The sequence below is a fragment of the Apium graveolens genome, chromosome 9 (assembly GCF_009905375.1).
Source record: "Apium graveolens cultivar Ventura chromosome 9, ASM990537v1, whole genome shotgun sequence".
Classification (NCBI taxonomy): Eukaryota; Viridiplantae; Streptophyta; class Magnoliopsida; order Apiales; family Apiaceae; genus Apium; species Apium graveolens.
Window position 1 is genome coordinate 177663509 of NC_133655.1, and position 72089 is coordinate 177735597.

Consider the following 72089-nt stretch of genomic DNA (forward strand, 5'->3'; position numbering starts at 1 on the left):
ACAGCTAAATATACAAGTCAGCAAAGTGATTGTGCCAACAATTGCTTTCACAAAGCCACCAGTGTTAGATAGCATTGATCTAATCCAAAGAGCAGTTGAAAAGCTTGAGTTGAAATCAAATCCCAAGATGCTTGATATTACAGCTACAGAGAAGGAAATAAAATAAAAATGGAGAAAGATAGATGAAGATATCCAACAAAAGTTTGGGCCAATTCAGAAGCCAGACAAAGTCTTCAATCATCACTCTAAAGTCATGAAAATTTCTGTGAATGACATAAATATGAACTATCTGGAAAGAGGTCAAACTTCCTGCATCAAATCTCCAAAGAAAGATCTCATCATGAAGGCCAAAAGGAACTATAAGTTTTCAGACAAGAATCCAATGGATACAGTGTTTGAAACACCTAGGCCAGATGAGAAGAAGCTGTTGTCTAGGTCTATTACATTCTACAAGGATCCAACTGATTTAGTGCTTAAAAGGAGAATTGCTAAAATTTACAGAAATGGTAAGGAGATTTGTGTGGTGGTTGGACACCCACTGTTTATGGAAGCTAAGAAGGAAGAGAAAGAAATAATCAAGCTAGAAAAGAAGCAAGTTGCTTTGGATGCTAAGAAGCAAAAGCAAAAGAAAGAACAAGCTGCTATCTTGGCCAAGTTTCAAGCTGTAAAAACCACAACTGAACTTCATGTACAACCAACTGTAATTACAGAACCTAAAGATCTGAAAATGCAAGAAGAATCACAGCAGAAAAGAAGATTTAGATACAAACTCCATTCCAAGAGGAAAGTGAACTTTAATAATGAGGAATTGGAAGACCAATTTCCCAAAAAGCCTACAACTACAACTCATACATCAAAACCCTCAGTGGTATTTGAAGAATTCAAAGTGGTTGATCCAACAAGAAATATTCATGGTGAACCAATTGTTCCTAAAAATGTGCCAGTAGACTGGGATAGTTTACCAATTCCTGAGCTAAATTTACCCATTTTCAAGACAAAGAAGACAAAGACTAGAGCTAGCAAGAAAGTGAAGCCTGTATCTCTCAGATCATAAGCTTTAACCAAATCCCAACCCACAGTCAACAAGAGAGATCTCATGTACAGTTATGATATCAAGGAATTTTCAGACTTGAATCTCTACTTGGATGAACTAGAAGAAGTAAGAGGAATTAATGCTTACAGACATCTTCCTGAAAGACTGGTATTTAGATACAAGGGAGGGAAAGAGATGACATGGCCTCTTCACAGGATTCTCCAAGAAAGCTAATCTGTTCTGATTAAAGTCTACTCATCTTTCAAAAAAAACTTTGGATACAATGTGACTGCAAGAAGAATAGTTCTAAAGAGGATTGAGGAACTAAGGAGTACTAGAGCCAAAGATGCACTTCCAAAAACTCTATCTATTCCCTTTACAGGAAAAATAGTGCATCTAAGGCCCTATTGGCTGATGGAATTCATGGATGACAAAGGTGTTAGAAGATTCTTCAGGTTGGAGGACCAATTAAGTATCTCTAGCAAATGAGACTCTTTTAGAAATGCAGGAAATGCTAAATCTCTCAGAAGCTGATGAACTTGAATTCCACAGACAACTTCTGAATCAAATTGAAGAAAACAACAGAAGGCTTGGGAAGAAATCCAGACAATCACGGAAATAGATCTATCTGCTCAGACTAGAGGAGCATCTTGATAATAATTGTGAGCAATTTCTTTGTGTTCTTTGCATTGTTCAACTTTCAGCAATTTATAGCACTTATCAGTTTTATCTACTATTTTTCAATCTGTATCTTTAGGATGTTTTGTTATCATCAAGTTTCTCTTAATTTATGACTATAATTCCATTAGACATAAATTGGGGGAGATTGTTAGGAATATGTTGTGTACTTGATGATAAGCTAAACAAAACATCTTAGTAGATTTAACTTAGTGAATTTTGTAGCACCCTACGGATGATCAATTATAGTCCCAACGGATGATTCAATATAGCCCCGACGGATGACTAATTGATATCCACCGGGTGAGTAGCTTATGTAACAATAAGTACTGTAGCACATTTCTGCAAACAACTTTGTATAGATTCTGTAGTAGCTTATGAATCATGTAGACTGCTTGTAGATGTGCAGAATAGGTTGATTAAATATAAATATAAGATGTCTTATAATTTTGCACAAATGAAATGGAGTCAAGTGATAAATGGCTACCCGACGGATGATCAACAAAGGTACCCAATGGATGATCAACAAGGCTACCCGACGGATAACAAGCATGTACCCGACGGATGATCAATTCAAATATCTGTTGATAGTGACAACACAGTCACATGCGTCGAGTGTTTGTAAAAGGAATGTGGCGGCCTGTTTAGCAGGGTTTTGAGAACAAAGAAACATTACCATTTCCATTCTATTATGAAGATATTCAAAGATGTTGGAATAGAGTATTGAAGTAGCATGGAGTTAGACTTGATAGGTTTTATTTTATTATCTTATCTTATTATCATGTAAACTTGGTGATATATAAACTAAGTGTAGCTAGTAGAACAAACTAACTAAGCAAACACATTTTTAGCAGAGAAACATTTGTAAGCTGTATTATGTAGATTTTCTCTGTAGTTTTGTTTGTTCAGTTGTAAAGCAGTTGTGAGCTATTCAAGCTTCAAATGGTTCTCTTGATATATATATATATACATCTGGTAGATACATTCAAATCCACCAGAAAGTTTTAAAGACCTGAGTTTTTACTACTTTATGTTTGATTTACTTAACTCTGTAATTCCGCACTTTGCAAATCAAACAGTTAGATATAAATTGAGTTAGAACCATTTGTCATAAATCCCAAAAGAAGCCAGAATTACATTCAACCCCCCTTATGTAATTCTTGTTGTATTGTTAGGGAATAACAAACATCTTCCAATATTGTCCACATTTGTGTGTTTAAACAACAACTTATACAATCTGAGAAGGGAGCAAGTATTTTCTAATTTAATTGCCTATTAATGAGTGACTGCATATGATCAGAGTCATTTTGATAAAATGTTAGGTATATTTGACAATGTCATGGCTAATATGATTTATGTTTAGTTTTCAGATCTTACTTAACCAAGATAAATCAGTACTTACTGGAAGTCAGGACTTAAGGATATCAGTACTTATAATATCAGGAGATAATCATAAGAAGATGGATATCAGAACTTAAGTGTTGAAGGACGTTCAGATAAGGACAGTAGCTGATTAAAGGAAAGAAGATCGAGATAAACATAAGAAGAGATATGCATGAAGAAGGAATTCTATAAAGAATAGATACTTGGAAGAAAAGATATTTGATTGATATATTTTAGGAAGCAGAATTATATTCCATATCAATTAGCGATTATCTTGTAACTGTGTAGTACATAAACACAAACATAGGGTTTACACTATAAGTGTTATCATATTCGAGAAGATTATTTGTAGTAACCCTAGCATCTCTCGTGATATTTGTTCATCACTGAGAGGTAACAGTTCCATACTGTAACAGAGTTTATTGTTTCAATAAAGTTTGTTTTCTGTTACTTGAGATATTAAAGTTCGATTTGATTGTACTTTACACTGTATTCACCCCCTCTACAGTGTGTGTGACCTAACAAGTAGTATCAGAGCATATCTGTTAACGCACATACAGTTAAAGATCCAAACACAATCATGTCTGACACAGAAACTCCAACTAAGCCTACCAAAACTGAAGAATCACCAAAGACACAAATTCAAAGTCGGTATGAGACCATCAGAGTTCCCATACTGAGACCATCTGAATATTCCATATGGAAGGTGAGGATGACCATGTTCCTGGAAGCAACAGATCCAGAATATCTTGATAGAATCAAGGAAGGGCCTCACAAACCAACCAAGCTCGCTGTTGCAGTTGCAGGTTAAGCAGCAAAGACCGTACCAAAGGAGAAGAGTGATTATACTGCTGAAGATATAGCATTAATTGCTAAGGATGCTAAGGTACGACACTTACTGTATAGTGCCATTGATAATGTAATGTCAAATAGGGTAATTAACTGCAAGACTGCTAAGGAGATATGGGATGCTCTGGAAACAAGGTGTCAGGGAACCGATACAATTAAGAAGAACATGAAGACAATACTCACTCAAGAGTATGAACACTTTGACTCAAAGGCTAATGAGTCATTGACTGATTTATATGATAGATTTGTCAAACTCTTGAATGATTTGTCATTGGTTGATAAGGAGTATGAACTTGAAGATTCAAACCTTAAATTCCTGTTAGCTCTTCCTGAATGCTGGGATTTGAAGGCAACAACAATAAGAGACAACTACAATCTTGATGAAACAATTCTTGATGAAATTTATGGAATGCTCAAGACTCATGAACTTGAGATGGAACAAAGAAGCAAGAGGAAAGGAGGAAAGTCAAGGACAGTTGCTCTTAAGGCTGAAGAAGAATTCCCCAAGGCAGCTACCTCAAGGAAAGATAAGGGAAAGCTCTTTTCACAAAGTCTGATACTGAGTCATCAAGTTCTGAAAGTGATGATGACTCGGATTCTGAAAGCTTGCCTGAGACTGATGCTGATGAGGAGATGATGAAGCTGTGTGCTCTTATGGTGAAAGGGATCACAAAGATTGCATACAGGAAGTTCATGAAGGGAAAGAAGTTTTCCAAGAAAGGCACAAGTTCTGAAAAGAAGAATTTCAGAAGATCTGAGGGCAGAGGAGGAAAGTCTGATAGAGGAGATTATACCAATGTCAAATGCTATAACTGTGGTGAGAAAGGCCACATATCTCCAGATTGCAAGAAAGTAAAGAGTAACAAAGGCAAGGCTCTTTTCACAAAGAAGAAAAGCTGGACAGACACCTCAGACTCTGAAAGTGAGGAGAACTATGCGTTGATGGCAAATGCTGATAAAGAAAGTGCTGAGAGCAGTTCTGAAGCTGCTGAAATAAAGGTACCTCAGACTACTTATGTTTTTCATACTGATGATATTAATGAGTTGAGAAGATATCTTAAAACCATGTTTGTTAGTTATAGAGATCAAACTTTAACATGTGAAAGATTAACATCTGAAAATCTTGTTTTTAAGAAAAGAAATGATTTCTTATAAAAAGAGTTAGTTATGTTCCATCAAACTCAGAAGGATAGAGATGATGCTTTTTATGTTAGGGATGAAGTGCTAAAAATGAATGAATCTCTAAAAACTGAGTTAGAAAAGGAAAAAGAGATTATCAGGACTTGGACTAACTCTGGCAGAACAACTCAAAATTTGCTAAGTAGTGAAAATTGGAAAGAGGGCTTAGGTTATGGAGATGATAAGAATGATAAAGGAACTGTAGAAATTAAGCCTGTTGCTAAGCAAAAGCCAAAATTAAAACCTGTTAAGTTTGTAACTGTAAAGTCTGATAATGAGAAATCAGAAGTTAAAGAGGAATTAACTTCTGACAAACTAAAACAGGAAAAGACAGTTGAAGTAAACATAGGCTTAATGACTAAGAAGCAGCTTAAGCATAAGCTGAAAGATGTTAAGAATGTAAACAAGATAAAATCACCTAGGAAAAATAGGAATGGAAAGAAAGGTGTGAATAAAAGCAATGATTATAGGCCTGTTCCTGATGCTCCTAGGAAAACGTGTCATAACTGTGAAAGTTCTAACCATCTGGCTTCTTTTTACAGGAAGAATAAGAACATAAACTCCTTACCTTCAAAATCAGGAGTTAAGAGTCAGTCTGTTAGATATAAACCACAAAATCCTTGTTTTCATTGTGGTAGTTTATGGCATTCTATTTATACTTGTAAGGAATATCATAGTTTGTACTATGATTATTATCAAATAAAACCTTCTTTGAAGAAAGTTTCCATTGTTTCTTCTAGTGTAAATTCTGATTCAAAGTCTGATAGTGTAAGTTCTGATAAGAAAAATGTTAACATAAACTCTGATGCTAAATCCGCTGCAAATGTTAACAAACTTGATAAGGCCAAAGGATCCAAGCAAGTCTGGGTCCTTAAAACTAATCATTAGTGGTCTTTGTTATTGCAGGGCAACAGGAAAAATATTCTAGTTCTGGACAGTGGATGTTCAGGACATATGACTGGAAATAAAGCCCTGCTATCAGACTTTGTGGAGAAAGCTGGCCCAAGTGTTTCTTATGGAGATGACAACATTGGAAAAATATTGGGATATAGCAATATTAATCTTGGAAATGTCATCATTAGAGAAGTAGCTCTGGTCTCAGGACTTAAACACAATCTGCTGAGTATAAGTCAAATCTGTGACAGAGGTTATCATGTTGATTTCTTTGAAGAACACTGTGAAGTTGTGAGTAAATCCAAAGGCAAAGTTGTTCTAAAAGGATACAGGTGTGGTAACATTTATGAAGCTAGGCTTTCAACAAGTACTGATGGTTCTGCAATCTGTCTGATGAGTAGAGCATCAATTGAAGAAAGCTGGAATTGGCACAAGAAACTCTCTCATTTAAATTTCAACAATATAAATGAACTAGTCAAGAAAGATCTTGTGAGAGGACTGCCAAAGTCAGTATTTGCTCCTGATGGCCTTTGTGATTCTTGTCAGAAGGCCAAACAAAGAAAATCTTATTCAAGAGCAAGACTGTATCATCAATTCTTGAGCCTTATCATCTACTACATGTTGATCTATTTGGTCCAGTGAATGTCATGTCTATTGCAAAGAAGAAATATGCGTTGGTCATAGTGGATGAGTTCACCAGATACACATGGGTGTATTTCTTGCACACAAAAAGTGAAACTGCATCTATCTTGATTGATCATGTCAAACATCTGGATAAATTGGTCAAAGATTCTGTGAAAACCATAAGGAGTGATAATAGCACTAAGTTCAAGAATTTGATAATGGAAGAGTTCTGCAAAAACCATGGAATTAATCAGGAATTTTCTGCTCCTGGAACTCCACAGCAGAATGGAGTTGTTGAAAGGAAGAATAGAACTCTCATTGAAGCTGCACGTACAATGCTTGAAGAAGCAAAGCTTCCAACCTATTTCTGGGCTGAAGCTGTGCAGACTGCTTGTTTTACTCAAAATACAACACTCATTAACAAGCAAGGAAAAACACCATATGAGATGCTGAAGAAAAAGAAGCCAAATCTGAAGTACTTTCATGATTTGGATGCAAGTGTTTTGTTCTCAAGACTCATCCTGAACAGCTATCTAAATTTGATCTAAAAGCTGATGAAGGAATCTTTGTTGGATATCCACTTTCCACAAAAGCCTTCAGAGTCTATAATTTGAGAACAAGAGTGGTCATGGAATCTATCAAGGTCTCTTTTGATGACAAGAATATTACCGGTCTTGAAGATTTTATTGATCATGATCAGCTGAGATTTGAAAATGAAGACTCAAATTCTGATACTGAAAATCCTGACAGTCTAAGTCCTGATACTGTAAACTCTGATGGATTAAACTCTGATGTTATTGAAACTGTGGTGCCTACGCCAAATGAAGATGCACCTATGCAGGGGGAGCATACTCAAGAACATACCACATCTCAAGAAGCATCAGAACATACATCTGGCTCTTCAAGTTCTGATTCGTCAAGTTCTGATAAGCCAAGTTCTGATAGTTCTGAAAATCTAAATTCTGAAGAATCCAACTCAGAGAGCATAGTTTCAGGGGGAGCATCGGAAAATGGAAATGAAGACAGCATGGATCATGGGGGAGCATCCAGTTCTAGAGAAAACCTTGCATCTGCAAGGAAGTGGACTAAATCACATACACCTGATTTGCTAATTGGAAATCCTGATGCAGGTGTCAGAACTAGAACAGGTACTTCAAACGAATGTCTATACAATTCTTTTCTCTCTCAGACTGAGCCAAAGAAAGTGGAAGAAGCTCTTCAAGATGCTGATTGGGTGCAAGCAATGCAGGAAGAGTTAAATGAATTTGAAAGAAACGAAGTCTGGACCCTAGTGCCAAGACCAAAGAATAGATTTGTTGTTGGTACAAAGTGGGTATTCAGAAACAAAAATGACAGTGATGGCATAATTACAAGGAATAAGGCAAGGCTGGTTGTAAAAGGATATTCTCAACAGGAGGGAATTGATTATGATGAAACATTTGCACCAGTTGCTAGGTTAGAAGCCATAAGGATATTTTTGGCTTATGCTGCTCACAAAAATTTTACTGTCTTTCAAATGGATGTGAAAAGTGCTTTTCTCAATGGAGAATTGGAGGAGGAAGTATATGTTGAACAACCTCCAGGCTTTGTAGATTTCAAACATCCAGATTATGTCTACAGGCTTGATAAAGCACTTTATGGACTTAAGCAAGCTCCCAGAGCATGGTATGAGATATTAGCTCAGTTTCTTCTGGAAAATGGATTTAACAGAGGAACAATAGACAAAACACTGTTCTACCTCAACCATGGAAAAGACTTACTTCTGGTCCAGATTTATGTTGATGATATCATTTTTGGGTCTACAAATGACAGACTTTGCAAGAAGTTTGCCAAACTGATGCAGTCAAGGTATCAGATGAGTATGATGGGGGAACTTAGCTATTTTCTGGGCCTTCAAGTCAAGCAGAATGAAGAAGACACTTTTATTTGTCAAACTAAGCACACCAGAAATTTGCTGAAGAAATTTGGAATGCAAGATTGTTCAAGTGCATCCACTCTCATGGCCACTGCAATAAAACTGGATAAGGATACTGGTATATCAGTAGATGTTACTGATTACAGAGGTATGATTGGCTCTCTACTCTATCTAACTGCTAGTAGACCTAATATCATGTATGCTACATGTCTTTGTGTAAGATTTCAAGCAGATCCAAGAGAACCTCACCTAACAGCTGTGAAAAGAATTTTCAAATATCTTAAAGGAACAGCTGATCTGGGATTGTGGTATCCTAGAGAATCAGATTTTAAACTAATAGGTTACTCAGATGCAGATTTTGCAGGTTGCAAAATTGACAGAAAAAGCACAAGTGGAAGCTGCCAATTTCTTGGAGGCAGATTGGTTTCTTGGTTTAGCAAGAAACAAAAGTCAATTTCCACATCAACTGCAGAAGCAGAATATATTGCTGCAGGAAGTTGTTGTGCACAGATTCTTTGGATGAAGAATCAGTTACTGGATTATGGGTTAACATATTTCAAAATCCCTATTTACTGTGATAATCAAAGTGCTATTGCTATGACAGGTAATCCAGTTCAACACTCTATGACAAAGCACATCAGCATCAGGTACCACTTCATCAGGGAACATGTAGATGAAGGTACAGTGGAATTGTACTTTGTTCCAACAGATCAACAACTAGCAGATATCTTCACAAAACCATTGTGTGAAGCTACTTTTACAAGATTGGTAAATGAACTTGGAATGGTTTCAGGTTCTTTCTCTAAATCTGCTTAGTTTTGTTCTGTTGCATCAGGCTTTATGATCAGTATTTACAGAATTCAATCTCTTTGTGTATTATGTGCTTAATTGAAAAATATGTTTAAGTACTGACTGTTGTCTGATCACTGTTTCTAAACTCTGATAGAGATATGTCTGTTTAGGTAACTATTCAATCCTATGAGGATAACTGTGCTAGATGCTGACCTAGTAGTCTTCAATAAACAAGGGATCCCATGTAAGAAGTAATTATTTATGTGGAAATCTATTGACACAAGCAAATTCTGATAATTGAGCTTAGTTGAGTTTACTTTGTCTATCTTATTACTAAGTCACAAACTAGAATAATGCTACTCATCTGTTAAGTTCTGATGCTAGTAAATCTGTTGAATGAACTAAGTGCTGATAAACCTCACTTATCAAAAGAAAAAGAAAGCGAAACAAGGATTAAAAATCAGGTACTCCTTTGAGATCTAGAGTAAAAATGTGGAAGGGAAGACACAAGTGCATTGCTGGTATTAAGTAATATGCATCAGAAAAGCAAATAAAATATTTTCTTGGTGACTTTTCACACTCTATGATTACTGGAGAAATACTCTGATAATAGCATAAATTCTGATAAGCAGTCGTGACTCACTTACACTGAGAAGCCACTGTAAAATAGAATTTAAAAAGATGCACAAAATTAGCACAAAATAGTTGAGGTGGACTCAAGCATGAATTCATTCAATAGTAGGTTTCAGAATATTGACAGGTTTTATTAAAGTTTTAGTTATGCCTTATTTCTAAGATGTACCGAAGTGAATCAGACTTTTCTCTTTGTCTGATATTTAGCTTAATGCACACACTAACCACTCCATATGAATGATGAAAATCACTGTGGGGATCTATGTTGTTTTAGATGAACAATCATTGTGTCACATTGCACAAATTCTGAGGACAAGTTCTGATTGCATGTTTTGATGATTAAGTTCTGAAGAATATAAATCAGAATTTGTGTGAGGACTTACTAAAATAGGCATTCCTTTTTCGAGTTAAGAAATTATGTTCTGATGACTGTTAAGTTCTGATATAAGTCTAAGTTCTGATATTACAGTCTGATTCTTTGCTTGACTTATTTGTGGATAAAATTTGACAACAGTCTCAGATTAAACCAGAATATGTTGAAGTGGAAGATTAATAGTCACTATAGTTAGGGATAATGGTACTCGTACATGAACAGTCAACTTTTACTTGCTTCTTGTGCGCATTAAACCATGTTTTCTCTTTCCAATGAATGTTTTTCTTTTTCCAAGTCTGGGGAGACAAGGTGGAATTAATTCCACCTGTCAGCATTAAATTTCTTTGCGTCTCCTGGCATTCTCTTGCCTATATAAACAACCACTTCACATCAGCCTTCCCATCACCTCTTTTATCACAAACTCACCTTCATACTTTTTCTATCAAAAACACCATGGTCAATTACAATATGTTTTTGAACTACGATACATTCAACATGGAGCTGAGCTGTGCCGATTGGCAGCAAGAATGGCACGTTACTGCCATTCCTGATGAGATATGGGACTCTGTTCCCCAGGAGGTACTTACCCACCTCCTGTTCTTCTACATGGACTACCATCGCCATCTGGAGCGATTGGAGGAGGAAAGGCTGAAAGCTCTCCGCCAGCAAGAGCGAATCATTCTACTCACTATTTTGTTTGTCAAGAGTAGGAAGAAGAAATAATTTATTTTCTTCTTCCTATTTTTCTTCATCATCAGCCTTGCCCTGCTTCTTGAGCTAGGATAAAGGCTGTTGACGTTAGATTTAGCAGCTTAGGGAAATCTTGTACAAGTTCTGATGTAATTTAAATTTCATGAATGTATTCTCTTGATATATTAATGAAATTTGTTTTTGTTTCAAGATCTTGTCTCTGAGATATTTTGTAATGTATTATTAAATCCTGATACATATTCATATTCTGATGACCATATAAATTCTGTTTTAACTTAAGTTCTGATTTTATTTTATCAGTACTTGCTCATCTTATTTATTATGGTCATTTTCACTCGATTTTTTTTTCCAGAATATTGATGTTGCAGTGACAAATAATTAAATAAGTGGGAACGGTTTCAATTTTGAATCAAAACTGTTTCACCTTGATTAATGGAATAACTGGGTAAGTGGAACGGTTTTTCCTTGAAAAACTGCAAGTGGGTAAGTAATGATTACTGTTTTCTCGTGCCCATTAACTATTCATTTTTACTGCATGTCTGACAGGTGTCCAACGGTTACATTTTTTTTCAAAAGTATAAGTAAGACAGAGAGAAGATTTTTTAATCTTTTATTTCCTTTCATACTTTTTCTCTCTACTTGCTTTTACTCTCTTTCTTCTTCTAACATTGGTTTTTCATATAGACATTCTATCAAACACCTAACAGGCACTTAAACCTCTCGATTACTTTCATGGAACCTAAGGATTTAATCATTGATGGAGCTAAATTTGTTCCAAACAATTATGCTGCTATTCTTGATAATGCTGAAGCTCCGTCTGAATTACATTTTGTGCAAGACCTTCTTGCACACAGTGAAATCGGGTATGCATTGACCCAACCTTCAGTATTCTCAAGCCAACAAGTTCTGACACTTTGGAGGACTGGAAACTTTGATAATGGTGGTCCAAATGGTACTCCTAGTATTGTTTTCGAAGTGGGTGATTCTGCATATGCAGTCACTCCTGGTACAATACGCAAGGCTCTACATCTCCCAGAAGGATGTACTTTTTCAATTCCAGAGGAATCGGCTCTTCAGGAGTTAATGGCCAGTTTGGGGTATGAACAGAGTTTGGCCAAGCTTGGGCAGTTGAAACGGGCTCATATTAGAATGGAATGGAGTTTCTTCTTCGACTACATCACTAAAGCTTTTGGGAACAAGTGTTCGAATTTTGATGCCATCCCTATAATGAGTCAGCACATCGGGTATGCCATTATAAACCAAACTCATTTTGATTTTGCAACGGCTATAATAGGTTTTATTGGGGATAGGATGACAGAGGATAGGAATGTTGTCTACTTTGCTAGATTCTATCAACTTATATATACTTTTTGTACTGATGCACCTCACTTAATCAGTTCCTTAACTCCACCTTTAAGGTTGCAAAACGATACTTTAATGACCTGGTAAATACTGACACTAAGAAACCAGTGGTCAGACCTTTACAGATTCCTCAGTCTGTGAAACATATCTTAGTAAATGCTGATCCTAATTCCTATAGATCTGTTTATCCTGATGTCCAACCAACAAACACCTCCTAAACACCACAACAACCATCAGAACATACCACCCATACTACTCAACCAACCCTTAGGCAATATATCAAATCCTATCTCTCCACTTCACAGAAAGTTCAACCCTCATCCTCAGCACCTACTGTGAAGCCTTCATCTTCCAAACCTAAAAGGACAAAGACTGTTCCTCAAACACCTCAAAAGAGAAGGAGGATTGCTTTGAGAGATGAGTCTGACAGTGAGGAACATGTTTCTACATCAGAACCTGTTGTCCAAGAAGCTGAGAAAGTGACTTCTCAGAAGGATTCCGAAATTGGGGGATCTTGGCTTCTCAAGAGGCTTAGAAGAATGACAGTTCCTGAAACTCCCAAGGAATCCATATCTATAAAGAGATACAAGAAACAGAGGGCAAAAAGGCCAGTTTCAGATGAAGAAGCAGCAGCTAAGGAAGTAGATCAGGAATCTCTGATCTCACAAGAAAAGAAATTTGCTAAAGTCACTTCTTCTTCATCAACTCCATCTCAGGAGGCTGTTCCTGAACAGGCCAACACACCATCTATGTCTCCTGTTCAAAAGTCTGTCTCTCCTGTTACTACAGGCACCAGTATTGAAATTGATGTTCAGAACTTGGTTGTGCATGACGTCATTCTCTTAGAAGCTCCAACAACAACTAATCCATCAACAACACCTGTTACTGATGCTGTTCAAACTCCAGAGTTATCTACTACACCTTCTCTGCATCTAGATGCTGATGATCAGAATATAGGTGAGCATCAGGATATGGCTGTTGATCAGAACTTAGCACCAGATCAGTACTTAGAGGATGCTGAAGCCTCCATTGCTACTCACAATGTTGTTTTATCAGAAGATACTGATTCTGTAAGTTCTGATACTGCAAATGCTGGAGATACTGGTGATGCTGCTCCAAATGTAGATGCTGATGAAGCAGGTCCTTCAGGACATGCTCCTCAACAAACTATTCTTAAATCTGAACTTGTTAAGAAGTTTGTTACCAGAGAAGCACCAATGCCTTGGAGTGAAACTCCTGTAGGACAAGAGTGGACTAAGGAATGGAACTCAGTTTCCTGTGTTCCAACTGCAAAGCATCTTGCTGAACACTTGACAAAAGCTGATGAAATGTTAATTTCTGATGATTTAAAAACCCAGCTTAGAGTCACTGCATTGAGTACTAAACATCTACAAGGTCTCCATTCAACTACTCATGCAGAGCTACACAAGATTCAGGAAGAATTCATCAGACAGGACCAAATTCAGAAAATTGACAAGAAAAAGTTCTTCCAACCTACCTTTGACAGGATTGCTTATATTGAGAAGACTCAAGAGAAACAACAAGCTCAGATTGATGATATTCTGAAAAATCAAGCTTCTCCGCAATTTTAACTTACTGAAATCCAAGCCTCAGTGGAATTGCTTGTCTCTCTTCTTCTACCTGCTGATGCCAAAAAGGGGGAGAAAGTAATTAAGTCCAAATGCAAGACTGGCAAGACACTGAAAGGGAAGGATGATGAAAAGGATGATCAAGGAAACTCTGGAATGGGTAGAGGTCATAGTCAAGGTAGAGGTTTCTCATCAAGAAAAGCTGAAATCACAAGTTACAGGACAAGTTCTGATACTGGGAAAAGAATTAGTTCTGCTACTGGTAAAAGGATAAGTTCTGATGAACTTTTAGATCTTGATGAAGAAAAGTCAAGACAGTTATTTCTTCGGGAAAATCCAGGAATGGACTTGGAGAGTTTAATGGAAGAAGAAGCCAGACTTAAATCAGAAAAAGTCACATCTAAATCTGAAGCTTCTGGTAAAAAGGCACATCCAAAACTCAAAGGCATTGTGATAAAAGAAAGGACAAATACTGAAGCAACATTGGCTAAATCACAACCGCAGATAGATCCAAGATCCAAGGGTAAAGAAAAGGTTGGTGAACCTATCAAGGTTTATGTGCCTCCTGAGAATGAAAAAATCACTGATGAAAAGGATGATCTTACTCTGATTTCAAGAAAAGTTCTTAAAACAACCTCTGACATGGCTCAAGTTGTTCAGAGTCAGGAGACAGTAAGTTCTGATATTTCAAAGAAGCAAGTAACCTCTGACATAGCTCAAGTTAACTTGATATCAGAAGATAGATCAAAGACACTCTTACCAGGATTCACTAAAGCAAAACAGACTCAACCTTTGAAGACTGCTGCAAGTGGTTTTGAAGCAAGAGTAGTTACTGGAAAGGAAGTAAGAGATAAAACTGGATTGGGAAGTGCTGATGAAAGAAGAATACAGAACACTACCAATGATCCAACTTCCTTGAGTGAACCAGGTATTTGAGCAACTCCTGAGAGATTGAATCAACTGGAATCTGTACAAATGGTTTACCATATCTACTTGAAAGAACACATCTTGTTGTACTTCATGACAGATGGTAGGGTTTATCATATAAGGCAAAATGCCATTCCATTGAAGTATTTTGAAGAATTAGAGCATGTATTATTCTTACTTCAAGTGGATGACAGATTGACAGGAAGTGCTGCAAACTATTTGAAGGATCAGATTCAGAGACAGAAAAGGCTTTATTATGTTAAGTCTGACAGCACATATGTTCCAAAGTACAGAGATCACAAGGGTGATATAGTTGAAATGAAGCCCAACACTACCTTTCTGGGTTACAGGGCTGTGGAATTCAATCTTGAGTCTGATAAAGCTTATTTGATCAGAATAGATCAGGATATAAGAAAAGCAAAGATTAATGATCTCAGGGCTGCAATCTTTCAAATTGGTGAAGATAATGCAGAGCTTAAAGATGCTAAAAGGAGGATGATTGATGAACTTAGATATGCTGAGAGATGTTTGTTGAAGAACTATCTCAGAACAACTCCTGATATAAGAGAGATCAGAAGATGAAGCCAAGTCAAGATCTACAACTGATTAAATTCTGATATTTGTACAGACTGAAGCTGTTATCAGAAGTTAAATGTTGGTAAAGCTTTAAGGACTGTAAGTTGTAGTTATCTAGTCTAATTCTCATGCATTTGTACTTAATGTTTTTGACATCATCAAATATCTGTTAAACTTGTATATTATGCTAATTTACAAGTTGGGGGAGATTGTTAGATATATTTGACAATGTCATGGCTAATATGATTTATGTTTAGTTTTCAGATCTTACTTAAACAGGATAAATCAGTACTTACTGGAAGTCAGGACTTAAGGATATCAGTATCAGAACTTAAGTGCTGAAGGACGTTCAGATAAGGACAGTAGCTGATTAAAGGAAAGAAGATCGAGATAAACATAAGAAGAGATATGCATGAAGAAGGAATTCTATAAAGAATAGAATACTTGGAAGAAAAGATATTTGATTGATATATTTTAGGAAGCAGAATTATATTCCATATCAATTAGCTATTATCTTGTAACTATGTAGCATATAAACACAGACATAGGGTTTACACTATAAGTGTTATCATATTCGAGAAGATTATTTGTAGTAACCCTAGCAGCTCTCGTGATATTTGTTCATCACTGAGAGGTAACAGTTCCATACTGTAACAGAGTTTATTATTTCAATAAAGTTTGTTTTCTGTTACTTGAGATATTAAAGTTCGATGTATTCACTCCCTCTACAGTGTGTGTGACCTAACATAAAAAAAATTGGTAAACTAACACAGTTACTTGGAATTATAATTCAGGAGAGAAAATAGGAAGAAGATCATTTTTTAAAATTCTGGATAGTGGAGTAATAAAGCACGGACATGTCGTAAGTTTAGTGTAATTTATTTAAGAAAATTTTGAAATATGATCATCAAAATTAATGATTACAGATTTGTTTGATTGCTCTAATAGGTTTTTCCAACGCTCTTAGGCCAAGAGACAGAACGAGGTCTTTGTGGAATTGAAAGCATCGTAATAAATGGGTTGAGATGGAAAATAAAATATAATAAAAAGTTGAGATTCATATATGGTTTAAAAAAATTGATAACATACTTTGGATTGATGGAATGTGATAGTCTGCATTTTAGTTTTGATGCCGAAGATGGGTTTCACAGATGCATTTTTCAGATGGATGGAATGGAGATGCAAGGTCGCAGCGTAAAAACTAAAAGCACAGAAAGATGCTTGCATGGTTGCTTTCTTTTTGAGGATTGGTGTCCAAATAAATATCATCACAGTGGTAAACAAAATTTAACTGACATCTTGTATCCTTTTTGTTGGCGGATGTAGTAGGTTTATACATCAGACTCACATTGTGTTTTAAATGTCACCAGTGAATAACACTGAAGTTAATGAAGTCGAAATGCTACCAGAGGAAGATGTTGCAATCAGTGAAGATGTTGCAAAAGTTCTTAGGACTGTTAATGTAGGAGAAGATGTTGATATGATCGGTAACCAGATCGAAGCGCAAATGCAGGAAGAAGAAATATATCAGTTCTCCAAGAAGATTTTTGGGAGCAACCTTAACAACAGATGCCGCGGAGTGGTAAGTAGCAGTTAATAATTCATTTCTATTTTTGTTTTAAACAAAAAATGTGCATAAATTTTTAAAAAAATTGCTTGATAATGACTGCGTACACGCAAAAAGTCCTTTGCTAATTATATACTCCTTATACAGCACCTACCTACAAACATAAAGTTCCGTAATCGAGATTGGAAGAGTGGCGAATATGTCAAATTCAGAACTGGACAATCAACCTGGGACATAAAAATTGTCTTGAATGATCGCAGAACAAGGTTTTCTGGTGGGTGGAGTAAATTTATTAGGGAGAGGGAGCTCAAGTGTGATGATGAATTACGATTCACATTGCGCCAAGACGAAGAAATTCCTACCTTTGATATTGAAGTTAATCCCCATAATTGAAGACTGTCAACAACGTTGAATGATTGATATTTGGATTTGGAATTTATTTACTGTTAAAATGGCGTTTTGTTGGATTCTGACATCTATAAATCTATTTTCCAGATTTGTATGAACAATTTTTAAATCTTGTGTTGGATTATTGTGGTAACTGAATGCATGACTTGTATAACTTTGTATTTAAATATTTACAGCATAATGTATAAAAATTGTTCATGTTTGAAGTGGATGCCAACAATCGCTTTGTTTTTATGTTTCCGATTTAATAGGCTGCACGTATATGTGAACACACTCCAGTTTAAGAAAATTACCGAATGTATGTAAAGAAAACCAAACCACTGTAGCTCTGTACAGATTATATTTTTTTCGCCTTATATTTTATAAATAACATTCGTATTAAAATAAGGATATGTGTAGTATTTTTTGTTATTTTTTACGAACTCCTAAGGAATTTTTATTTATAAATTTACATTTTACTTATGAAAGCAAATAAAGGACAAAATAATTTATCTCGTATTAATGAAAAAGTATAACGGGTTATGTTTGTCACACTTTTCTCGAAATCTTTTGTTATGTGTTTATTTCCTTTTTTTGATTAAAATTACCTCATTCTTTCTTTATAAATTTTATTTTACCCAAATTTTGTTTTGAATTTGAAAGTGAAGTTGGTTGTTTTCTTTTCTAATATATTTGGGGTATTTTTTTTAAAAAATAAAATATTACATTAAAATTAAGAAATAGTACGTACAATGTTGTTACTAAAATATCATCAAATTGTAATTTTATCAATTTTATTAAATTGTAATATATAAAGTGATGAGCTCAATTTATTAAAATTATCCAATTTATTAAAATTTAATCATCAAATTGTAATTTTATTAATTTTATTAAATTATAATTTTATCAGTTTTATTAAATTGTAATATATAAAGTGATTAGCTCAAATTTATTAAAATTTATCAATTTATTGAAATTTATTAAAGTACGTAATGGGCTATTAGCTCAAATTTATTAAAATTTTATCATCAAATTGTAATTTTATCAATTTTTTTAAATTGTAATATATAAAGTAATTACTACATATTATCATATATTATTTTGATGATAAATTGTAATAGATAAATCTACACTATTATATTAAAGACGAAATATTAAAAGTTTGGTTGGTAGTCGGTCTGGTCACCGTAATTATAGTAATATTTAAAATAAAACACTTTCATAAATAGATAAATATTCATAACAGAATTATAATATGTCTAATGATTTTCGTTTAAACAAAATAATATATATAATTCACCCGGCCGGGCTATACAAAATTATACTATTGATCCAATTTTAAATAAAATAAAAATAAAAAGACTACATATAATTAGTTGGATTCGAAAAATCGAGCTAAAACTGTATTGGAAGACTCGTTATAGTTTGTAGAGTCTTCATTACATCCATCATGCTTTTTTATTGTATTTAGACACATAACCAATAACAAAAAGTGTTACAACCAAGACATAGTTGATTGTCTTTGTACATAACCAATTTGAAAAGAGTCTCTTACTTCTTGTGTGGTTACATATTCTTTTCTCAAGTTTTGAGTAGAAAATGTGATTTAAGGTAGTGCAACAAAATCGACTAAGCGTATTATTTAATTGATAATTTTAAAAGACATAAAGTGAATACTATATATAATTCAATATTTTGCAAGATTTTTTTTCAAAATAAAAAAATACAAAATCATCCTTATATTGAAATATAATATATTAATGTAATTTATAGAAAAGGGTTTTATATATAATGAGAAAAAGAGAAAAAACCAAAAGCAAACAAGAAAGCCCAAACAACACAAATAACGTTGTCTTTGAGATTTTAATAACCCAAAAAAATACAACATACCTGTCTTAAAAAACCCAGATAAAGCAAATTGCCGTTACTTTGGGATTCTCAACTTTGATTAAGCAAGAAGTCTAACTTCTTTACACAAAGAAGGCAATAGCATTCTCGGTTCAATCAACTCGTTGTCTACGATGGATGTATGAATCAATTTTGATTTTATAGTTATATTGCTTACATACAATATATATATATCTTTATATATGGAATGGAGCTATGAATCAGTTGTTGACATACAGTTTATATTACCTGATTCATAGAGTTTTATGTATATATATCTTAACTTAACCTATTAATGCTCTATAGAATTTAAGAACATGTTTTGTTCATATTCATGTAATATAATATTTGTGTATCTTATGCATGTAGTGTTCTTGTGAAATTTCTACTCTGTATCTCATACATCTTGGTTTTAACTTAATTTAATGATTTATATTTATTGGAATAAATTTATTATGTAATTACAGATGAAGAGAGCATCAGATTCTAGAATGAAGAATGTAGGAAATTTAGGTAAGAATTTAACCTTTAGTCAATATACTGTCTTTATTTAGGTACATTAACATAATACTAACTGTACAGACAATGAAGATAATATACGTAGCTTTCGGGCAACAAATGTAGTAGTTTCTGATTTCGGCCACATTGTAAGTGTAGATTTTACAGCGTTCATTTTATATATTTTTAATCTCTTTATAATCTTTAAATGTATTTGATTTATTGGTAATTCATCAGAGACTGCCACCGAATTTTAAAGTTTTTTATGGTAGAAGAATTCTAGATCACTTGAAGATATACTGTAAAACACATATTGGGCGTGCTCGATATGATTCAAAAGTCGGTAAAATATGTGGTCTTGCTCATTTCATGGAGTACTATGGCATTAAGATATATAACTTTATTCTCTTTGATTATTATGGGGATGGAGTTTTTAATGTGAAGATATATAAGGAAGCCGCAATTGAAATAAACTACCCGACAATACATCCAAATGAGTGGAAGAAGAATAAACCTGAATGGAAACAGGATGAATTCATTGTCCTGTATGGAACCATTGAGTTTCAGAAATTTATTGCTCTGTTAGTTTATGATGCAGTTCTGAACAAAAGTGAATCTTACCTTATCTACATAAAAAGCACAGACTTGCAAAAAAATGCGATTGATCTGGTATGATAGATTTTGGATTTATTTTCAGATTAGCTGAAATTCATACTTTCATATCAGTTGGTATATGGTGTATAATTGTCCAATTATTTGTATATATGTCAGACACTGAAGCCAGGAACGGAGAATTTCTACAAAAACTTGAAAAATTGGAACTTTGTCAGTCTGAGGTTTACTACTAAGGAATGGAAATGCGAGGTGGAGAGGATTGGAGGACATTGCAAATTTGGGAAAGCATGGGCTGATTTTGTATTAGACACAGGACTTGGAGTTGGAGATTTTACTGTCTTGTATATAATGTATAATGATATTTATAATGTGAACAACGTGAATGTTTGCATTTATAAACATGAAGTTTATGCTAAAGATCTCGATAGAGGTAATGTCATAAGTTAAATATTTTGATTTTTACATATAAATTATTTATGAATTAAAGAAATTGTACTACAGGAGAAACTTATCAATTTTTTTGTGGGGCAGGAAACTTGTTGGAGGAAATATCATTCTTGAAAATTGTGTGTAAAGATACTCTGACATGTGGAGGATTTGTGAGTAGTTTTCGTTGTGATCAAGTTGAAGAGCATATATAATTATATATTTGTGCATTCGTACATGTTTGTTCTTTTATGTGTAATTTATTATAGTACAAATTATTTATTGTTTCTTTCCAAGGTTGTACCAAGTTTGGTGCGGTACAAATACAGTCAAAAGCTCTAGACGATAGAGAAAATCCGGGTTAGAGGGCATGCATCTTTCGTTTCATACAACTCGTCAAATGGATATTTTTAATGCCTTGGATATGTGCTAATGATATTTCATTTATGGGAAATAGATACACTTGTATTTACTATGGATGATAGCAATATCATTTCAGCTAGGATTTTTCAGGAAGATGGATTTGAGGTTGATTACTTAAAAAGACGTATTAGATGAAAAAAGATGATAGGAAGAGATTGGTTTCTACAGATTCAATTAGATTCTGATGAAGGTTTGATACCTATCAATGTGGCAAAATCTGATGAAGGTTAAAGTTATAATTATTGTACTGATGTTTCTATATTATAATTTTATAGATATGGAGGTAGAACATAAATTTGTTGGTGGCCAAAGAGGAGAAAGTCTGTTAATGGAAGAAGACAATGACATCAATCCAGTGCAGGAATTTTGTAATTCATTGCTAGCAACAAAGGATGGAAACATTACACAAAAAAAATCATAGATTGAAGCGGAAACATAAGATGGTATGTGATCATATTGATTCGGTTTTATAGAATAGAGTTATTTGTTCTTTTACAATATGTATGTAAAAGTATTATGCTCCTGTAATTATTAGGTGGATATTAATCAAACCAAGCTTCCAGGCTTTATCGTCATTCTTAAATCAGATAACTATGCACAAAATGTAGTGGTACGTTTTTCATTTAATGTTGTACAAATTTCATATCTTACCTTTGTGTGCAATTTTTAGTTTGCTGCGAATATGGTTCAAAATAATTGGTGTTTAAAATTTAATTGATAACATAATTGGTGAACTCCATTCCCAGCAAGTAGAAGACAACTTGGATATGGATGTTGAAGACGTAGCTGATGATGTTGCAGAAGATAATATAAGTGATCAGGAAAATGATGAACTCCTGGAAATGGAGTTCACCGCAACAATGACTGCTTCAAATGTGAACAACACATGTCACAAAGCGGTATTGTTACATTACTCGATCAATTTACCTAGACAAATTTTGCAAATATTGTATAATTTTTACTCATGTTATGATGTTGTGGCTAAATGATATAACAAAGACATATTTTCTTTCAGTATATCCTAGCAGTTGTACAACCAAATGGTAGGACATGGTTAAGTGGTGAAACTGTAACTTTGAGGATGGGGATTTTAACCTGGAATGTTAAGGTAGTGTTTTCTACTGGATTACCTCGATTCTCTGCTGGATGGAACCAATTTACAACGGATAATGAGCTACAAATAGAAGATAACTTGGTTCATACTTTTCAGCAAGAAGACCTAATATTCAATATAGTTATCGAATAGTTTGTTTAATCTACACAACATTTCATACTGTATCAATGTGATCAATAATCTTCTGTCTGGTAGATGCTTGAAAATTGGTTTTGTAGCTATTCATGTTATTGGATGTGATCTGAATTTAAAAGAATTTCAAAATTTAATATGATGTATTTATGTTATGGATCTTATTGGCTGAATAATGGAAAAGCTCTGTTGTTGCAATGACATCATTCTTAAGGTTTGTTAAGGACTTAGAAATTATATATTTGCAATCAATATTGTATATCATAAGTTTAATAACTTGTAAAATTTCTACATTTAAAGAAAAGTCAAAACAGTAATCTAAGTACTGGATTACATAGATAATGTGTGACAGTAATTAGAATATGGTAAATATGTCGTGTTTGTATTAAATATAATAATAGCATAGTCCGAACAAAGAAGTATTATGTTAAACATTGTGCAAAATAACAATTAATAATTAATAACAATTAATAATTTTTGAAGTAGAACAATGTGCACGCTTATTCCATAAATCGATGAAACTTTATTTAGGTAAATATCATAAACTAATAAATGTAATAAAAAGCTCCAGCTGCATTATCTCTTTAAGACATCAGTTGTCGATATTCAATAACCTACATGACAGAAGTAACACAAAGTTAGAGTACGAATAGTAAATTATATAATATTATAAATGTGGGTTGATTTAATGTGCATACCTCTGTCTCAACGTGACGACATCGGGATAGTCAATATTGATGAAGATACTTGTTGAAGGCAAATTACCTATACAAATTATGCCTTTTTCAAATAGAAAAAGAACAATACTTTAGGAATGCTTTACATGGAATTTGAGAGTCAAAGTATTGAATTTTTTAAAAACAATTAGTACATACAGGAAAGCAAGAATTTAACCTTGGTAAATGTTGATGTGGACATATGCAAGGATGACAATTTTGCTTTCTGTTCCTATATCCTGGTATAACAACTCGATATTCGGTGGGAAATTACCCACAAAATATACACGGTGCGATGTCCTGAAATCAAAGTAAAGACATGGTAATCTAAACAGTTCTGATTGTACACATCTGGATTATATATATAGAATACGGAATATCTTACTCTCCGTCACTTAGTCTGAAGCGGATCATATCCCTTGAACCAAATATGCTCAGGATTGTTCGCTGAGGTTCCAAGTCCTCGACAACACCGATAACATCTGTTTTGAGATTATAAATTAGTATAGATGATAAATTTATAAATCTTGATTGTCGACATTTAAAAGTCTTTACCTGTGGAGTAAACAGGGATCTCATCATAATTAGAATTCAAAAGAGTTTTGGAAATAGCAGACAGGGAAGTCAATTCAAACTTGTGTCGCGGAATCATTAGAGTATCCACCGGAACAACCTCTACAATAGTGATGGGTAGGAATCGAATGCAATTTGTGTTACGTACAGTCCTGTACAAACCAGTTGCATGCATGATACCTATGTTCCTTATACGGTATAAGGTTCCTGGATTCAAAAGTCCGGCAAATTGATTCCAAATAGCAGGTGACATAACTGCAACCATGTGCATATTCTGTAATCAAAACAGAATAATGTATATGAAAAATACAAATCACACCTCATAGTCGAGCAAAATAAGATTGTGCCTCGACACCTCTCCATGACCATTTAGTGACCTCCACATTCTTGTCACCCTAACTGTCAACGTCCATGCAATTTGAGTGGCATTCAGATCGGACAAATGTTGATGGTCATCCATACCTGGCTGAAAGATGATAAATGTTGATAGGATGAATGTATTATGTATAGTATTTTTTGATGAAATTGAAGAGAAATATGTGTACAAACTTGTATATTCTTCAACAATTTTAGTGTAGAACAACTATGAAAGTTACTGAATATATAATACCGTCTAAATAGAAGAGGATCGATTTTGAATATGGTAAAGATACTCAATCACACCAATTTTTAAGGAAGATATTGTCATCTTGATTGTAGGCAGTTAGGATAATTTTAAGAGGCTATGTTATTCTCTGCAAATCACAAACAATAAGCATATTTTATCACAATCCTAAATAAACCAACGTTTGAATCAGGATTGCCATAATTAAGGTACTGATTTATGTCAAAATTAAGGGCATAATTTGAGGTTATTCACGGGCAATATCGTAGAAAATTCTATAATGATACGGCAATTAGTTAAATTTGGTAAATTTACAGTTCGAGCAATGCGGGAAATTTTAAACAATTTTAAACATGTAGTCTGACACTTTAAGGTGAATTTGAAATTGCTCATCATAAATGTTTCGAGTCAAATTAAAGATTTTATTTTCAAAATCTACAATAATCTTTTTGCTATACAATTTAAAATTTAAAATTTCTTTCTATTACAAAATCTTATGTCCATAAACGACATTGAATGTCAAAATAAATGGTGTACGACAGGGTCCTTTATAAATAAGTACTACAACATAATAAAAGTACTACTTCAACCATGCTTCATTAAATGTAGATGAAAAGGTATTATTTAAATATTGCACGGAAACTTTTATTTATGTGTGATGACGCTGATCACATTTATGAAGGAGTAAAAATCAAATAAATAGATAACAAATGATGGAAACAGAGGAAAAATAATGTTATGCAATCGAAATTACAAATACTATCACGTGAACAATAAAACTAAGATTTATTTCAGCCATAAGCAATACGAAAGTTCTAGAAAATCCTCATAGTTGAAGCATGCTATCAACCTTCCTGCAAGCATAAGTGACATATTCAGTACTTAAATTAGGTGGAGATAGTTTTACAATGATAAATAAGTCAATTAAATGATTAAAGAAAAGCATTTGGTATTTAAGTACATAGGATGTCTAATATAGGATGATAGTAGTGTCAGTACCTTTTTCATTTTCTTGGTAACAGATTTAGCAGAGCCTGGAGTACCATTAACGTCATCACCTTCGGAATACTACACATGCGAAGACCATTAATAAGAAAGTCTGTAATATTTATTACTTAGCAGGGAATACTAAAGAAAGCGCAAATGTAACATAACCACATATTTCACTCACTTCAAAACCCATGTTGATGGAATAATCTTCGGACAAAATTGGAGATTCAGAAGGAGTTGGAGTGTTCATCGTTGGTTCATATAAATCTTCAGCATAAAAGAGGTTGTTATCCTCAATAACATTTGATTTTGTCAGTCCGAGTTCAACTGAAATTAGTCTTCCAACTAATGATTTAATCACTTTTGGAAAGGCTTTAGAGGGATCCTGAACACAGTTGTAGAAAATAAGAATGCATATGTGGTATAACATGGTGACAGTGCAGCCCCTAATTCGGATAACAGTTCTTTACCTTATCGTAATCAGAAACCACCTTTGCAGCACTTGTTTCAAGAACTCTCCTAAAAACTCGATCATTCAAAACAACATTACAGGCAAATGTCTCATCCTCGGCAAGGACCATGATACGGAACCTTGAGATAATAGTTAGCTATTTTTTTAAGGTTTTAATTTAAAGTATCACGCCTACAAATATTTTGAACAAATTCAAGTAGTTAGGTTACCTCTTCGGAGAAACGGGAATATTTCGAGGACAATGGGCATACTTAAATAATGTTCTAATGTGCTCAACCTCGTGCAGACATTTGTTACAGCTATAAAACCACCAATTTGTTTCCTCATCGACCTTAATGATCTTAAAGGTGTAGCAAATTCTTTTCTGGGTTACAATGAAAATGTAATATTTAACAACAAATGGAAACATATATAAAATACCTTTTCTGAAAATTATATAAAGGCAATACCTTGAGGTGATCGTATGTCAGATTCTCGTTAAGGTCTTTGAGTGATAATTTTTCAAATAATGTAGGAACCAGTTCAATTTGTTTAGCTTGGAACAATTTGTCTCTTTTCATTATATAACCTTCCTCAAGCAACCTAAACATATAGAAGAAAATAAAAATAGAGCAAAACATCGATGAGCTGAATTTAACTCTATATTTACTTGTTACCTCTGCCTCATATCAATCACAGATTCATCATCTAGATTTATATATAGATGAGTAGATTGTAATGTACCAATCTGAACAGAACCTGGATATGGGAATAAAGTTAATTTTTTTAATCAGCAAGTATATAACTGTGTAATAGGTTTGCTTGCAGAACTACTTACTCATAAGCGTAGTCACTTTTGTACGTGTTATAATAGCAATGATTGGTTTTTTGGGATTTCTAGCCATCTTGTCGTTGAACGACACAACAAGATCACCCCAAACAGTTACTTTGTGGGCATTGCTATAAAATAGGATTAGATATGATTTAGGTTAATAATCTACAACAATATGCGATAAAGATTCCCATTTATACTAATGATTAAATATACATATGCAAACAACCTTGAATCACATATCCTAAACTTCACAATGTCCCTATCTCCGTATTTAGAAAAAAGCTTGTTCAAACCTTCATATTCCTCGACAACTCCAATAATATCTATTTTACACAAAATTTCTTTACATAATATTAAAGTATACTATCTTATAATTGTAGCAGTATTGTTTTATATGAGTAAAGTCTGACAATATTCAGTTAATAGAGTGCGTTACCAGACCTATTGAAAATTCGGGTTGCTGTTGAGGAAGACATTTATTTGCTTCTGCAAACAAATCTCTAAGGTCTAAAACTCAAACTTTTGTGACAAGATCATGCCATCATCATCAGCAGTCCTCACTGTAGTGGAACCTGTAAATCTGATGCACAACATTGACTGCACAAGCTTCAAGTTCCCAACCGGATCTTTAACTGCAAATTGGTCAAAAACATAATCACTGCCTTCCACAATTTTCGTGGTGAATCCATTCTAAATGTTATGATAGGCAAAGGCATGAACATGGTTATTCTACATTTAAATAATTTAAATGACACAAATACATATTAGGGGAAAGAAGGATTGACAGTAAATAATGGCAAAATGAATAAATTTCAAACATACATCATCGTTAAGGAGAATAAGATTGTAGCCTTTCAATGAGTTTGTCTCCAAAGTCATGTTAGCCCACATCCTGGTAACCCTGATCTTAATTTTCCAGTTAGTGGTTGTCTTGTCGAGATTGGATAGACGATCAAATGATTCCATTGAAAAAGATCACTATAAGAAGAGCAAGAAAATATATTATTCAAAAATTGTAGATAAACGGGATACATAAGATATTTATACATCCGATATTCTAAGAACTGTATAAATCTTTTAAAGAATTTAAGATCTTACAAAATGGTTGAACTCTAGAGAGAGAGAAAAAAAGATGATACTTAGCAAATGATAAAGCTCCTGTTCAACTGTTGAAAATATATTTTCACCAGCAAGGCATTAGGGAGGTGCCATTAATTTAGCTCGGAATTGATAGTGCAAATCTATTCCTTCAAATGAAAATTAGAGTAATATCCCGGTTTAATTGGCTGATAATCCTTAAGGTTAGTGTTTGATGTGAGTATGACAACTAACCAACCTTATCATTTGGGTTTCTTCCAAAAAAAAGGAAAACTATAATCCTTTGGGTAACAATAAGATCTGAACACTATATTTACCAATTAAGAAAATCTTCTTAATCAAACAGATTATATATATTTTTATTAGACAAATTAATTTGAGAGATTTTGTTATTATTATGTCTATACACAGGTGAAACAAATAAAAATGTGTAACATTTTTTATGTTGAACTTACAACATTGATATATCAAACACAATAAATCCATAGTAAAGCAGGAAATATAGAAGAATGCGATCAAATGTTCTTAATATGTAAGGTCAATTGTCTACACTAGGAAGATTGTAAAACACTTCCTCAAACACTACATTATTTGTAATATTTGTGCTACTACCATCATCACTATTTATGAGAATATGGAGGCCTTCAATTCATGTCACTCTAGATATAGCAACATAAATGTGTCCATGCGAGAAAGCTGCTCTAGGAAGGTAAAGCCCAACCGTATCAAGTGATTGTCCCTGAATTTTGTTAATTGTCATGGCATAACATATTTGAATCGGAAACTGAACGCGTTTAAATTCAAAGGGCCAGTTCGTGTCACTTGGAATCATCTCAATTCTAGGAATTAGATGTTCGGTTCCAACATGAGAGCCACACAATATCTCACATTCAATACTGTTCTTCCTACATGATTTCATAATCATTCTTGTACCATTACATAATCCCATAATCTGGTTTAATTTTCTCATAAGCATGACGATAACTCCTACCTTCAATTTTAACTCATGTTTAGGAATGCAAGGCATACTGATAGAGTTTAGATACTCAACTGGAAATGCGGATCTGAAATCATTATCATCATCACCAGCATCATCAATTGAATCCTGACACAGATAAGTATAAACCATGCCAGGAATTTTTTTAAGTATCTCTGTATTAATTTCATCCACCACGATATTGGTAGGTGTGGGTATGGCCCTTGATCTGAGGTATTCATGTGAAGAGATATTATGCAGAAAATATGGGTATGTCACTTTAAAAAGCTTCTGGATTGGATCTCCGGACGTATGAACGATATATTGATCATGAATTTTTATTAACATTTCACCACTATCTGGACTTGGAGAAATATTGGTTTCCTTACCATCACCTACAGCAAGCTGCCACTTGCTAAAGTCCGTGATGGTCTTGTTCTCCAAATCTGTATTTCTAGCATTAAGCCGCATTTTTTGCTTTAATAAAAATACCTCAAAGGATTCCCAAAGCTTGGATTTATTGAGGGTAGAGCATACTACTTCAGCCCTTGACGCTTTTAGAATAACTGGAAGTATCTGCCGAAAATCTCCACAAAAAACAATGGTTATACCACCAAATGGTTTTTTAGCTCTTCTTTTATCAATAACAGACATAATATCTCTCAAGGATCGATCAACGCATTCAAAAGCATGACAATGTTGCATATGAGCCTCGTCCCAAATTATTAAATCAGTTTGCTGAAGTAGCTCAGAAATATCGGTCCCGTGTCTTAAACCGGCATAACAATTTTCATCAAGTTTGAGTAGTATGTGAAAGCGGGAGTGAGCGGTTCTTCCACCAAGAAGCAACACGGCAGCTATACCAAATGAGGCCACAGGCTGGAAAATTTTATGCTCTGATCGTAATCGATAACATACTGTCTGCCACAAGAAAGTCTTTCCACAACCTCCACTTCCTTAAACAAAGAAAACACCACCTTTTTTCTGGTTGATATTGTCAAGAATGGAATCATAGACTATCTTCTGTTCATCATTGAGAAGACTATGATTTTTTGCGTGGATTCTCTTCATTTCTTCTGTATCATAGGATGTTTCCTCGAGAATTATTCTATTCTCAGAGTTGGAAAAAAAAAGAATCTCCTAAAAATGGCATATCTGGGAAGTTTCTTAGGCTTTTACCAATATCATTCAACAATTTCTCTATCTCTGCAATAACATTAATAAAAAATGATAACATTAAGAAGAAACTTGGACATGTAATAATAATAAAGCATTATTAACAGCTCATACCTGCAAGAGCGTAATTCTGGATCTCAAAATCTGAAAGACAAAGGTTTGGATTCTCAGTAAGGTGTCGCCTCACAAGAAGAATATCATCTGACATGCATCCCCAATGGGCTTCCCAAAGGCTACGCGGATGAGATATTGGACTGTATACTAAAATGTTGACAAACATGGCACGTAGCTGTGGAGGCATGGATGTATGCGCATTTTCAGCTATAGCTCCGTGCCATTGCTGGTCGTTCTTGAGGATACCTAACGCGGCATAGGCTTCGTGAAAAGAGTTATAAACATGGCCGTTGACTGTCTTCAAATCATCAAAACATACAGCACCTTTAATCCTGAGCAGGAGCATGCGGAGATATAATAATTCACCGCTAGATGAATGTACTTCAGCAAGCCTACCAATGACATCACCTTTTTTCCTCTGTTTCCATATACCGGGTTGTGAATGCCATATAAACTTGCTTGGGAATTCTGAATAGGTTAAATTTATGGCCTCTGCATATGTTTTATTTACATCAAACCATGCTTCTAATTTGCTTTTCTTTGTTCCAGCATTGTCGTAAACTTCCTGTAGATTTTGTGAGCCTTTAAACGACACATGCTTGTCATTCGGTAGATGTATTGGCAATCGTTCAATAGAAGGCCAGCGGGAATGTATGTCAAAACCAAATATCCTCCATGATGCTTCAGATGCACAAACATATCTTCCATCCAAGTGTTGTTTGACTTCATCAAGCGAATGTTTCTCAGGGTTAATTAGTGTTGTGCACCCTTTTTTGTTGTTTGTTTTTCTCATCAGACACATGGTGTCATTATCATTTCCTTTTAAACAATACTTGAACAGATATTTCAATGATCTGGAGCTATTATAAATCTCTAGATTTGTGTGGCATTGAAATCTTATTAGAAGATCTCGATTGTAGGGGACAACATACCGATTATCCAGGTCAATTCCCTTTTTCTTTACGTTAATTCCAGTTTTCCTCCTCTTATAGATGGGAAATCCACAATCGTCAAAGTGTGTGAGAATTATACCTGTTAAAAAGGAAAAAATGATATTTCAAATTTATTATAATAAATCCAAAAAGAATGTGTTCCTAAAAGGTGATGGTTAAGGTCGAATTCTTTCAGCAGTCTATAGAAAATTAAGTTTATGTAAAAGATGAAGAATTACCTTTTCGGAAAATGTTTAATACAATGGCCCTTAACCATACATGGAGACTGAACACAGTCAGTGCCACATGGTCCGTGGATCATGTAATTCTTAACAGTTTCGTAACCCACTAGATCAATACTTGGGTCAGGAATTTCTGCAGAAACCATTTTATCTATTTGTTCAGTTGTCTTGGGACGGTCGTTTGGATGCAACCATATTAGCATATGAGCATGTGGCAATCCACGCTTTTGAAACTCTATGACGTGCATTACTGTAATATGACAGTTAAAGGAAATAATTAAATCAAGCCTGACATACATGTTTTGTTAAATTTAACTGATAAAATTGGTTAATGGAAGAAATCCTGAAAATAGCATACCTCCAATACACCGTCCAAAGCAGTTCTTATTTCTTATTTGATCAAGCAGCTGGTCAACTTTCCTTTTAAATACCCTTGCAACGACGTCGGGAGCGTCAACAACATCAACACCAGGTAGAAACTTTAACATTCTCTGAATTTCAGGCAATTTTGTGTTTGTGGTCATCGTAAGGAACAATGATGGGTGTCTAAGTGTTCGACGAATTGCCATTGCATCTTTGAAATACTGATTCATGTACCTTTTACTGCCAGTAAAGGAGGCTGGTAAAATTGTTGCCTTGCCAACATTTTCAGGATTGCTATCACCCTTACTAAGTGCATCTCGTATGTTGTGGTACATATCAGAACGAATTGTAGTCTGGTGACCTCTGATCCAGTCAAGTCTGTATTGCTTAATCGCAGTAAATGCGTCAACAACATATTGTTGCCATAAATGACCTCCGAGATGTGGAGTCAAACCTGAATATCCATGAGTCAATCAATGAGAGAATTAAAACTTGAGATAAAAACTAATAGATAAGTGATAAAATTTAAGTATTGATAAGTGATAAAATTGTAATATTCTTTCATGGTGATGAATTCTTTATCCCCTTTTTCATCTGGATCCTCAGCTTCGGTATTCTGACGTTGTTGTTGATTTTTTTTATTTGGTCTGTTTAAAGGGATTTGACGGTAATATCCAATATCTCCATGAGGAAAAAGAATAGGATACTGAAGCTGCATAGCCGTGGATCGGTTTCAAAAATTCTCTCCAATCCATTGGTTCTTGAATGGATTATTGTATCCCTGTATCCTTTAGCATAGTCGTCAGTGACAATCAACCCAGCAACTTCATTCGATGGACCAATATGGTTAGGTCATCTAGATGCGGAAGACGAAGATATTGGAACCAATCTAAATTCATCAACTGCATTCTGACTAATTCTTTCACGTGCCATACGAAAACCTTTGACCAAATGATTATGTTTATCCAACATTTCTAACAACGACTGAACGATATCTTCATCCACGGCATCGCGTCCTCCCTTAACGGAATTTATTCTGTTATGTACTTCATCTTCAGTGTGATATATGTAAAGTTGACAGAATTTGGGGATCTCACCATCAAGTGGTACAAAGCTTCCCATACTGTGGTAATTTAGCACCGCCACGATTGATACTACGATCAATTTGACCTCCAGTGGAAGACATGGCAAACATACAGTTGTACATTCTAATATTTTCCTTGAAATGCCTAAAACGAGATCCATCAGTAAGGAGTGAAGCGAGAGGTTCGGGAGGTTGCTTTTCTTTCTCAAGAATTATCTGACCATTTTTACAACAAAGAGAGAAAGTTGGAGTCTTTCTGGTCGCACTTTTATTGTTTCTTTCATGATTCCACATAATCGCCTGACACTTTGAACAAATTCTATCAGGATCACCGACATTGAGGTAATCACTCCACTTGGTAACAGTACTGTCAAGTTCATGTACATCAACATCGTCACAATCACCTACAAAATTTGAAAAAAATGTTGTCTGTGGAACTTGGAGGCAATTAAGTAGTGATTGGAATTTAAGTTCATACCGCTAGATATACAATCGTTGTCACTGCTGTCACAATCTTCCACATTGTTAAAGTCTCCTAATAAGTTTTTAGAACCTGAACTTTCTCCGTGCTCATAATTAATTTTCACGGAAGATGTATCAAATGACGAAGAACCTGGACTAATTTTGCCACATATTTTTTGGATATATGTTTGCCAGCGATATCACTGTTGGAACCTAAAGTTACTTGCAGTCGTCTAACTATACTGGATGCGGGAAGTGTAAAAGTGACAGTACTTTTGGCACTTTGATATGATTTTGTAGACGCCATATTTCGTTGTTATCCTGCTACAACAACAACATTGTTAGTAAGTTCAACTCATACTATCGTTATTTGCATAAATAATATTAGTCTGTAATTTACACTTTTAAGTATGAAACACACCTTCAAATCCCATGGGCCGTAATTTATGAACGCATGGAGTATTAGGAGTTGCGCATGTTTCTTCATACATGTTGACACCTACATAATTGACACAAAATTTATCAAATTATGTCATGCATTTAACTTAGTTTCATCTTGGTTTTGGCAATACAACAATAAGACCACCCTGGACAGATCGTGTAAAAATATAATAATTTAAATATATATTGACCTGATGTTTGAGAACAGTCTGAATGTGAAGTGTTACTAGCAGGCGTGTATGGTAAATTATCGACTAATTCTCTGGCACGCTGAGTCTTTCCACACAGCCTATTTTTTCTTTTTCCTGGAAAAAAACATAAAACTTGTAGACAATATCATTTAATTTTAAAAAATTATTTTTTTTCAACAATTAGTTCAATAAGTTATGCCTGATGTTTGAGCAACATCTGAAGGTAACGGGTCTCCTACAGGCTTGTGCACAATGCTTTCGCTAATAGTTGGATCATCCGTCAGTGTACTTAGCAATAATTTGTGCTCCTTATAATTACAGCTCTTTCGACGCACACTCATATGGTTTTTTTTCCCTGCAATTTCCAGTACAGACATTTATATTAGCAAACAGTATTCTTTAGCATAAGAATAAATAACTGACCAGAGTAATTATGGATTACTGGGTTGCTTAAGGTTTGGTATTGCATTTGGTTCAGTATTGAGGTAACATCCGTCGCTAGCCAGTTTTTCAAAACTTGGTTGGAAATTAATGTCAACTGAACTTCATGGAGACTTGAAATTAACATCTGTCTGGTGGATAATCTCTCCTTTTTACTGGATTGGTAATTACTGACAACTGGAACTGCATAATCAACATGAATTGTTAAGATTAAGTATTCTCAAGCTATAAAATAAAAATTGGGAATTTACCAGCCTTTGTCGTGTCAAGATTGCGCCGAGACTGTTTGCCTAAATCTTCCAAACACAATGAAAAATCTCCAGATATTTGTTGATCACATATTTGAACGTTAATATCTTGAAGCTTTGTGTTTTTAAGATACCTATTTTCAATTCCACTGAATGCTGAACATGGTGTAGTATAAACACAACATTAGTATTAAATTAAGAAGCAAACAAAAACATGTAAAAGTGGACTAACCTGGATATTGTAAATTCTGACTACATTCGAGATTTGTTGATAGGGGTACCAGAGGAGACTGGCTAAAAGAAAAACCTGCATCCATGAAAGGGGAATACAAAGTTAACTTAAATTATCAGGCCTAATAACACACATGATTGTTCTGCAATTCAAGTTACCATTAATTGTTTTTAGAGGATTACGGCTAAGATATTCTGCGTTATTCATCCTCAAAGACTGCTTCAACGTTGAAGGTTTGGTACCTATAACAGTCACAAATAAACGACATTAACTATACTCAAATTATTAGAATGTTCGGAAGTAGAGTTTTATCTGAACCGCAGTTGACGACAAACTTTGGCTATGTTCAAAACTTGATCGGCTGAGAGATGATTCAGTTGACAGAATTATTGGATTATGATTCTCCTTGCTACTATCTGACAATTCATTTCCACGCATATTTATTGGATCCATTCTTTATTTTACTAAAATAAAGAATAAAGACAAACTTATTAACGTCTACAACATAACTTTAAGATTCAAACTACATCAGTCAAAGGACAAACATTACATGAATCATTGTAGGAGGAGTTCATCTGGTAATTATCTGCACTCTAGGAATTAGTCATGTCTGTAAGAATAGAATCTACATTCATACCACGGACGCAATGTTTTTTTTCTGATTGGACAAAACCATAAGATCAGTAACAAATACAAAACAAAAAGTGTAACAATGCGACATGGTCATCAGATTTCATACCTTGATTACCTGAGGTATGCGATGTATTCAAAATATTTTCAGTATTTCGACCACGAACACGTTTGGATCCTACCATATAACATAATTGTACAGAATGTAATGTCCGGTCAATCGCATGAAAAAAACACATATAAAATGCAAACTGATTATGAGTCAAGATTGGTTAGAAGCAATACCTTGAGATGCCATGAATCTATCATCGTTTCCGTACCAAGATTTGCATTTTAGATGTAATGGTCATCCATTGTAGCCTCTAATTCTCTAGAGAGAGAGGGCGAGAGGGCGAGAGAGAGAAGGAGAAAGAGAGAGATTTTTTGGAGAGAAGGCTGAAAGACTGATGTAACAGAATGGAGCAAATTATGCATGATCTGATTTTTTTGAAATTATTTTTCATAGATAGATTAATTTTTTTTAAATTCAAAAATAGGTAAATAATAATTAAGATGGGTCAATTGAAATAACTGGATAGTCCATGGATATGAGAAATAATATATGATTTGGGTCATAGGTAAATTTATTTACCCATGGGTTAAATAGGGAGTAGTCATTAGGATATATAAATTAGGTCTTCAAAAATAAAAATCGCATATGTTGTTATACTATTTTTCTAGCCCATTTAGCCACCTTTATGGTGACGTTATGATAATATGTTTTTAAGAATTTTAAACACTAAAGCTTATAATATATATAGTTATTTAAATTGACATTATAATACCCTAATAAACCTCAAATTATATTTATTTTATATAAAAAGATCTAATTTAAAAATAATATAGATTCGGATTTATAAATAAATAGGAAATCCAAATTTATAAAGGAGAGGGATTCGTATTTATATAGTGTATTTTCAGGTTCGAATAATATTCTAATTATATTATAGATGAGACGTGTTCGAATTTTAAAGAAGATATGGTTCCTTTTTTTTTGAAACTAGAAAATATGGTTCCTAATTTATAAATGAGAGGGACTCGAATCTATGAAGACAAATTTTAACTTAATTAGTAGAGCAGAGGATTTCGAATTTTTATAAACGAAAAGCGCCTCTAAAATCGTCTCAATATATTTTTTTAATTTTTCTAGAATTTAATAATTTTATATATAAATAATCAATATATCTTTTAATATAATATATGTTGGAAAATGGTATTTCAATTTATGAAGGAAAAATGTTTAAATATATAAACATATATTATTAAATTTTTATTTACCTCTAAGATCGTCGAAGTTTATTGAAATCTAATTTGACATATTCCAAGTAATTAGAAACGTACAATAGGAATTTGAATTTTATTTATTTTTAAGAAAATGATACCTATTTCAGAAAAAAAGGAAACCTAGTTATAGATTATATATAAAATATTTGTCCCATGCGAATACTTTTGATACTACACATACGACTTATGAAAACATTTATAAGGTTATAAGATATATTTGTCAAAAAAAAAATATCATGAAAAATCATGTCTTCAGATTGATTGTATTAATATAAGGTATTCACATTCACGCGTGCATAATTTTTTATTTTTACACAAAATATTATGTATTTAAATAAAATAACCGGAAACAGCTAATACAAATTCTCGAATTGGCAATATAAACTACCACAAACCGAAAATATAACCTGATTCACAAACAAATAAATGAATTAAATAAGTATTTTTTTTTTCAGATCTCTTAACATAGAGAATACAAATATTTTTTGAATTAAATAAGATAAAATTTTCCTGAAAAATAGAACCTACACCAACCCCTGGTTTCAGCAGCATCACAACTGATTGACCTTTATATAATTAATTTTAGTTGTAGTCCAATGTTAAGAATTTCCAGTTCAGCAACTGAAATTGGAGGAACTTGAACTGATCTCCTTACAATATGAACAATATACCCGTCTTGAAAAAGAAGAAGAGATTTTACAATTTTCATCACCGTCACAAACTCGATGGGGCTTTTAAGATCTACAAATCACTATTTTAATCATTCTCAAATAGACAAAACATCAAATCAAAAAATTACCAAAACATATCAACCACTCTAAAGAAGAGGACAAACTAACACTCAAAAAATTAAGTACATCAACAATTCTCGTGAATAAAGGATGATTATTGAAAGAAACACAGAGAATCACACTGATTAAACAAGAGAAAAGAATAGAAAAGTGAATTGTGAGAAGGAAAGAAGTCTTAACTGATGATGAAAAGAATTGATCTGCATATTTTTGTGACAGTTAGGATTGGATGTCGACTTTCGTTATATATTAATTGCTTTGTTTAAGCACCAACTAAGAAATCACAAATACATATTTATATTTTATTATAGAATAATGTGTGGCGCCCAAGTTATAACATTAAATTCTGGGTTGCCCAGCGAGTGTAATTCCAAGTACGTATAAGAGAAAACGAATCCATAAAATCTCTGCAGTTGTGTCGGTAACTGCTCGAGATTCGGCTTTAGTAGAAGAGCAAGATAAAGCACGTTGTTTTCTTGAACTTCAGGAAATAGGATTACGGCCAAGATAAACAAGATAACCTGAAGTAGAAACATAATCATCTCGATCTACTACCCAATCAGCATCAATAAAAGCATGTAACTGTGATGGTGAGTTGTGGTGGAGTAGTAAACCATGATGAACAGTTCCTTTAAGATATCGAAGTAATCGTTCAAGTGCATACCACTGACGTTCTTTGGGATTTTGAACATACTGGAATAACTTATAGATTGAAAAGGCAACATCTAGTCTAGTAAATGACAATTATTGCAGGCTTTCAAGTATCGCTCGATAATCTGTCAAACTGGAGAGGGGAGAACCTGCATTTGCAGTAAGTGGTGGTTAAGCAACCATAGGGGTTCTTGCTGGTTAAGTTTCTGACATATTATAGCGTGCAAGTAGGTCATTGATGTTTCCGATAGGGGTAGATGCAACTTCAATTCCAAGAAATATGACAAATTACCAAGATCCTTAAATGAGATGCAAGACTTGTTATAAAATTATTGAGGTGCGTAAGTGAGGGTCCAATCACAACAATATCATCAACATATATTATCAAATAGATGACCACATTTCCATGCTTGTAGATAAAAAGAGAAGAGTCTGCAATGGAATTTCGGAAGCCGAAAGAGATAATGATTTTTTTCAATTTAATGTACCAGGCCTGAGATGCTTATTTAAGGCCATAAATTGCCTTGATGAGTGAGTCACACTTATAAATCCAGATTGTTGAGTCATGTATAACTCATCGGTAAGGGTGTCTTATATGAAGGCATTATTTATATCTAGTTGTCGAAGGGACCAACCATTTGTTACAGCCAATGATAAAATAATCCTTACTGTAGATGGTTTGATAACCGGACTAAAAGTGTCAGAATAGTCAAGGCCAGGTTTCTCATGAAATCTTTTGGCTACCCAACGAGTCTTGTATTGTTTTAATGGTTCCATCGGGATTATGTTTGACATGGAACACCATTTGCAACCAATAATATTTTGAGTGGGATAGTGAGAGACTGGATCCCAAGTGTTACTAAGGGTTAAAGTATCAAATTCTTCTTGCATAGCATCGCGCCATCTGGTGTCTTTAAGAGCCTGAGATGTATATATTTCGTGGTTTAGTGGAAAGTAGAGTCAATGATGAACTATTGACATACTTCGGGTTGGGTTGTATAATGTTGTTTTGTAGACAAGTAGTCATGCGATTTTGTGGTGGTAATGGTGGTGAAGATGTAAAAGTTGTAATGAGTGTTGTATCAGTTTGGATAGGATTAGTTTCTCGTGGGTTTATAGTAGTGAAAATTGGTGGTGATAATCCCAGATCATCCCGGGGCCTTCTCTTTGCTGGGCCCGGACTCGAGCTCCGTTTGGACAGAAATGGCGGCGGCGTGCGGTGTAGCTGTAGGGTGAGAATTTACAAAACAGAATCGGAAGGGGGTGGCGTCCCCGCGGCACCTCCGGTGTGAGAATGAGAAAGGGTTTTAAGGAGAAAAGGGGCAAAACGGTAATTATGTGAGTATATTTATGGTGTGTACGTGTGTGTATGTAAGTATATGTGAGGGAGAGAGTGTGTAACCTGTAACCTTCCTTCTGTCCTGCCTTTTATAGGCCCCCTACTAGGGTTTAGGGGTTTGTACCTTTTAATCTGGACCGTAGGTGTGCCTTTTGGACTATAGGGGATGTGGACGCCTGGGATGCGTCAGGGTACTATCAAATCCGGATCGCAGGAACGTTCTGGATCCGGGGTACCTGGACGGTGGTGATGTTGCCACACGTCCTGGGCCCTTCAAGGTTATAGCTGAATACTCCCTGGGCTCTTGTAATTGGGTCTTGGGCCTCTGTTATTGGGCCTGTATTATTATAGGCTATCATTTGCCCCCACTCCCTTATGCGGGTTTACCCGGATGAGGGAGTAGAGTAGTTATCATTGTGCCGCGACGCCTTAGGAAAAATTTTCGGGGGTTTACTCGATTTGTTGCCCCCTAACCCCGGGGTCAGATGGGGATGAGACTCCGGGGTTGACTTGTTAAGTCCTGTGAGTTAACTCCAAGGTGGGATTCCTTGAAGTACCTTGAAAATAATTTGGGGTTTTTATTTGATTTGTTGCCCCCTAACCCCGGGGTCAAATGGGAATGAGTCTCTGAGGTTGACTTGGTTAGTCCCCTGATTTCAGTCCAAGGTGGGATTCCTTGAGGTACTTAGAAACATTTTCGGGGGTTTACTCGATTTGTTCCCGGGGTCAAATGGGGATGAGACTCCGGGGTTGACTTGGTTGGTCGGTTTGAATTTTGAATTTTGGGCGAGGTTCGTGGATAAGGACGATCCTGACATTTGATTTGGCCGGACCCTGAAAAGCTGACACTGCAAGTCCGGAGTGTCAGGCGACTGTTAGGATTCCAGCCGGGGTCAAAGACACATACGTTTTATGCGTATCTTTTGAGTGTTCCATTCTTTAACTTCCCCCATTTTTTCTCCTAAAAAGACGCGCCCACGTAATGATTACGTGACAGATCGTGTAATAACTGCTATGCAGTTATTTTTTAGGACCAATCGGGGGCTTCCATGTGGGTGGGGTTAATTTTACTTCAAAAAACCTTTCACCTGTCTTTCTTTTTTTTATAAATACCGTCCTCTCCCCTTCTTTTTTCTTTTATGCAGACACTTCTACAGAGAGAGACCAGAGAAATCTTGCAGAGATTTTTGAAGCCGCATTTCTTTCTCCTGCCACTTTGTAAATATCTTGATCTTTCGCTTTCTTATTTCATTTCTTTTTCTTTCATTTTCGCAATGCATGTAACCCTTTTGTGTGAGTTTTGCTTCGCTCCTTTGTACTTCTTGTTCGAGTTTCACAACTGTGTTGCTTTGACCTTGAATCTGTGTAGTTGCGTAGATTTTGCATAGCTTTTTCGATGGTTCCGTGTTTGGTTTGTGTAAATAACATGTATTTTGGTAGTTTTGTATGCGAAAAAGTGGGTTTTTAGTAGTGTAAAAAGTTGAAGAGCCCGGGGTGTGTTCTTGATATGTGTTTTTGGTTATGATTGTGTGTATGAGTAAACCCCCGAAGATTTTTCCTAAGGCGTCGCGGCACAATGATAACTACTCTACTCCCCCATCCGGGTAAACCCGCATAAGTAGTACCTAAAATAATCATATGAATAAATTGAAGATGTCCAAACATCAGAAAATATCAAATCAAGAGGGAGGGGCATTAGAAATAAATGATGATTGATAAAAAATGACAATTTATGACTTTTATTGATATCGGAAATATTACAATCTGAAAGCAAAAATCAGAAATTGATATGGAAAAACTATTACTAATATGCTTAAGAATAGATGTAGATAGATGTCCATGTCGATGATGCTAGTCTTGTTTAGAATTATGGATGCTAGAGTGGACAAATGGAGGGATAAAGTGTCATTCATATAATCCTGCACTATTTGGACCTTGAAGGATTGGTTTACCCGTGGAAACCTTCTTAACAAAGAAGGAAGAAGATAAAAACTCAATATAGGTTGAGTTATCTCGACAGAATTGAGAAATTGATAATATATTACGAGATATAGAAGGAACATATAACACATTAGTAAATAAAAAAGAATGAAAATAGGTAAAGGTTGAAAATTAACCTATATGCGAGATGGGTAGCGAAGAACCATCACCAATTATTAGTTCTTCAGTTCTATCATAATGTGTATGCAGTGAGAGATTAGCCAATTCGCACCATTATTCATGAGCCACGTTGGGCTGTTGTAGCTGCATTATCTTCAGGATAAAAAAGAGTTTGGTTATTAGTTGGTATGGCATGAGGTTCACGAGGTGGAGTTGAATATAACATGCGAAAAGAGTTATTGAAAGACCCGGCACTGATATGCAGCATATCCCTGGTTTCGGCACCACTGAGACTTCCCGAGATGAGGGCTTGGAGATGCGACTATTGTTGGGCCGACTAAACTGTTATGGGCCAATTTGGGTGAGAAAAGTGGCACGAACACGGTTAGGTGAGGGTTGAATAGTAACAGCGTGGACCGCAGCCGAAAGAGGTGATCTAATTGGTTTTTCATTGGGGTTTGTTTCATGATTTACAAGCTTCTCATGAAGTTCCGCAAAGTCAATTGGGTTGTCATGACTATTAAATTAGAGTTGTTCGCGAACCGTTCGTGAACAAGCTCAAGCTCGGCTCGTTAAGGGCTCGGTTTGACTCGATTCGTTAAGGGCTCGAATTCGAACTCGAACACAAAAATGTGTTCGTTAAGAAAACGAGCTCGAGCCGAACTTTTGGCATGTTCGGCTCGGCTTAGCTCGGTTCGGCTCGAGCTCGACTCGACTCGAAAAAAAATAAAAAAATAAATATTTTTTATATATTTAATTATTATGAATTTTATTCAGATTTTTTATAAATAATTTTAAATTATTGAACTATACGAATGTCAAAATATATTTTAGTAATTTGAAAAAATTCAGATATTAAAAATAAATTTTTTAATTTGATATTTTAATAATTAACAAGTGATTTGACTACTACTTGTAACTAGTATTTATTTCGTGATCGGTGTTTCGAATTTTTGAAATTATTTATAAATGATCCAACCGTACGGATGTCTCATATTAATGTTTCAATTTTTAAAAAAATATTTATGAATGATCCAACCGTACGGATGTTAAGATTAATATATTTTAGTGTCATGACAAAATTTTTAGAAAAATATAAAAGTATTTGGTTTGTTATTTTAACAGTCAACCGGTGTTTTGACCAGAATTTTTTAATTCAGCTCGGCTCGACTCAGCTCGTTTTGATGGAGAAAGCTCGTGTTCGGCTCGGTTCGATTTTGTTCGATAAAAGCTCGTGTTCGGCTCGTTCGTTAACGAGTGCGAGCTCGAACACGGATTTTTGTTCGTTAAGAATGCTTGGCTCGGCTTGGCTAGAAAAAAATTAAAATTAGGCTCAGTTCGATCAAAACTCGGCTCGGCTCGGTTCGTGAACAGCTACTCTTAATAGCATCAATGACAGGTTTATAAGAGTTGTAATGAAGATCTTTCAGAATTCTATCAATAATATCCTCGTGATCCATGGGCTTGCCCCTAAGCACAAGTTGGTGGTACAAGTTCTAGTGGCTTGCAAATATCATCTATGCTTTGGATAGTTTTGGTGATGTTTGCAAGGTGAAATTTGATTCGTTTTATATACCCTCTAGAAGAATTAGCATAAGTTTTGGCCAAGGTTTCCCAAGCCCCAATGGAGGTTGTGGCTTGTGTGACAAGGGGGACAATGGCAGGGCTTACGGTGCCAATAAGAGCACGTAAGTGAGAGCATGTTTGTCTTGCCGGACCTAAGTGAGAGCAGCTAGATTAGGGGTATCAACCTCAGAAACAGTAATCGTTGGTGTTGGGTAAGGATAAGTTCCATCAAGAAAACTTGAATAAATCATAATCAATCATAATAGATTTAATTTGGGTCTTTCACGAAAGGTAGTCAGTATAGATAAGTTTAATGAAAATTTGAAAATTAACTATGATGAGAGGCTTGGAGGGCTCACGAGTAAGGCTGCTATCATTGGCCTTCTTAAAATTTAAGAGTACAAAAGATTATTTTTTTTTAAAAAAAGGAGCAGCTTTGATATCATAAAGATGTTCGAAAGTGCTTGTTTCATTCATTGAATGATAGCACACGTACATCAGAAGAGTTCTATTATATTTTGTACAAATGTTAAAAATAGGTATAATATTTTCAAATGATAAACATTACAAAATACAAGTAAACTAACTAATACTAATTATATATTGTAGAGTGTTGTTCGGAAAGCTCTAAGTTTATATCAAGTATATCACACGGAGGATCATGTTTATCCTTGACAAACAAAGAATCGAGCCCACGATCTTTTTAGAAAATTAAGAACTCAACCCCTTAAATAACTTTTTCTCTGCATCTTGTAATCCAGTACTAACAATGGTGTAATGCCATGTTTGACACTCACTAGAACCCACTAGTCATTATAAATTTTTGTAACCACATTAACTAATTTAAAAATAAAAATGCAATATCTTAAATTAAACAAATGTAATTTACAATCACATTAAACATAAAAATTTGCACCATCTCATTTTTAAGTTAAGCTCTTGCATTTGCATGTATAGGGTTCCAAACCATGGCACAAGTTGCAACTCCCAGATCACGAAACTTATAGTGTTTCAGTTGTACCTTTCGTCGATTTAGACTTATAACGCGCGACTTTTTTTTTTTAAAATAACCTATTGGATTAATTAACCAATAGTGTACCCGATTGTGCTGTAATACGATCCAGGAAGCTCGCCATCTCGCCCGGCTGCTTGAACTCGTTTTAGTGGTCTCGGCTCGGTTCATTTAGTGAACGATTTCGAGTCCCCGTAGAGATTTCGGCTCGTTTAATTAAACGAGTCAGTTTGACTCGACTCATAAAATTAAACGAGTCAAATTCAGGTAGCGTGTTAAGCTCAATTTAGTGTAAAATTGAAGGAGCCGACTCACCCGGCTCGTTAAAATCGACTCTTTTAACAAAATGAGTCGGCCGACCCGACTCGTGAAAATTAATGAATCGGGTTAAGGAGAGGTTTAGGCTCTCTCTACTCAGTTAAACTTGCCTCGACTTACACCCGGTTCGAAATCCGGCTCGCTTGAACCAAATTACACCCTACTTACGGTGGTCGAAGTATTGGTTTCGGTAATAGAGATCAGGGTTCTACTTCTAGCGAATAGCGCTGAATATATTATTACGTACTTTGGTCGTATTAAAATAACAGTGCAAGAAACATTTCCCAAGTTGGACATATTTAGTAGAAACATATCAAGACGACTTTGATTGTTTCATATGGTTGGTGCATCTTGTAACTAGTCAATTACTAGTTTGAGAGCAAACAATGGAAGAAAGATTCCAGACCAGCGAGTTGCCCCTATATTCCTCATTTATAAAACATATGGTCAACATCGACCACCCCTATATATTCAGCTTCTACCACAACTCTAGATTCACAATCCTTTCACTATAACATTTAAATTTGTCAAAGTATAACACTAGTCATGGAGAATGTTAGTACAAACCAGCAACAAGGTTTGTGTTAGTAAACTTGTGATTTGAACACTTCTATCATTGTATTCAACTTATATGAATTATAATAATTTTTGTGTCTAGCAGGTGCAATTTCAGACATGTATGCAGCTCCGCCACCGGCTGGTTACCCCACAAAAGATGGCGTTGCAGCGTCAGAGGCATCGGGTCCAGTAGAAACTCAATCAAGAGGTGGTCGATGTTGGGGATGTTGTGGCTGCTGTTGGGATATCTTATGTTGTTTCTGTTCTTTGTCTTCTTCTTCTGAAGAATAACACTCGCATATTATATATATGTATGTCGAACATGCCTGTATTCATGATGCTGGATCAGGGGAATTATTTGCACATTATTCGATTCTGTTTATGTATTCAAACAAACTGTTTATGCCATGTAGGGCTGTTCACGAACCGAACCCAGTCGAGTTTTGATCGAACAGAGCCGAACTTTAATTCTTTTTCTGACGAACCGAGCCGAGCCGAGCTTTCTTATCGAACAAAAATCGTGTTCGAATTCGAGCTCGTTAACTAACGAGCCGAACACGAGCTTGTTCGCGAACATAAACGAGCCGAGCCGAGCCGAGCCAGAAAAAATTCTGGTCAACCGATGTTTGACTGTGAAAATAACTTATCAAATAAATTTATTTTTTTTTTGAAAATTTGGTTATATCACTAAAATATATATATATCTTGACATCCATACGGTTGGATCGAGGAAAAATATTTTTAAAAAAATCGAAACACCAATTAATGACTAAACACTAGTTAGTGGTAATAGTCAAACTACTACTTGACTATTAAAATAACAAACCAAATAAAATTATTTTGGTCTGAAAATTTGGTTATATCATTACAATATATTTATTTTGACATCCATACGGTTGGATCAATTAAAAATAATTTTAAACAAGTCGAGATACTAATACAGGACTAAACACTAGTTACTAGTACTAGTCAAACTAATTTTTGACTGTTAAAATAGCAAACCAAATAAAATTATTTTGATCTGTAACTTTGGTTATATCAATAAAATGTATGTATTATGACATCCATACGGTTGGATCAATATAAAATATTTTTAAAATAATCAAAACAACAAATCAGGACTAACCACTAGTTAACGGTAATAGTCAAACTAATACTTGACTGTTAATATAACAAACCAAATAAAATTATTTTGATCTGAAAATTTGGTTATATCATTAAAATATATTTATTTTGACATCCATACGGTTGGATCAATTAGAAATAATTTTAAATAAATCGAGACACCAATACAAGACTAAACATTAGTTACCAAGACTAGTCAAACTAATGTTTGACTATTAAAATAACAAACCAAATAAAATTATTTTGATCTAAAACTTTGGTTATATCAGTAAAATATATATTTTATGACATCCATACGGTTGGATCGATATAAAATATTTTTAAAATAATCGAAACAACAAATCCGGATTAAACACTAGTTAGCGTTAATAGTCAAACTAATGCTTGACCATAAAATAGAAAATCAAATAAAATTGTTTTTGATGTGAAACATTGGTTATATCATTAAAATATATATTTTATGATATCCATACGGTTGGATCGATGAAAAATATTTAAAAAAAAATCTTAACTAAAATATAATTATGAAGCTACATTTTAAAATTAGAAACTAAAATATAAAATTTCTAAATCACGTCAAAATATATCACATATGGTATGCAACATGATCGTTGGAAGATAAAAACAAATACAGTGAAGTCGGATTTAAAAAAAAAATCATACATATATAAAAATATTTAGGATATATTCGAATTTTTTTTGAATTTTAACGAACGAGTTCGAGCCGAGCCGAGTTCGAGCCGAGCCGAGTTCGAGCCGAACAACCCAAAGCTCGGCTCGAGCTCGATTTGCTTAACGAACATATTTTTCTGTTCGAGTTCGAGCTCGAGTTCGTTAACGAGCCGAGCCGAACGAGCTCTTAACGAGCCGAGCTCGAGCTTATTCACGAGCAGCTCGGTTCGTGAACAGCCCTAATGCCATGATATCGTAATTTAATAAAATCATATTATTCTAAATGTTTATACTTACGAGAATGTCCGTATTAATTCCTGTAACTCTCGAACCTTTGACTTCACACTCAACTGATCACTCCCATAATGTTGTTGCCTATATACAAATGTATTGTAGGTATACCCGACAATTCATCAATGTAAGATGTCTTATGATCGGTTCGATAGAGAAGAAGGAAATGTTCACTATTTTCTATAGCTCTTTCAGAATTCTCTCCTTATATATTTATATTCAAAAATAACTTGTAATAAGCATCATAATAAAAGAATAAACAACTAATAAATAACTTGTTGGAATTGCTGAGCCCGAGAATGATTTCATGAAATTTTTCAGAGGTTAAAAGAATATAACTGTAGCACATGGTCATTTTGTAAATACAGGAGGCTTTATCTATATTTACATATTTGTTATTAAAATTTAATAGGACAAAATGTCTTAAACTCGGCTAAGTTGCCTGGGGCCAGCTTTCTCTGACTTGTTATGAGCTCAATAATAAACAAATAAATAATCGGACTAACATATAGAGAGATCTACTATCATTTCACCCGCATGTCAAATGCATAGGTCGTTTACATAGTATCGCAAGTGCGGATCATACTATAAATATTTTCGAAAAATATCATTTTTCTGTTAGTTTTCAATTACGTTTCCTCACTAAAATTGTTTTTCACCAATTTTAAGTTTGATGGGTGTTAAATTCTTCAAATTGACAGTTTGAGGGGTGTTGGAGCAAGTACAGTGCAGTGCAGGAACATAGGTCCCCTGTCAAAATCTGAATTTTGTTTGCCACCTAGGTCTGTCAAAAAAATTCGGAAAATCCGATATCCGTTCGAATAATTCACATCCGTATCCAAGAAAAAACGGATATTATCCGTACTCGAAATAAAACGGATATTATCCGTATCTGAATCCGAATAATTGGGATACGGATACGGATATAGGCACATCCGTGTCCGAAAATATCCGGATCCAGAAATAAATAAATAAATAAATTTTATTATATATTCTTTAAATTTTAATAATATGTTATTTTTAAAAAAATATTAAAATATAATATTTTTTATACACGTCTTTATACTACCAAAAGTAAGGGTATCTCATTTATATTTTATACCACAGTCTCTATAATCTATATCCTATAAGTGTAAAGTGCAAGCCCTTATCTTTTCAACTCTCCCATGCCGCTTCTCTTACGCCGCCTCTCTTCCAGACCTTCAGAGTTCAGACCATCAAAAAAGGTTTGATCTAATCCCGATTTCGATTATGATTCCAATTCCTTTATTCGATAGTTAAGTAAAGATTGATATGGTATGTAAATTAATACAACGCTTTAATTAGTTGTTTGCAGATCAACACTTTTGCTTTTTAATTCATCAAGGTTCAGGGCTTCTACTAAGTGTCAATGGAACAAGGTAAACTTTTGTTTTCTCTTTTGAAATCTTAATTAACTTTTCTTTGTCATTTTGTGTTACTTACACTTCGTTATTTCTATATGTTTGTATAAATTTGCAGGTAATGCTTTAAGTTCAATTCCGGTGCATCATCAAGTTTAAAAATAAATTTTTAATCCATTTTTTATTTTTTATTTTTTTCCCCAAAAATGATAAATTTCATTAAATAATAATTTATTGAAAATTGAATTCAGATTCAGATATTATCTCTATCCGGATAATATCCGCCGGTTCTTTCTCTCCAACACAAGTGGACCTAAATTCTCTGCCAGATCAGGCTTGCACTGTACTTTGCTCTTAAATTCTCTGGTTCAAATTGACACAATGTCACACTCCTAGATTAAATTAGTAACTCTTAAACTCTGTAGTTGAACAATGAACATATAATGGTTGAGGAGTTCATTTCATTTGTTATCATACATATGTTTTTAAGGCATCTATATTGTTGGGTATAATTCTAACTACACAGCAACAATGGACAGTTATATATATATAATAACAAGAACAAGGCAAATAACCAAATAATGAAATAACCAACTAACGAAATAAAACACGAAGGCAATAACAAACTATAATCAGAGACTGTAATTGACAAAGAAAGTAAAGAAAACTTATCTCTTATCGCTTCCCAAATTCTGATTAGAAGAAGAACACAACAGCTGAGTCGCCAAACCCTTCAAGAGGACTTGACTGTTCTTGAAGAGATTATTGCCCCCCCTTAAGTTGTGATGGAATGCAACAATATCGCTTCCAGGATAAAACAACAACTTGAAGAGATTATTGCCCCCCCTTAAGCTGTGATGGAATGCAACAATATCGCTTCCAGGATAAAACAACAACAGATCAATCTGGCCACAGAACCAACAATGATCAACGGTGACTCGCACCTCATTTTGCCCATAAAACCTATGCAACTCATATATGTTTGCGAGGTAGGCACCGGGACTTGTGTTATTTTAATCTCAAGGATACCTCTCAATATATAGGCATCTCAAGTTGCTCTTCTTCTATTTTACTCGATGTGGTATCTCAAGTAACAAAACAGAAAAAGTAAACAAACTGGGTTTTCCTTATTATTTATATTATATCCTGATTAATTAATATTAATATTATAAAATATATTGTTAGATATATTTGTGATGTCATGTCTAATAATGATTTGTATTTAGTTTTCAGATCTTGACTAACAGGATAAATCAGTACTTAACTGGAAATCAGTACTTATACTGAAGTCATAACTTAAGATATCAGAACTTAAGTTATCAGAACTTAAGTTATTAGAAAATATTCATCAGGAGATAATATCAGGACTTAAGAAGACTTTCAGATAAGGAAGGCGGCTGATTAAAGGAAAAGAAGATTGAGACTAAAACAAGAAGATATATGCATGGAGAAGAATTCTATGAAGAATAGAAGACTTGGAGGAAAATATAACTAATTGATATATTTTAGGATGCAGACTTATATTCGATATCAATTATAAGATTATCTTGTAACTGTGTGGTATATAAAAACAACATAGGATTTACACTATAAGTGTTATCTTAATCGAGAATATTATTCATTGTAACCCTAGCAGCTCTCGTGATATTTGTTCAACACTGAGAGAGAACAGTTTCATTGTAATACTGTTTTATTAAAAAGATTATTCTGTGTTTCATACTTGTGTTCTTAATTCAATTTGATTGTAGTATACACTGTATTCAACCCCCTTCTACAGTGTGTGTGACCTAACAAGTGGTATCAGAGCCTATCTGTTAACACATATACAGTAAAGATCCAAAACAATCATGTCTGAAAAAGAACAAACTCCAACCAAGCCCACCAAAACTGAAGAAACTCCAAAGACTCAAATCCATAGTCAATATGAGACTATTAGGGTTCCCATACTGAAACTTTCTGAATATCCCATATGAAAAGTGAGGATGACTATGTTTCTGGAAGCTACAGATCCAGAATACCTTGACAGAATTAATGAAGGACCACATAAGCCAACCAAGCTCTATGTGTAGTTGCAGATCAGCCAGCACAGACTGTACCAAAGGAGAAAAGTGAATATACAGCTGAAGATATCTTATCTATTGCCAAGGATGCAAAGGTAAGGCATTTGCTGCATAGTGCCATTGATAATGTTATGTCAAACAGGGTAATTAACTGCAAGACTGCAAAGGAGATATGGGATGCCTTGGAGACAAGATGCCAGGGAACTGATGCAATTAAGAAGAACAGGAGGACTATACTCACTCAAGAGTATGAGCACTTTGACTCAAAACCTGATGAGTCATTAATTGGTTTATATGACAGATTTGTCAAACTCTTGAATGACCTGTCACTGGTGGATAAGGAATATGATCTTAAAGATACTAATCTTAAATTCCTTTTAACTCTTCCTGAAAGTTGGGATTTGAAGGCAACTACTATAAGAGAAAACTATGCTCTTGATGAAATTTATGATATGCTCAAGACTCATGAACTTGAGATGGATCAAAGAAGCAAGAGACATGGTAGAAAGTCAAGAACAGTTTCTCTTAAGGCTGAGGAGGAATCCCCCAAAGTAGCTGCCTCAAAAAAAGGCAAAGGAAAGGTTCTCATTACAAAGTCTGATTCAGATTCATCAAGTTCTGATGATGATGATGAGGATTCAGAAACTGAAAGTCTATCTGAGATGGATGCTGATGAAGAGATGATGAGATTGTGTGCTCTTATGGTGAAGGGCATCACAAAGATAGCTTACAGGAAATTCAGAAAGGGAAATAAGTTTTCCAGGAAAAGTGGAAGTTTTGATAAGAAGGGATTCAGAAAATCTGAAGGCAAAGCAGGAAAGTCTGACAGAGGAGATTACTCAAATGTTAAATGCTACAATTGTGGTGAGCAATGCCACATATCTCTTGATTGCAAGAATGGAAAAGGTGACAAAGGCAAGGCACTTGTCACAAAGAAGAAAAGCTGGATAGACACTTCAGATTCTAAAATGAGGTGAACTATGCCTTGATGGAAAATGCTGATAGCAGTTCTGAAGCTGTTGAGTTAAAGGGCAACAGGAAAAATATCCTAGTTCTGGACAGTGGATGTTCAGGACATATGACTAGAAATAAAGCCCTGCTATCAGACTTTGTGGAGAAAGCTGGCCCAGGAGTTTCTTATAGAGATGGAAACATGGGAAAAACTCTGGGATATGGCAATATCAATCTTGGGAATGTCATCATTGAAAAAGTAGCTCTAGTCTCAGGACTTAAACACAATCTGCTGAGTGTTAGTCAAATCTGTGATAAAGGTTATCATGTAGATTTTTTTGAAGAACACTGTGAAGTTGTAAGCAAATCTACAGGCAAAGTTGTTCTGAAGGGATACAGGTATGGTAACATTTATGAAGCCAAGCTTTTAACAAGTTCTAATGGTTCTGCAATCTGTCTCTGCAATCTGTCTGTTAAGTAGAGCATCAATTGAAGAAAGCTGGAATTGGCACAAGAAACTCTCTCATTTAAATTTTAACAATATAAATGAACTAGTCAAGAAAGATCTTGTGAGAGGACTGCCAAAATCAGTATTTGCTCCTGATGGCCTTTGTGATTCATGTTAAAAGGAAAAATAAAGAAAATCTTCATTCAAGAGCAAGACTGAATCTTCAATTCTTGAGCCTTATCACCTAATACATGTTGATCTATTTGGTCCAGTGAATGTCATGTCTATTGCAAAGAAGAAATATGTTATGGTCATAATAGATGAGTTTACCACATGAGTGTATTTCTTGCACACAAAAAGTGAAATTGTATCTATCTTGATTGATCATGTCAAACAACTGGATAAATTGGTCAAAGACTCTGTGAAAATCATAAGAAGTGATAATGACACTGAGTTCAAGAATATGATTATGGAAGAGTTCTGCAAAGACCATGGAATTAAGCAGGAATTCTATGCTCCTGGAACTTCACAGCAAAATGGAGTTGTTGAAAGAAAGAATAGAACTCTTATTGAAGCTGCACGAACTATGCTTGATGAAGCAAAGTCACCAACCTACTTTTGGGCTGAAGCTGTGCAGACTGTTTGTTTTACTCAGAATGCAACACTTATTAACAAGCATGGAAAGACACCATATGAGATGGTGAAGAAAAAGAAGCCAAATCTAAAGTAATTTCATGTATTTGGATGCAAGTGTTTTGTTCTTAAGACTCATCCTGAACAACTATCCAAATTTGATCTAAAAGCTGATGAAGGAATTTTTGTTGGATATCCACTTTCCACAAAAGCCTTCAGAGTCTACAATTTAAGAACAAGGGTTGTCATGGAATCTATCAATGTCTCTTTTGATGATAAGAAGATTACTGGACTTGAAGATTTCAATGATCATGATCAGCTGAGATTTGAGAATGAAGCTTTAAATTTTGATAGTCTAAATCCTGATACTGCAAACTCTGATGGGTTAAACTCTGATGTTATTGAAACTGTGGTGACTACGCCAAAGGAAAATGCACCTGTGCAGGGGGAGCATATTGAAGATCCAACCACATCTCAAGAAGCATCAGAACCTAGAACAGGCTCTTCAAGTTCTGATTCATCAAGTTCTGATGGGCCAAGTTCTGATAATTCTGGAAACTCAAATTCTGATTCATCAAGTTCTGATGGGCCAAGTTATGATAATTCTGGAAACTCAAATTCTGAAGGATCCAACTCAGAGAGCATACTTTCAGGGAGAGCATCAGAAAATGTTGATGGAGACAGCATGGATCATGGGGGAGCATCCAGTTCTAGAGATAACCTTTTATCTGCAAGGAAGTGGACTAAAGTACATACATCTGACTTGATTATTGGAGATCCAACAACAAGTATTAGAACTAGAAAAAAAACATCAAATGAATGTCTCTATCATTCTTTTCTTTCTCAGACTGAACCAAAAAAGTGGAAGAAGCTCTTCAAGATGCTGATTGGGTGCAAGCAATGCAGGATGAGTTAAATGAATTTAAAAGAAATAAAGTCTGGACCCTAGTGCCAAGACCAAAGAATAAATCTGTTGTTGGTACACAATGGGTGTTCAAAAACAAAGCTGACAGTAATGGCATAATTACAAGAAATAAACCAAGGCTAGTTGCAAAAGGATACTCTCAACAGGAGGAAATTGATTATGATGAAACATTTGCACCAGTTGCTAGATTGGAAGCCATAAAGATATTTCTGGCTTATGCTGCTCACAAAAAGTTTACAGTCTTTCAAATGGATGTAAAAAGTATTTTTCTTAATGGAGAATTGGAAGAAGAAGTATATGTTGAACATGCTCCAAGTTTTGTAAATTCAAAATTTCCTAATCATGTCTACAGACTTGACAAAGCACTTTATGGCCTTAAGCAAGCTCCAAGAGCATGGTATGAGATATTAGCTCAGTTTCTTCTGGAAAGTGGATTTAACAGAGGGACTATTGATAAAACTTTATTCTATCTCAACCATGAAAAGGACTTACTTTTGGTGCAGATATATGTTGATGATATCATTTTTGGTTCTAAAAATGACAGACTTTGTAAAAGATTTGCCAAGCTAATACAGTCAAGATATCAAATGAGTATGATGGGAGAACTTAGCTATTTTCTGGGCCTTCAAGTCAAGCATAATGGAGAAGGAACTTTTATTTGTCAATCTAAGTACACCAGAAATTTGCTGAAGAAATTTGGAATGCAAGACTGTTCAAGTGCATCCACTCCTATGGCCACTGCAACAAAATTGGATAAGGATACCGGTACATCAGTAGATATTACTTATTACAGAGGTATGATTGGCTCACTACTCTATCTAACTGTAAGTAGACCTGATAATATGTATGCTACCTTTCTTTGTGCAAGATTTCAAGCAGATCCAAGAGAACCTCACTTAACAGCTGTGAAAAGAATTTTCAAGTACCTTAAGGGTACAGCTGATCTAGGATTGTGGTATCCTAGGGAATCAGACTTTAAGCTAATAGGTTACTCAGATGCAGATTTTGCAGGGTGCAAAATTGACAGGAAAAGCACAAGTGGAAGCTGCCAATTTCTTGGAGGCAGATTAGTTTCTTGGTTTAGCAAGAAACAAAAGTCAATTTCCACATCAACTGCAGAGGCAGAGTACATTGCTGCAGGAAGCTGTTGTGCACAAATTCTTTAGATGAAGAATAAGTTACTGGATTATGGGTTAAAATTTTCTAAAATACCTATTTACTGTGATAATCAAAGTGCTATTGCTATGACAGGTAATCCAGTCCGGCACTCAATGACAAAGCACATCAGCATTAGGTACCACTTCATAAGGGAACATGTGATGGAAGGTACAATGGAATTGTATTTTGTTCCAACAGATCAACAACTTGCAGATATCTTCACAAAACCACTGTGTGAAGCTACTTTTACAAGATTGGTAAATGAACTTGGAATGGTTTCATGTTCTTTCTCTAAATCTGTTTAGTTTATGTTCTGATACGTCAGACTTTATGATCAGTATTTACAGATATTACTCTCTTTATGTAATCTGTGCTTAAATTGAAATTTACCTAAGTGCTGATTGTTGTCTGATGTGAATTTCTAAACTCTGATAGTGATATGAATGTTTCTGTGACTACTCAATCCAATGAGGATAACTGTGCTAGATGCTGACCTAGTAGTCTCTAATATACTAAAGATCCCATGTTTGAAGTAATTGTTTATGTGGAAATCTTTTAACACAAGCAAATTCTGATATTGAGCTTGGTTAGGTTTACTTTGTGTATCTTATTACTAAGTCAAAAACTAAAATAATGCTTCTTATCTGTTAAGTTCTGATGTTGGTAAATCTCATGGATGTACTAAGTGCTGATAAGTCTCACTTATCAAAAGAAAAAGTAAAGAAAATAAATAAATATCATGTACTCCTTTGAGATCTAGAGAAAAATGTATGTGGAGGGGAAGACCCAAGTGCATTGCTGATATTAAGTAATATGCATTAGAAAAGCAAAATAAAATTTTCTTGGTGACTTTTCACATTCTCTGATTATTGGAGAAATACTCTGATAATAGTATAAATTCTGATAAGCAGTCGCGACTCACTTACACTGAGAAGCCACTGTAAAAAGGAATTTCAAAAGATGCATAAAAGGAGCACAAAACAGTTGAGGTGGACTCATGCATGAACTCATTCTATAGTAGACTTCAGACTAATGACAGATTTTGAGCAAAGTTCTTAGTTATGCCTTATTTCTAAGATGTACTGAAGTGAATCAGACTTTACTCTTTGTCTGATATTTAGCTTAAAACACACACTTACACTCCATATGAATGATAAAAATTACTGTGGTGATCAATGTTATTTTAGATGAACAGTTTAAGTGTCAGTTGCATAAATTCTGAGGGCAAGTTCTGATTGAAGTTCTGATGATTAAGTTCTGTTGAAACCATATCAGTATTTGTGTGAAGAATTACAGAAATAAACTTTCACTTTTTGAGTAAAGAAGCCATATTCTGATGACTTTTAAATTCTGATAATAATCAAGTTCTGATGCTTACGTGACAGTATTTATTTCCTTGATTTATTTTTGGGTCAATACTTAAACGGTTATATTTTTTCAGAATATTGGTTTAAGTGAGATAAAGACAGTAATAATCATTTGTTTAGTGGGAACAATTTTTTTCTTTGAAAAACTGCATGTGCATAGTAATCATTACTAATTTCCCGTGCCCATTAACTTTTGTCTTAACTACTGCATGGCTGACAGGTGTATAGTCTGTTCCACTTCTCAATAACTGTTGTCAAGTGGAGCGTGTACAAGTAAAAGAGAGATAAGATTTTAAATCTTTTATCTACTTTTGTATTCTATACTCTCTCTCTTTTTCTTATTTTCTCACATTCTTTTACGGTTTTCTATACAGACATTTTATCAAACACCTTTCAGGCACTCTAAATTCTCATTCATTTTCAATGGCACCCAAGGATATAATCTTTAATGGAGCAAAGTTCGTCCCCAACAACTATGCTGCCATTCTCATTAAGAGTGAAGCTCCTTCAGAACTTCATTTTATTCAGGATTTCTTATCTTATAGTGAAATTGGGTTCACTTTGATGCAGTCATCCTATTTATCTGGAACTCAAGTTCTGACATTTTGGCATACAGGACTTTATGATGATGGTGGTAAGAATGGGACTCCAAGCATCGTGTTTACAGCAAAGGAGGTTGAGTATGTTGTTACTCCAGCAACAGTTCGAAAAGCTCTACACCTACCTGAAAACTGTCAATTCAGTTCTGCTGTTGAGGAGCCATTGCTACAGCATATGATGGCTAATCTTGGGTATGAACAGAGTTTGGTTAAGTTGGGTCAACTCAAACGCCCATATATTCGAAAGGAATGGAGCTTCTTCTTCGAATGCATCACGAAGACGTTTGCCAACAAGTGCTCAAATTTTGATGTCATTCCTATTCTGACACAACAAATTGGGTATGCACTCCTAAACCAGTCTCATTTTGATTATGCAAAGACTGTGTTATGTTTTATAGGAGATAGAATGAAAGAGGACAGGAATGTAGTTTACTTTGCTAGGTTCTGTCAGTTAATTTATAGCTACTGTACATCAGATGAAACACAACCAGCAAGTGAACAAATAGAACCTTTTAGGTTAGCTAAGAGGGCTTTTACTGATCTCTTAACTGCTGACAACAAGAAGGGAGTTTTGAGACCCCTTAGGATTCCTTTATCAGTAAAGCAAGCTCTGGTAAATGCTGATTATGATACCTATTCATGGCTATATCCTGATGTCCAACCCACCAACACACAACAGCCATCAGAACCAACCATTAATCAAACACAGCAACCACAACCATCAGCACATAATCAAGTGAAGCCTTCTCCTTCTAGAGCAAAGAGGACTAAGATAGTACCTCAGTCACAGCAGAAAAGAAGGAAGATGATTTTAAGAGATGATTCTGATGATGAGGTACAGGTTCAATCATCAGAACCTGTTGTTGAAGTAGCTAAGAAGGTCTCTTCTCAGAAAGCTCAAGAAACTGGGAGTTCTAAGCCCCTAAAAAGGCTTAGAAAGCTAAACTCTGATGATCAATCTCCCAGAGTCTCTCCATCAGCTAAGAGACTTAAAAAGCAAAGAGCAAGGAGGGCTGTAGAATCATCAACCTCTAAAGAAGGAATGGAAGCAGCAACTGTGGAAGGGAGTCAGGAATCTTTGATCTCACAAGAACCTATTGTAGTTGTATCTCTTCCAAGTGCTGAGCCAGAACTTCATGAAGCTCACAAATCTCCAATCCATGAGCCAGAGACTACTCCATTGTCTACACCTCCTGTGTCTCCTATCATTGATCAAGTACATGCTGATAATCCAGGTACAAGTGCTGAAATAGATATTCACAACTTGAATGTGCCCGAGGTTCTGTACTTGGAAGCTCCACCCATTCCTCAGCAAACTCCACCAGCAACTCTACTGCTAGATGCTGATATTCATGCAGATGAATCTTCTATTGCTTCATATACAGTTATTCTATCACAAGATGCTGATGCTGAAGATTTTGCAAGTTCTGTTGAAATAAATGCTGAAAATACTAGTGTAGCTGCTACAAATGAAAATGCTGATGTAGCTGGTCCTTCAGGACATGCACCTCTACAAACAGTTAATAAAGCTAATTTGATTAAAAATTTTGTGAGAGAGGATGCACCAGTACCTTGGAGTGAAACCTCCATAGGAAGAGAATGGATCAAGGAGTGGAACAAATTGATTTTGTTCTTATTGCAAATATTCTTGCTGAGCACCTGGCTAAAGCTGATGAGATGCTGATGAATGATGACTTCAAAGCACAGATCAGAGTTACTGCATTGAGTACCAGGAACCTTCAAGGTCAACACTCAATAACTCAAGCCAAGGTGAACAAAATTCAAGAAACACTGATTCAGCAAGACATGAATGTCAAATTGGAAAAGACAAGGTTTTTTAATCCATCCTTTGACCGCTTTGAGTATATAGAAAAGACTCAAGAACAACAACAAGCTTAAATATCTGATATTTTAAAGAATCTAGCTGCTCAACAAATCCAACTCAATGAAATCCAAAACTCTGTGGAATTGCTTGTCTCCCTACTTCTACCAGATGATGCCAAAAAGGGGGAGAAAGTGATTAAGTCCAAGTGTAAAACTAATCAACCACTGAAGGGTAATGATGATGATAATGAAGACCAGGGAAACTCTGAAAGGAGTAGAGGTCTAAGTCAAGGCAGGGGTTCTTTATCAAGGGAAGCCAGAACTACAAGTTAAAGAAGAAGTTCTGATACTGGTAAAAGGATGAGTTCTGATGAACAAACTCTGAAACTTGATGAAGAGATCTCCAAAAGGCTGTTCCTAAAGGACAATCCAGGCATGGATATTGAAAGTCTGAAGGAAGAAGAGATTAGACTGAAAGCTGAAAATGACAGATTTAAGTCAAAGTCTAAAACTCAAGACACAACAAAGAAACCACCTAAGCCTAATGGCATTGTGATCAAAGAGAGGACATATACTGAGGTATCTAAGGCCAAGTCTAAATCACAGGTGGAAGTTGATCCTAGATTCAAGGGTAAGGCAAAAGTTGATGAACCTGTAAAGATATATATGCCAACTATGGACCTGGAAGCAAAATCTGATGAAGATACAACTCTGATTTTGAAGAAGAAAAGCAATATTCAAGCAACCTCTGATAGAGCTCAAGTTGTCTTGACATCAGAAGAAAAGGAAACCTCTGACATTGCTCATTTTAAACCTTTAAAAATTCTACTACCTGGATTTACTAAAGCTCAACAATCTACTCAATCTATGAAGACTTCAACAAATGTTTTTAAGGGTAGATTGCTCTAAGGGAAGGAAGCTAGAGATAAAACAGGACTGGGTAATGCTGATGAGAAGAGATTAAACAACTCTACTTTAGATCCTACATCTCTTTCTGAACCAGGAGTAGGGAAAACTCCAGAAAGACTAAATCAATTGGAGTCTGTACAGATGGTTTACAATTCCAAGCTGAAAGAAGACATAATGCCTTATTTTATGACAGATGGGAGAGTATTCCAGATAAGAAATGATGCAATTCGATTGAAGTATTATGAAGAACTGCAACATGTTTTATTTCTACTTCAAGTGAAGAACAGGTCAACAGATAGTGCTGCTAGTTACTTAAAATCTGATATTCAAAGACAGAAGAAACTTTACTCTGTAAAGTCTGACAGACCATACTATCCAAAGTACAGAGCTCACAATGGTGAATTAGTTGAGACGAAGCCTAATACCGCCAAGATCACTATATTTCTGGGTATTAAGGGTGTTGAATTTAATCTGGAGTTTGACAAAGCTTATCTGATCAGACTGGATCAGGAAATAAGGAAAGCAAAGATTAATGATCTCAGGGCTGCTATCTTTCAAACAGGGGAAGATACATTTGAACTTAAAGATGCTAAAAGGAGTATGATAAATGAACTTGAATATGCTGAGAGAACTCTTTTGAAGAACTATCTCAGAACAACTCCTGATATTCAAGAGATCACACATTGAAGCCAAGTCAAGGACTACAACTGTTAAATTTTGAAGGATATACAGGCTAAAGCTGATATCAGACTTTAAGGATGGTAAAAGCTACAAGGACTATGAGTTGTAGTTATCTAGTAAAATTCTCATATGCATTTGTACTTAATATTTTTGACATCATCAAATATCTATTGAACTTGTATATTATGCTAATTTACAAGTTGGGGGAGATTGTTAGATATATTTGTGATGTCATGTCTAATAATGATTTGTGTTTAGTTTTCAGATCTTGACTAACAAGACAAATCAGGACTTAACTGGAAATCAGTACTTATACTGAAGTCAGAACTTAAGATATCAGAACTTAAGTTATCAGAACTTAAGTTATCAGAAGATATTTATCAGGAGATAATATCAGGACTTAAGAAGACTTTCAGATAAGGAAGGCGGCTGATTGAAGGAAAAGAAGATTGAGACTAAAACAAGAAGAGATATGCATGGAGAAGAATTCTATGAAGAATAGAAGACTTGGAGGAAAAGATAACTAATTGATATATTTTTGGATGCAGACTTATATTCGATATCAATTAGAAGATTATCTTGCAACTGTGTGGTATATAAACACAACATAGGGTTTACACTATAAGTGTTATCTTAATCGAGAATATTATTCATTGTAACCCTAGCAGCTCTCGTGATATTTGTTCATCACTGAGAGAGAATGGTTTCATTGTAATACTGTTTTATTGAAAAGATTATTCTGTGTTTCATACTTGTGTTCTTAATTCGATTTGATTATAGTATACACCGTATTCAACCCCCTTCTATAGTGTGTGTGACCTAACATATATTCAGAGTATGATTAAAATAATCCTTACTCAATATATTTAATATTAATAATGAAATAATCAATATAAATAATTAAACTTGTAATAGAAAATAAAAATATAAGAGTTCCCACTAGCACTAGGCCACACAAGCATTCCACTTATGCTAGTAGTTGTAAACAACACTAACACAAGATGCTATATAAACTCAATATCTTTCTTTTACAATATCAATGTGGGACAAAATCCCCATAACCCATTTCAAACAAGCAACTTTGTTTCAATATATTCATGGATTCCACTAAGAAAATGTCTTAGATCTAAATATGAAAGTTTAAGTCCTCATGTCAAGGAACAACCTCCAAGTGTTAGCTTCCGGAAATCATATCAAGAATATATATAAAATATGCCTCAAACTTTCCATTTTCTAAAAATCCCTCACAAATCCATAATTAAATTGCATATCATATTTTATACATGACATATTTTTCAGAGTCGGTACCCTTCCGGGTTTGAACCCTACTAAGTCCTCTACTTCGATGGCTACCGGATATAGATGGAATGTTTCACCTTGAATCTTTATCCGTTGGGTGTAACCACATTCCATAGAAGATGACAAGTCAAAGGCTATGGTGCCAATCTACGGCTTTGAGACGTTAATGGTCATGTCTCGATCCTGTTCGTCGAATGTTTCGAGGAATAACCCTTTCCTCTAATTGCGACCACACAATTACATTTTCTTAGCTGGGCATCTCCAGAGATGTACTTCTATCATCTCGTCAAATGACTTGACCCCATTCAGAGTTCAAATAACTCTTGCTAACTAGCAGTTCAAGTACCTCTTAAGGTTTACAGGGGATAGACTCAGATATATAAGTATGTAAATGTATATGGTAGAGGTACTACCAATTTATCCTTGCAACTTGTTATTACCACATTGAATACACTTCGAGAGATCTTCTCTCAGGTGTATTGGGTCCCCGCTGTTGATGAATTATGATAGGTTATCAGTCCCATCCCCCAACCTTGACTTAAGGACTACAACATGCTCAAGCCCTTTAGTCAGCAAATCAGCTATATCATCTTGAGTTCCTATGAACTCTATAGCTATAATCCTATCAGACACAAGGCCCCTTATAGACTTTAGTCTAACTTGGATATGTCTCTTTGTTTGAGCATTATAATTCACAATTCTGATCTTGTCGATAGTTGTACGGCTATCACAATGAACAGAAATGGCAGGAAGCGGCTTACTTACTACAGGTAACATTGACATGAGTCCATATAACCATTCAGCCTCCATCCCGGTGGCATCAAGTGCACACAACTCAACCTCAAAAGTAGACCGAGTAATCAAAGTCTGTCTAAAAGACTTCTAGGATACTGCTCCACCCGCAAGGGTTAACACATATCCAGTCACTCCATTGGAATCATATTTCTTAGCTATCCAACTTGCATCACTGTACCCTTCGAGTACCCCCAGAAATTTCTGGTAATGCAAGCCAAGGGAAATAGTTCCCTTGAGATATCTAAGAACTCTATCCAGTGCCTCCCAATAAGTCTTGTTTGGACAACTTGTATATCTAGCCAACTTAGACATAGAATAAGAAATATCTGGCCTAGTAACATTAGCAAGATATTGCAAACTCCAAATAATCTGAGAATACCTTAACTAAGACACAGGAACTCCTGAACTATTCTTGACTAAGGCAACTTTTGAATCATATAGTATACTAGCGATTCTATAATTTGAATAACCGTCCTTCTCAAGTATAGATTTCTCTATATAGTGAGACCGTGACAAAGTTATTCCATCAGTTGACTGAGTCAACTTGATCCCAAGAATCACACTAGCCGCACCCATATCCTTCATCTCAAAATGCTTCTTCAAGAAACTCTTTGTCTTGTTAATAATCTCAATATTGGTTCCAAACAACAAGATGTCATCTACATACAAGCACACGATCACACAATCATTACCTCTAACCTTATAGTAGACACACTTGTTACTTTCATTAACAAAAAACTCGAAGTCTAAAACAGTTTTATCAAACTTTTTATGCCAGTCTATAGGTGCTTGTTTAAGGTCATAGATGGACTTGACTAGTCTACATACTTTCCTCTCATTACCGGATGCAACAAATCCCTCAGGCTGATCCATATAAATCTCTTCTTCAAGGTCACCATGAAGAAAAGTTGTCTTTACATCCATTTGATGGATGATAAGACCATGTACGGAAGCCAATACAATAAGCAATCTGATTGTTGTCATTCTAGAAACAGGAGAGTATGTATCAAAACAGTCAATTCCTTCTCTTTGCCTAAAACCTTTAGCAACTAGCCTAGCCTTGTACTTATCTATTGAGCCATCAGGGTTTAGATTCCTCTTGAAGATCCATTTATATCCAATAGTAGAACACCCAGGAGGGAGATCAACTAACTCCCATATTCCGTTTAAAACAATTGAGTCAATTTTACTCTTTACAGCGCCTTTCCAATGCCTTGACTCCGAAGAATCCATGGCTTGACGGAAAGTTAAAGGCTCATCCTCGACATTGTCAGTGATAAAGTCACTTCCAAAGTCCTTGACTACCTTTGCATGCTTACTCCTTCTAGGTTCCTCTATTTCTTTAGGAGTAGAGCTATTACCAGGATCCACCCCACATTTGTCATATTTTCCACATGATCAGGAATAGAAGTCGATGTGTGAGTGGGATCATCCTCAGAACTACCCAAAGGTATACCAGTCTTCACAGGGAATACTTCCTCAAAGAAAGTTGCATCACGAAACTCAACTATCGTATTCGCCGCAATACCATCTATGTAAGATTTTAATACTAAAAATCTCATAACAGTTGTGGTTTCAAGATAGCCCAGAAAGATATAATCAATAGTTTTCGGACCCAGTTTCTTTCTCTTGTGTTCAGAGGCAAGAACCTTAGCAAGGCACCCCCACACACGAAGATAACTCAAACTTGTCATACACTTTCTCCATAATTCATATGGTGTCTTGTCCATATGTTTCAGAGGGACTTTATTCAGAATATGGCAAGCCGTATTCAGCGCCTCTTGATAAGTGACATTTTATACCACAAAGATCGTCTTATAATGGTTTGAATTGATGTCTTAAAATCAAGTATTTTGTATATTTGACACGTTTTTCTAGTGTTTTTGCATTTCAGGGTATAACTTGCGTATGTAGGAAGAATTCATCATAATAAGCCTAGGGAAGTACTTGGAATCGGTTGCGTGGAGTTGTGCTAAGAAATCAGCAAAATCAGGAGCAAAACAGTCATTTTTCCAGAAGCATGCCAGGCGCCCGCCTGGGATCTGGGGCGGCTGCTTGAGAGCTGAGGCGCCCTCCTGGGAAGCTGGGCCGGACGCCTGGGGTCGATAAATTAAATTCTGATTTTATAATTCGTATTCTAATGGGCTTCTGAGACTGCTGATTCTTGTGGACTTTTATATAAATAATCTTCAGAGACATTTCACAATAACAAGCAACAAGCAAGAACAAGCGAAAAGTATTAATCAAGCATGGAGCAAGGAGAGAGGATTACGAAGACCGTTTTAGCACACCGCAATGAAGAAGAGGAAGCATACGTTATCTTGTAATTCTTTTATTCGTTGTAACAGTGGATGTTAGTTTTCTTTACTTTGAACCTTAATACTCTTGTGACGTACTCTGGGCTAATCGTGATCATGGGGTCGTAGCGGATTTACTATGGATTTCTTTAGTTAATTGTTTAATACCTTGGTATGTGATGATTATATGATATCTATCATAGGTTGTTCTTATTTGTCTTATGTGCGTCGCGAACATATAAGATAACCTGTTAATCTCTTGTAAAGTGATAGTGAATCTTGAGATTTAGAACTTGCCATGCTAGCATAGGTTCATGTGTTATATGCATGATTAGTGGATAACTCTAACCGTTTTACTTGCCATGTGTAATCATAATGAATAACTTGCGCTTAAATCGTTATGTTGTCAAATTCTGTAGACATATAGGGTCTCAACATAATTGATGCCTATTCAACTTCTATCTTAATTGTGGATGCTTGGTAGAACGGTACTTGTGTAATGAAAGTTGGCTTTTATCAGTTTCGTGTTGTTCGATTAATATCATCACCGTTACATGCTAAGGGTAATAACAATAACTATTGAATGAAGTAGTAATGAAGTTATGATCTCATGTGTCTTTAATATTGTTAATTCAAGTGTTATTTAAGTGTTCTATTCTCGTAGTTAATCATAGTTAATAATTAGTTAATCAACCGTAAGTGTTATTGTCTTGACATTGAAAAGTAATCATACATTGGTGAGTGAGTGTTAATTGAATATAATTAGTCTGAGTCTCTGTGGGAACGAACTAGAAATCATTCTATATTACTTGTGAACGCGTATACTTGCGTGAATTATTAGCGCATGCTTTGTGCCTAACAAGTTTTTGGCACCACTGTCGGGGACTCGGTGTTAATTTGTTTAGTTTATGTACTTGCCATCAGTGGTCATTAGGATTTATTGATTAAGATTTGTTACTTATTGTTTTCGGTTGTGTTTCAGGTACTCTAGCGAGCGTTTATGTAAACACGTTCTCGCACTCGCAACAGGACTCTAGGTACGGCTGAGGAGACAGACCCAGTTCTTGATATTCTGGAGAAGATAGATTTTGAAGATTCGGATAAAGAGAGTGAGCAGAAAGAACCGGTAATCATGGGTGATCGTATAATTCCAGCAGATCTAGCTCTTATGGACTTTTCTTGGCCTAAAATTGATGACATTCAGTCAAGCATCCTTCATCCGGCTATTCAGGCTAATACTTTTGAAATCAAGTCGGGCACTATTCAGATGGTGCAGAATTTTGTTTCTTTCGGAGGTGCTGTGACTGAAGATCCCAACATTCATATCAGGATTTTTTTCGAGATCTGTAGTACTTTCAAATATAATGGTGTTACTGATGAGGCTATCAAGCTGAGGCTTTTCCCATTCTCTCTGAGGGATAAATCTAAGGACTGGTTACATTCTGAACCAGCTGGGTCCATCACTACTTGGAAAGATCTTACGCAAAAGTTTCTGGTGAAGTTTTATCCAATGGCCAAGACTGCAGCTATGAGGAGTGCTCTTACTCAGTTTGCGCAGCAACCAACAGAATCTATGTGCGAAGCTTGGGAGCGCTATAAGGAGATGTTGAGAAAGTGTCCACATCATGGTATGCCTGACTTGATGGTGATCACTGGGTTCTACAATAGTTTGGGGGCCCAATCTCGGCCCATGCTCGATGCAGCAGTTGGAGGCGCCATGTGGGCCAAAATCTATACTGAAGCCTATAATCTTATTGAAACTATGGCTGCAAACGAGCATCAAAACCCAACTCAAAGGATGATGCATGGGAAGGTAGCAGGTATTCTGGAAGTTGATGTAGCTACAACTATTGCAACGCAGCTCCAAGCGCTGTCTATGAAGGTCGATTCTTTAGCAAACTATGGAGTCAATCAGATAGCTATGGTCTGTGAGCTTTGTGCAGGCTCTCATGCTTCGGATCAGTGTTCTCTTATTAATGAACCTGTTAAGTATATGAACAATTATCAACAACCTCAGCAGCCCGTGCCAGCTACTTATCATCCTAATAACAGAAATTATCCCAATTTCAGCTGGAGCACTACTCAAAATACTGTTCAGCAACCATATTAGCAAAGTGTAAGTAAACAGTTTAATCCACCTGGATTCACGCAACCTCAGAAATATGCTCAAAGGCAATCATATCCTCAACAAAGAGGTTCTGCTCCACCTTCCAGTGCTGATTTCGAGGAGCTAAAGCTGTTGTGCAAAAGTCAGGCTGTTTCTATCAAGACCTTGGAGAATCAAATTGGTCAAATAGCCAATGTCGTGCTCAATCATCAACTTGGCACACTTCCCAGTGATACTGGAGTGCCAGGCATGAAGGAAGCTAAAGAGCAAGTCAAAGCTATTACCTTAAGGTCTGGAAAAGTTGCTGATGCTGAAAAAGCAAAAGATGGAGTATGTAATAACCCCAATTTTTGAGAAATTTTGAAACCCTTATGAATAGTATTTTTGCTGAACGAGAAAACTTTTCATGCCACGCTATGTAGGGGTTCTGTTATTGATCTTATGGGATATTATTAGTACTCTATGTGGTATATAAGTGTATGTAAAGATCGTCAGAATCCAATTCCGAACACTTTGATTTTTCCCGGAAATCCACAAGATACGGAGAGAATTGAGTATAAGGTAACAGGATAAAAAGGATTTAAATTAAAGGATTATAAGAGAGGATCATAGAAGGAATACAATATATTGAGAAAGGTTAAGGGAACCTAAGTAATAAGATCCCGGGTATGATCCCTCAAATGATAAACGAGAACGAAAGATAAGCAAACCGTAAAACAAATAAGTGACCAAGAGACAAGCTTGTACAAGAAGCCAGGGATTGTGACATCATCAAACCACAAGGTGTGGACAAGTGGGAGCATTATGACATGTGCAAGGTGACACAAGCATGACATGGGAAGGAAGGAGGTGTGGTGGCTTTTTAACCACACAAATTCAAGGGCAACAAGGTAATTAACTAAATCAAACACAAAAACAAGCCAACCAAGCCAAGCAAAATCATTTTCATCAAAATCAAAAAGAAACCAAGGCATGGTTCATCATGCTCTCGGCTTTTTACTATTGCAAATGGGCAAGAATTCAAAAACTCAAGATCCAAGCCTCCTAAATTGGTGAGTTAATTCCCTAATCATCTTCATGCTTAGTTAGGGCTATATCATGAGTTTAAGCCATTAATTCCTTCTCGATCTTCTTCATTTAATCAAAGAAGAAGACTATGAATAGTGTTCTCAAGTTTTTAACTTGAAGTTTTTCTTGTTTTCTTGAAGATCCAAGCATTCTTAAGACTTCTCAAAGCTTCTTAAGGCTTCCTAGCTCCTCCCACCACTTCAAGGAAGGTATACCATCTCCAAACCCTAGATTCCTATATATTATAAGATGATTTTGATTAGTAGGATGATATTGTAGCTTGTTGTTGTGATTAGAGTTTGGGATTTGAAATGGTAGTGAAATGGAATGGTAAATGTTGTGGTTTTGATTAAAAGAACTTAAGTATGATTAAAGTTAAGCTTAGCCATAAGTATGAATGATTAAATTGAATTGGTTTGGGTTGTTATGATGTGATGAGGATGGATGTTGGTTGTATGTTGGATTTGAGGTTGATTTGGAATGGGTTTGAATGGTTTAAAATATTGGAAATCGCGTAAACATAGCCGTCGTAACGTCCGATTTTCTTTGGACTGTTTTTGTGCATAGCATTAGGACCCGAGAACCTCCTGCTAGATTATGACCACTGCCATGTTTAGATAGCTCATGTTACGAGCTTCGTTTTGATATGTAGTTCGTTCGATTCCGATGCACGGTTTAGGAGAAACGACCGTTTCAAGTAACGGCGTTTCGTGAACGAAACTTTTCCCCTCGCCTTACTTTGAAACATAGGTTAAAGACCAATAAGGGTTAATTAATGTATGAAACATTTATGGTAAGTGTGTTAGGCAGTTGGTAAGACACTCGCGAAGGAATCGCTTTAAAACTCGTAAAGGTTAAATTATTAAAAATGGTGGAGCCGAGGGTACCCGAGTGACTTAAGCGAATCAGTGAGCGCAAAATAAGCGTTAGAGTCTAAGTTAGTTAAAGTATAGATTTACAAGTGATTTTGGTTTAATTCCAACTTACTTGTTGTTTATAGGTTACCAGACTCGTCCCGAGCCTTTTATCACCCCAAGTCGCTCAGGCAAGTTTTCTACCCGTTATACTGTTGTTGTGATGAATATGTGTATATGCATGATCTTGCGATAAATGCATATTGGTTATTAGCAAATTCTTGCGTATATTGTAGCATGTGATATGGTATATATGCATGCCTGTTTCATATTCTTGATTTATATATCTGTTGGTTCAAATGCTTATAGTTGCATAATACCTATGCTAGAGGATAGCGGTAACTTGCATATACCCTTAGTATAGGGACCCAAAGGTGAAAATATTTTCTAAAACCGGGAGTCGAGGATCCCGAGTAGATTTTGTATATATGGATATGGATATATATATATATTTATATATATATGGTTATAGTTTTCCAAACTATTAATCGAATAAGGTTTATTCGATAACTTTATTTTATTAATGAATATTATCTTGAATATTCATTCGAGGGCTTATGACTCCTTTTATTTTATTAATTGAATATTATTTGAATATTCATTTGAGGATGTATGACTCCTTTATTTTATTTAATGAATATTATTTATAATATTCATTCGAGGTATTATGACTCCGCTTATTACTGAAATATATTCTTTATTTCATTAGAGAATAAAGTGTTAATAATCAAACTTATTTTCGATTATTCAAATAAAGATAATACTTTCATATAAGTATATCTTTGGTTATTTAATATTTATTTCAAGTATAAGTTTTAATACTTCTACTTCAATTATTTTTATAAAGATTATTCTTTATGGGAATATTATTTAAATAATAATATTCAGATATTTTCTAATATATGGGGACAGATTTACTTCATTAAATCAGCTTTACTCCAAACACTCTTTAAAGTGTTTTCGAGTCTTCAAAATGATTTTTAAAAGTTAGAGCGGATCCCAAAACTCATTTTTATATTTAAGATCTTCCTTTTAAGGGGATTTAAATACTCGCTCAAAACCTGAGGGATCCGGCTCTATGGTGTATTTTATATTCGCAACAAGGTTGCTGTTTTGATAAATGAATTGATTACTTGCCCAATGTTCGGGAAGTAAGCCCATCTAATTGAGTCGGCATAAGCGACAGGCCGGGGTACGGTCTATCAAAGTGTAAGTGGCTGGGTGGCAGTCCATCAACGCGTAAGAGGCCGGGTGGCGGTCCAGCACAAGGTCCTTATGTGGCCAGGGTGATGACCGGTGGGGGATTCATCCATCTACTAGTAGAAAAGGTTACTTATTGGTATCTTTGCCTGATCAGCAAGATATCTGGTTTATGCCAAAAAAAATTTTCCTTTCCAAAATTCATTGGATGTTTCAAACTCTGTTCATACTTTACATAACAGAGGTTCCAGGAAATGTTTAAGAGATATATATATATGTGGATATATATATATATCGGGACTAAATAAAGTATCTCGTAACTTTATTTCATTCAATAATATTTCAAAGATTGAATCTATTCAAATCTTGTCTTGTAGTCTCATCTATGTGATGAACTTTTGAAACCGATTATAACTTGAACGGTGGTAGTTCAAGTAGTATTGGGAAAGATATAAGTATATTGGGGTATTTGGTAACCTCATCTTTTAAACTTATATCTAATTAATAATTGTCTTATGAATGACAAAGATTTTCAGAAAAACGTTGAGACAAGGTTAGATATATGAGATCACCTTGCAACGATATTTTTTTATACAGTTATACACTAGGACTTTGTGTATATTATGCATGGAAGAGGACTTCCAATATTTTGAAAAGTATATATGTATATATACTGAATATTTTGCGACTTCATCGCATTAAGATATCAAACTTGGTTCATTTCTTTTGACCAAGACTTTCATGAGTATTATGAGTAGGCTCATATATTGTAAATCATTATACATATTATTTTGGTGGGCTTGCTGCTCATCCTTGCTTTATTTCTTCATCACACAACAACAGTTAGGAAAGATGGCCAGACTCCAGCAGACCCAGCGCAAGCGCGTGGGAAGCGTCCCGCGTCTTCCCGTTGATGTTGTAGCTGCTATAGCTGCAGAGGTAGATCTATTGTAGATCAGACCATCTACTTTTGAGAATCAATTATGTATAATTATAACTTGTGGCAGATAATGGCAATTAACTGTAAATTTATCAAGTAATCATTTTGGGTTGTAATAACTTTTAAATTGTGGATTCAAAGACTTGTACTTATTTAAATTTCATCTCTGAGACTATAACGGGTTGTGGTGTGTGTTAGTGTGGGGTCACAGCATAAGGTTATTTATTATTAATTAAGTGAAGTGATATTGTGGAAAGAAAGACCGTGACGACCCGGATCCCCGACCCCGGATCTGGGGGTGTTACAGAAATGGTATCAGAGCTAAGCGTTATAAACCTCAGAGATGATGGGACGTTAAGATAATAAGTTAACTAAGATAATAAGAACTCTTGCCAAGTTCATAGTCGGGCTACCTAACGTAGCACTGACAGTTAAAACCCTTATGGGAACCCTTATAAATATCGTGATAGGAGCGTAGTTCGTTATCGTATATGGTAGCGGGACTCCGAACCCTGAGGTTGAGGAGCAACATCGCGATGATATTTTATTACTAATTGGAGATCGGATTGTGGATCCGATAGAGTGTCCTAATGCAGGACCGGATGATGTTGATATTGAGGATTTAGCGGTTGAGGATGTTGTCCTAGAAGGGATAGTTGTTGAGGAGGATCCCATGGAGGATCCTGACAGGATTGGATAAAGGACCACTGATGAATTGATGACCATGGTTTGGTCGACTACCAGAGGTAGGATTGGCCGGTCACTACCGGAGGTTCGTTCAAGTTGTAAAGATAGTAGCCCCTTTAACGCGGCTTACTCGTAAGACTGAGAAGTTCGAATGGACAGAGAAATGCGAGAACAGCTTTCAAGAACTGAAGCAGAGGTTGGTGATGGCCCTTATGCTGGCATTGCCGGATGGAAAAGGAGATTTTGTGAAGTGTAGTGACGCTTCGCACAAGGGCTTAGGGTGCGTGCTTATGCAGCACGGTAAGGTAATCGCGTACATGTCAAGACAATTAAGGTAATATGAAATTCGATATCCCCGCCCATGAGCTTAGGCTCGTGGCAATAGTTTTACCCTAAAGATTGGAGGCACTACTTGTATGGAGAGAAGTGCAAGATTTACACAAACCATAGGAGCTCTAGTACCTTTTTACGTAGAAAGAGCTCAACATACGCCAGAGGAGGCGGTTAGAGCTAATCAAGAATTATGATTGGGAGATTCTTTATCATTCGGGGAAAGCCAATATGGTGGCTGATGCCCTTAGTAAAAAGGAGAGACTCAAGATGATAATGACTTTGGGAGGGTTGATAAGAGATTTTGAAAAAAAAAAGGAACTTAGACTATTATCCCCAACCACCACCCTGAGGAGACAGTGCGGTGAGAAATTCTTTCAGGACCTTTAAGTCGCTAAGCTCT

At 35.2% G+C, this 72089-nt stretch overlaps 3 protein-coding genes, 1 long non-coding RNA gene and 1 other non-coding gene across 5 annotated transcripts; all 5 read right to left on the bottom strand.

Moving 5' to 3' along the window:
- Positions 1–23159: 23159 nt before the first annotated feature.
- On the bottom strand, positions 23160–24316 carry LOC141685751 (uncharacterized). Its single transcript, XM_074490837.1, has 6 exons — positions 24176–24316; positions 23839–24130; positions 23669–23765; positions 23462–23583; positions 23266–23332; positions 23160–23181 (listed from the first exon to the last, which is right to left on the bottom strand). The coding sequence occupies exons 1-6, from the start codon at positions 24314–24316 to the stop codon at positions 23160–23162; spliced, it is 741 nt and encodes a 246-aa protein (XP_074346938.1).
- Positions 24317–25108: 792 nt separating this feature from the next.
- LOC141683271 (uncharacterized) lies at positions 25109–26656 on the bottom strand. The gene is made up of 7 exons (XM_074487967.1): positions 26579–26656; positions 26372–26504; positions 26132–26286; positions 25921–26041; positions 25632–25835; positions 25460–25528; positions 25109–25314 (listed from the first exon to the last, which is right to left on the bottom strand). The coding sequence occupies exons 1-7, from the start codon at positions 26587–26589 to the stop codon at positions 25306–25308; spliced, it is 702 nt and encodes a 233-aa protein (XP_074344068.1). The 5' UTR covers positions 26590–26656; the 3' UTR covers positions 25109–25305.
- Positions 26657–26753: 97 nt separating this feature from the next.
- Positions 26754–27697, bottom strand: LOC141684208 (uncharacterized). The gene is made up of 3 exons (XR_012560585.1): positions 27559–27697; positions 27178–27368; positions 26754–26861 (listed from the first exon to the last, which is right to left on the bottom strand). It is a non-coding gene; the product is annotated as an uncharacterized LOC141684208 (long non-coding RNA).
- A 786-nt stretch (positions 27698–28483) lies between these two features.
- Positions 28484–33244, bottom strand: LOC141685752 (uncharacterized). Its single transcript, XM_074490838.1, has 7 exons — positions 33200–33244; positions 32748–33150; positions 31633–32091; positions 31312–31524; positions 30101–31132; positions 29990–30016; positions 28484–29766 (listed from the first exon to the last, which is right to left on the bottom strand). The coding sequence occupies exons 1-7, from the start codon at positions 33242–33244 to the stop codon at positions 28484–28486; spliced, it is 3462 nt and encodes a 1153-aa protein (XP_074346939.1).
- Positions 33245–65965: 32721 nt separating this feature from the next.
- LOC141688229 (small nucleolar RNA R71) lies at positions 65966–66072 on the bottom strand. The gene has a single exon (XR_012561686.1). It is a non-coding gene; the product is annotated as a small nucleolar RNA R71 (small nucleolar RNA).
- Between the last annotated feature and the right edge of the window lie 6017 nt (positions 66073–72089).

Coding starts and splice junctions, on each gene's coding strand:
- LOC141685751 (XM_074490837.1), bottom strand. CDS start 24,316: ATGGATGACCATCAACATTTGTCCGATCTGAATGCCACTCAAATTGCA. Junction 23,766..23,838: donor GATCCCTGTTTACTCCACAG/GTAAAGACTTTT, acceptor ATCTCAAAACAG/ATGTTATCGGTGTTGTCGAG. Junction 23,333..23,461: donor CCACATCAACATTTACCAAG/GTTAAATTCTTG, acceptor TAATTTGTATAG/GTAATTTGCCTTCAACAAGT.
- LOC141685752 (XM_074490838.1), bottom strand. CDS start 33,244: ATGTGGAAGATTGTGACAGCAGTGACAACGATTGTATATCTAGCG. Junction 31,525..31,632: donor CTTTGGACGGTGTATTGGAG/GTATGCTATTTT, acceptor GTCATATTACAG/TAATGCACGTCATAGAGTTT. Junction 31,133..31,311: donor TGACTGTGTTCAGTCTCCAT/GTATGGTTAAGG, acceptor CCTTTTTAACAG/GTATAATTCTCACACACTTT.
- LOC141683271 (XM_074487967.1), bottom strand. Junction 26,287..26,371: donor TGACATACGATCACCTCAAG/GTATTGCCTTTA, acceptor ATTGTAACCCAG/AAAAGAATTTGCTACACCTT. Junction 25,529..25,631: donor CCATCAACATGGGTTTTGAA/GTGAGTGAAATA, acceptor TCGCATGTGTAG/TATTCCGAAGGTGATGACGT.